The 72089-nt window shown below is 38.1% G+C and overlaps 1 pseudogene; it reads right to left on the reverse strand.

Moving 5' to 3' along the window:
- Positions 1–991: 991 nt before the first annotated feature.
- On the reverse strand, positions 992–34743 carry LOC149180308 (uncharacterized; annotated as a pseudogene).
- Between the last annotated feature and the right edge of the window lie 37346 nt (positions 34744–72089).

Raw genomic sequence — 72089 nt, forward strand, 5'->3', positions numbered from 1 at the left:
TCACCCATGGGCGGGCATTAATGAATAGACCTAGTATTTCCAACGACACTTCATTTATACAGCAAAAAAGGAAACCTTTTTCTGATTTTCTCCCATGAACTTCACTTTCATAGATGGAACCTAAGTGGCTCAGTTCAGTTTCAAGTTCCTTTGTTTGAAATTTCATATCATTGTTGTAACACTCTTCTATTTTCTCATATAGAGTGGGGTCCAATGGATGGGTTGACGAGTACCTTTGTGCAAAAATCATGTCAGCATTCCAAATGAAACCACTAGCCACGAGTACCTTCATGAGGCACAACAGATCAGCATTGCTCTCTTTTGGACATGAAATATCATTTAATAGCATAGATCCTATATCTACATTCTTATTTACAAGAACTGGAAATCTTAACAAAGGTGAACCTATAGTCTCAGATTGTAAGTTGCATTGATTTTCATCATCAAAATGTTAGTTTTTCTAGTATTGAGGTCGTCAAACTCTAATCTTTGCCATGATGAAATATCTTTAGATGCATGACTTGGTTTTCCAGGGCCATGAAACTTGAGAAGGTCAAGGCATAAACACAATTCTATAAAATAAACATGCAAATCAGAAATATTGTGTCAATTCAAAAAACATTATTCCCATATTGAAAAAAATAGAAGATGAACATGTGATGTAAAGTAATTGGACACCTAAATATCAACCCCCGATTATGAATATCAGCATCCTCAACCACCCACCTTGCATATTTGAACTTATTTCTTTGAAACCCCTGTGGCTAGGAGTTCCTTATTTGACAGGCAAGTCTAGATCTGATACTGGACTTGGACGTCGATATTTTTCTGCGGTTTTTTCCAAGGCACAAGATTCACTTAATTCATTTACAGGCACTTCATCTATTGCACAACAAGATGGAACAACCAACAGCTCTCCAAGTAAAATTTCCTAGAATGCATATACATGTCAGATCATTCAAGAAAATAATTCAGCCAGTTCAAGTGGATATCACAAAATGTATAGACAATGTAGAGTCAAATATAACAATGAAATGCAACTTACATCTACCATGCAGTCAACACCAATACTAGACAATGTTCATTCTCAATTGTTATAGGGACCAAAATTGATGCTTCAAGAATGCATTCTTCAAATCCTTTCTCATCTAAAGGTGAGACTCTGTGTATGTTGCATGTGCTCTGCAATTGTTTTGTTTCCATGTATCCTTTCTCATATATAGGTGAGACTCTCTGTATGTTGCATGTTCTCTACAATTGTTCTATTGCCATGTCTAGAACATCTCCTGATTGTGGACAAGCTTTCTACAGTGATACAACCAAAATATTATCTAATCTCTCCTTAAGCATTTTTGATTCAAAAGGAACTTTTGGCAGTAAATCACATCCCTTATCCAAGTGAATTTCAAGATAATTGTTTGACTGCAAGTTACACAGAGAATCCATTTTCTTAGTGCTTGACGTTTGCTTTCTCAACATAAATTTCTCTTTCAAATTTGAAACTTTAGCTTTAAACCTAGATCTCTTTTGCTCCTATATTTTATTAATTCCATAGGTAGGGTGCCACTTCGTCTGTCACTGTCAATTTTATTTTTAGTGGCTCTAATAACACAATAACCATTGTTATTCTTCCCAATACTAACCCTCTCTAAACTTGTGGCAGATACTAGAAGAGATTGGGATCTCAGCAGACTACTAGGTGAAATATCTCTATTATTGTCCACATTTTTTTTGTATAAAGAGCCATCCCACTCTGCATGCCTATCTCGTCTACTAGGGCTTTTAATATTCTACCTGGTTCATGCATATCATAAAATAATTCATAGCATTCCTCATCACCTATGTTAGCTCTATTAATTTGTTGGTAGATTTTTTACTGGGACACTTGTTCATTTTCATCAGGAAAAGCAAGGAGTTTCCCTAAGGTATCTGGAATTTGTTTGATGTGTTGCTTCTCTTCATTCCCTTAAGTAGCTCTCGACCTTTCTAAAATTGGCTTCCCAACTACTTTGTTTCCATATTTAGGTGAATCATAAGGTTTGCAAGGGCAAGATGACAAGGATGAGCCTAACCTGGTTATGTAATCCCATATATATTTAGTACCAGAGGTGGACGATTTCAGGGAAGTATTAATGCTCGCATCTGGAGAAGTATCAGTGAAATTGTTTAGTGAACTTTTTTGTCAGAAAAAACACATGAGAGTTGGAACTTCAACCAAACTAAATGAATCATTTTCCATATCTCTAGTCACATTTTCCTTGACTTTCCTTGCAATTTGTCGAGTGGTTTTCCTTAGATGCTTAGGAACATCACAAATTTGATCAAAGACAACTTCTTCATTAATCCCTAACTCATCTTTTCTCTTCTCACAAAACCCATTTTAAGCCTATTACTCATTTCTTGAAGAAAATATTGAGTGATATCCCTCACCCCTTTTGGATCCCTGAATCCAATTTGAGATCATGGGGAGCATCTTAGTGATGGACTGGGCCTAAAATTTTGACACCTTCCTGGAGTAAGCTTTAAGACAACTATTCTTGTTAGTAAGGAACAAATGTTATTTTTGCTATCTTAACTTAACGTAGCACAATTTTTCTTTTGTCCCCACATAGAAAATTCTTGCATTGACTTCTTAGGCGAAAAGACTCATACTTGCTCAAATTCACTTTATAAAGAAAACGTTTTCCCCTTCTACTTCTGAAGGCATTTTTCATTTTTCTTATCTCCTTTGGAATGATTTTGATTATTCTCCTTTTCCTTCAATGGCCATTGAATTTTCATTGGATTTGATGACTTCATTTTTGGAAATTGTATTTCTTGAGTTTCTGACGTAGATTGTATATCTTGAGGATGCTTTTCAAGCAATGAATTTGGTTCCTAAAGAAATTCCAGGAATAGTTTCTTTTTTTATTGCAATACTTCCGATGTGTTGAGAAATTATTTGCAACTTCTAAGCTCTTCATTAGTTGCAAAATGTTGAGAATTAATAACACACTCATGTACAAGGGCCATTTTTGCCTCATTTATCTTTTCACATACAAGCATTTGTTTTTCTGCTAACTACATTTTGAGTTATTTGGCTGGATAGACTTTGAATGATCCTGAATCTTTGAAGCCTGCCAAACTACGAACAATTTCTTAAACTCATGGAGTGGATTTTCTTGAGGATGATCCTGAAATGGAAGAGATCCATAAAAAAATCTGATGTAACACCTTCCTCCCATATCTACCCAAGCAACCAATCAATCAGGCTAAACATGTGACAAGAGGCCACTATGATATGATTTGACCTCCTAAGTCACGTTAAGGAAGTGGAACCGACGGAACCAATCCAACCTTTCTTCCAACCAGCCCTTGGGTCCCACTGAGCTTTCGGACCACCTGACTTCTGGATGCTCTCATGCTATGGGCATGCCAACATCCAGGGAACTCTGGACGCTCTCATATGCCTACAATCCAGTGTCTAGTGATTCTTTTGCACAACGTTATGCCAGCATCACCGGGGTTTGAGCCACTTTTTCAGGCACTACCCAGAACTGAATCACATCTTTAGAACAGTAAAACAACAAGTAAATGACAGTATAAATGCAATCACTTGAATGAGACCTTGATTGAACCCCTGCTAGCCATGACAAGCATTTCGTCAAACATATCGTGAATATGTAATCTACAGGTGTAAATAATAGATATGAGCATAGGGGTCTCTTACTTAGTTGAGAATCGCTAAGAGACATTGATGCCTCAACATATTAACTACCATTTCATCCATTAGGTCATAGATACATTGATCATTCATTTACAAGTAAAACAGGATGAGATCCATACATAATTACCATCATAAAACACATATATAACCAGCATAATAGCAGCAGAAATACCATTAATGAAATCGCAACCATATAAAGCACATATGACCACATATTTGATGAATACTTGTGATACATCACTAGCTAAGAATGTAGACTTCACTGGGATGAAATGTGCAACCTTTGTCATCTTGTCCACAATAACCATGATGGAATCATGTTGTCTCATTGTCCTCGGAAAACCCGTGATGAATTCCATGGAAATGACTTCCCACTTACACTCTAGAATCGCGATCAGTTCTAGAAATTCACCTGGATGTTAAAACTCTGCCTTCAAATGCTAACAATCAAAACACCTAGCCACAAACTCTGCTACATCCCTCTTCAGGCTTGGCCAATAATAAAACTTATTTACTGCATTCAATGTCTTTTGATAACCTGGGTGATCTGAATATGGTTTCGCATGAAACTCCCTCAAGATCAACTTCTTGAGCTCACTGCTATCTGGCACATATATCTTTTCTCTGAATCTGACGAATCTGTGTGTCGTAATGCAATAGTCCACATCCTATGCACCTGCACCTGCACATGTACCTATACCACTACATGTACATGTACCTGTACCTGTACTTGTACTACCACCTGTACCTATACCTCTACTCTGCTGCAACATATGCATAATCTCCATATATTTGATATCCTATTGACCTACCTGCAAGATCCTATCCTGTAAGTCTGTCCCATATGAGATCATAGTTGCTAAGTGATTTACCTGCATCCGCCTTCTAAGAGAATATGTCACTATGTTCTCTTTTCCTTTGATATATCTAATCTCAAAATCAAACTCACTGATCGTAGCCAACCACCAAGCCTACCTACCATTCAGATTCGGTTGGTCAAATAGATACTGCTAACCACTGTGATCACTCATCAATGTAAACCTCCTGCCCAGAACATAGTGTCTCCACATCTTCAATGCATGTATAATCGTTGCCAACTCAAGATAATGTGTGGGATATTTTTGCTCATGTTCATTTAGTTTTCGTGACTAATAGCATACCGACTATCCATCCTGCATAAGGACTCCATCAAGTCCTTTCTTGCAAGCATCTGTGCATACTACAAACTCTTTGTCCAGATATGCAATCTTTAATATCGTTTCATGTGTCAACAATTGTTTGAGATGCTCAAAACTAGACTCACACTCCTCTTTCCATTTTAACTTCTTACCTTGCCTCTGCAATGATGTGATAGGATAAGCAATCTTTGAGAAGTTCCTGATGAACCTCCTATAATAGCCTGCGAACCCCATAAAAGATCTCACATCATCTACATTCTTAGGAGATACCCACTCCATGATGGCCCTTATCTTTTCTGGATCTACTGCAATGCCCTCCTTGGAGACAACATGCCCCAAGTAATGTACCTCAGTCTAAAAGAAACTACACTTGTTGAGCTTAGCATACAACTGATGCTCTTTCAACAACCTCAACACTGATGTTAAATGCTCCACATGCTCTTCCTCTTTTTTAAAATATATCAATATGTCATTAATGAACACAATAACAAATTTATCCAAGTATGGATGCAACACACTATTCATCAAGCACATAAATATAGTTGGAACATTAGTTAAGCCAAATGGAACTACAACAAACTCATAATGCCCATACTTGGTCCTAAAAGTTGTTTTGTAAATGTCCTCCTCTTTGATGCGTACCTGATGATATCTAGATCTCAGATTAATATTCGAGAACACTACTTCTCCTTTCAACTGATTGAACAAGTCATCAATCCTCGGTAACAGATACATGTTCTTAAGGGTCACTTTGTTCAACTGCTTGTAGTCAATGCAGAATCTAAGAGTACCATCTTTCTTCTTCACAAATAATACTGGTGTGCCCCATGGTGATACACTTGACATAATGTACCCCTTATCCAACATTTCCTTCGACTGTAGCTTCAACTCCACCAACTTATGTGTGCTCATCCTATAAGATTCTTTTGATGTAAGAGCTACCCATGTGTAAGGACCAATTCTATATATATATATATATAAATCCCAATAAAATACAACTAGAAGAGAAAAACATGGGGAATTCAAATTTATTCAACACTGTCTAACACATTCCTGAATTTCATTTCACTGAACATATCCTAAAATTTACATATTTAACTAAGGCCATAAAGAAATCATACAAAATAATATTGCAACACATATCTACCGTTCACCAAAAGACGAGACTCCACTTGAATTGCCGTTACTTGTCTTCCCTTGTTGTCGGTCACCTCCGAGAGTGAATGATGACGTACTTGATCCGAATGCGATGACCCACCGATTAACCTCCCAGCCTACTCCTTGGGTACTCTTCTTCCCCGCAGACCCCTGAGCTGCAATGGGGTTGTACAATGGAGGAATGCAATAGCTGGTAGAGGAGAGCACTCCTTGGCTCAAGAGTCCCCTCTCTAAAATCCTCTACCTCACCAAACTCACTATAGTTTCGTAATCACTACTTTGACATAGTCTCATCCATCCAACAATAGGGTTCCCAAAAAGTCCCTTCTCCCATGGCTTGCCCCTTATTTTATAGGAGTCCTCATAGGTGACACTTGGCATGTCATGCATAATTAATTTTTTTTTATAATTCAATAGTTTGATTATTCACCCACCCATGTGTCACTCTCTCATCAAGGGTCTCCAAAATTATTTACTTAAATTTTAATTTAAAACTAATATTTTCCTCACCTCAACAAGATTCCTATTTCTTCTCCTAGTTGCCTCTTGATGCCCCTTTTTACTCCTTAATTTGTGTTCATTACTAAATTCAATTAATGAGTCAAGATTTGATCCCCTATATACTCCCTAATTTAACTCAAGTTATCTCTTAGATGGATATTCTTATGTTGGTTTTTGCCACATGGAGGTTCTCTATATTTCTCTAAAATTTAACTTATTAATCTTATTTTAATTCACCATCCTCTTCTCTTAATTAGGTTTAACTATTTTAGGATTAATCTTTATCCTTACAATTATGTACCTCTTTCCCCTTTTACCTAATTAAACTACATAATCTACCTACTATTTTCCAACATGGTAAGCGTAGAGTTTTTAAGGTAACCTATTTTATTTCTTCATATGATCCTTTTAACCCAAGTTTTATTTTTGATTTAATTACCACAGTTTCTAACATCATTACCCTTGATGTAAATTTACCTAGTTTTCATTTCTTGATTATATTTATTAATTTATTTATTTTTAATGATTACAAGGGTACCAAGTTTGGTTGTGCCCTTCAAGAATTTCCCTTGAAGTTCCAAGGGTGCCACGCCTAATAGTTTATTTGTGATGCCAAGGGTGCCAAGTTGGTCGTGCCCTTCAAGCATTCAGTGACTGCGAGGGGAAAGTATAGGTGCAATGTCATAAACCACTATCATCTCTTATATTACCTGCTATAGTGAGACCAATGGTGTTGAGGATCAAGGAATCCGCCTTGATGCGCGGCCCCTGGTAAAATCCTCATGAGCGACCCAACTTTGGGACCTGCCCTTGACATCATGATCTTCAAGGCAAAGGTGTTTCAACCTTTCCAACCCAAGTCATGGCGAGAGTGCTAATGGGTGAGATCAGGGACACTGTCCCACCCCTCCCATGTAGTTCCATCCACTTGTAAAACCACATCACCCATATGTGAGATTCGGCCAAGCAACTAATCTGTGCCTGCAACCACTAACATCTCATCAGAATATAGATAAACATATATAGCAGGTTTTGAAATTGACTTTGAATTTCAAAGATAAAATAATATAATTTTTTTCATCAAATCAGTTGTCGTCAACTCATAATATGCGAGTGTCTCTGGTGGTTTCCTGCCATACTCAATACTCATCAGTAACAAGGTTTCTCAGTGTTATTCATTGTCATAATAGCATCATTAACAACACCTAGTCATTCACATCATTGTTCATAGTAAGCCCAAACTAATGAAAGTAGGTAACATAGGGGACACATCCATCATAGCTATTGTTAACGCTCGAATTTGCCCCAGGCTGAGGAAGGCAAAACTCAAGGCAACATCAAACCACGCTCAGCCTCGTAGCTAGCCCTACGAGGACAAGAGAGGGCTCTCTCCGAGTCAATATCGGAAAAATATAATCAATGAGGCTCGAGATGACTGAAATTGTAACTAATCTTAGGCTAGGTATTAAGTGCAGAGGTTTAAAGGTGATTTTTTGGGGTTTTTGTTGAATCAAAAGGAAAGGCAATTTTGGGTGCGGGGATGAGACACAATTTCTGCAGAGGTCTGATTGGAGCAAGGTAGGCAATTGTTTGATGCCTTAAAAGCTAATGAGGTGAGTAGATCAGACAGGTGAGGAGCTAAGGAGAGCAAGGAAACCTCAAGAATTCTCCTTAAACAGATGAAAACATAGGAGATCAAACAAACTTAAAGGCAGAGCATTACAGATTATGAATTCTACCTTAACACTTCATTTGTTCAATTGCAGAAGATGAGAGAAGGAAAATGATACACATAACAACTTACAAGTACTGAAAGAAGCACACCATCAAGACATAAAACCACATGAATTCCAAACAGTGTTGCAAAACCCTGGTCTTTCCTTTGCCAAAATGTTGAAGTAAAATGTACAATAGAGTCTCAAAACCTTTTCCCCAAGAGTCCAACCATGAAAATGACTAAGAAAATACATAATATAGGCAAGCCAACCCATTCCCTTGCCTCTAGGGGTCGAGCTCATCATCCTAGGAGCTATTTCAACCAATTCTAAACAAAGCACTACAATCTAGGCAGTCAAAACAACTTGCCTCTATAAGGTAGGAAACTGATTCATTCATTTAATTTTCACTTTTTAGTGAATGAATCTTCTAGAACAAGTAATAAAGTGCCAAAATTACATCATGTTTCATTAATTACATCCATAGGAGTGAAAAAATCACATCAAAAGTCAAAACTGGTAAAACTGGCTTCATTTCCTGAGCTGAAGATGAAAATTATGCCAAAAAAACCCCGTGCGTCGCGCGCCTGATCCCTATGCACCGCGTGCCTTTCCACCTATTTTTGGGCCACTTCCTGGCATCCAAATTGAGCTTAGGTTGGCTTGTTGGAAAGCCGTGGATGTCTACTTTCCAACCCAAGTGGAATTTTCCAATTTGGTGTCCATTTGCCCCTCCAAAAGTGCATTCTCCCGGAAGTACTTCCTGTTGGTGCAAAAGGTGGCAGAAAGGTGATTTTCATGGTGTTTTTGAGCCTTTTGGTCACCCAGAACTTGATGAAATACTTTGGCCATAGCTTAGCATGTATATTTCATCATGACAAATCCAACACTACAAGCCATTTGTGATTTGGACCTCCCAATCTTATGGGTTGCGCGCGGCGCGCTACACGTTGAGCCAAAAACCCTGTTTTTAGGACAAAATTTTCAAAAATGACAAAAATTCTTCTATCATGTATTGTGCCCCGCCAATGAAGCCTCGGCCAAAATTTGGAGTGGATTGGGCTTTTTCCGCCATTTTAGTGCCTTGCTCAATCGCCTCTTAAGGATCTTCATTTTTGCTTTGCAAACATGCATGTGAGCCCAATAGTGAGTTTTCATATGACGAAGCATGTCCTTGTCTCTGTTTGCCTTCGCCAACAATTTATCCAAATGAGTGTTCACCTGGATGAGCATAGACTCTCGATCAATCGGTGTCAAATCACCGGGTCTCTTTCGGGCCAATTCTCGGTCCTCCCGGATTTGTCGTAGCTCATAAAGTGTATGTTCATCTTCCAGCTGTTTGTTGCGCTGCTCCAAGTAGTTGATCATCCACTTAGCCATCTGCAATTTCTTTTGCAGCGAGTCATTTTCAGCCCTTTGCTGTCGAATGATCTCTTTTAGCTCCGAGCTAGGAGAGCTCGCATCAAGATCAATGATATCCGTGTCCTGACCTCCTGAAGGACCCTCATCAAACATGGGCCTCTTGCCCCTATCCTGTATCTGTACCTGTGCTGAAGAAGAAGGCGAGACCCTTTCCACATGATGTGGAGATAATACTCGATGTGCTGATGAAGTCAACGAGACCCCTTCCACCCCGGGTGGAGATAGTACTCGTCGTGTAGATGCAAATAAGGCCCTGTGGCCTCGCTGGTATGTCACATATGGAGGAGCACTTATATGCTCAGTCTCGGGAATGCTTGGCTAGTGTGAAGGCGCTCCCTCATCATGAACTATCTCGGGAGGCGGCTGTACCGCTGCGAAGTAATCACGGGACATGAAATCCTCCCAAGTAATGCCCTGCTGTGCCAACTGATGCATCACTATGATTTTGATCAACACATAATGATATATGCTCTTATGCTGATGTGCTGGGCTCTTCCTTTGTACTAAAGGCACCATCCTCTCTATGTTGCGACACATGAAAAATGGAATGTTAATCATACGTACCCTCGTGAAATGCATCAACAAACGGACATGGTACGCATAAAGACGCGAGAATCTGCCCTCGCAACTGAAATATCGAATGGTGAGTTTCATCAATGGTGCATACTCATCCCTCAGGAATCTGAAAGGAAAAACTACGCTCAAGTGTCTCATATACCCGGGTTTGATATATGGCTCATAGTAGAATCTGTCTAACAGCTGGCGTTTACTCCATTCCTCCCCTACATTTGGTATCCTGGTGGCCTGAGCAATAGTCTCGGGTGACAAGGTGAAATTCACTCTGGCAAGGTTTACATGACCATCCTGTAAATGTAGAACAAATAAACGGACTAGTTCCCAATGATGCTGGATTTGTGAGATCATCTCACAATATTGAAAACATGATTGACGCCGAAAACACTCCATTGCAAGTGGGCAAGCTTGCAATTGGGCCAAAGAAGTAGGCTCCTCCCTGACATGCTGACCACTTTTGCCACTTCCGCGAGACCTCCGTGGCACATTTGGCACATTTACCTCCGGTGTAGAATCACTATCATACTCCTGCTCATAGACTGACTCGGTCTCTGACATGTCTTTGAAAACAAGATAGCTGGAATATATATGCTGATGTAGAAACTGCGTGCACAATTGCATGTAAACTGTTCTTTTGCTCTAAAAATGTTGTGACCAAGGGGACACAAATGCACAAGGGAATATTAGGAAAGGGGAAACATTAGGGAATTAGGGAATTTGGACATAAAAACAAGGGACTTAGAGAAGGGAAGGGAAATGATAAGGATAATGTGTTTTGTAATAGAGGCGAGGGACTAGGATTTGAGGGATTATAGTGTAGGATGAAGGAGGGAATTAATGGGGAAAAATAAGGGTGAATTTGGGAATGGGAAACAAAGGGAAATGGAGAAATAATGACAACCTTGGTTACACTCTGTTTTTGAAACCCTTACAGCAATTTTTTGCATTCAAACCCTACAGCAATTTCATTGACAAGGAGGGCTTTCCACTTGGATTTCTAAGGCAAACATATCATGAACCCATTACATTTACCTTTCAAAAACCAAGCACAAGTGGTGGATGTGAGCCTACATGCAATTTTGTGCGGAGAGGAGGCGAGTTCATGCGTTTCCAAGCAAATTTTGGGCTTAAACCCCAGTGCGCCGCGCGCCTCACCCAACGCGCCGTGCGCGTGTATTTTTACACTGCGATTTTTTGTCTGATGCGCTGCGCACCCCTGATGCGCCGCGCACCTAGTCCAATGCGTCGCGCACCCCTGAAACTGCTCCAACTTCCTCACAAACTCACAATTTCGCTTTGGAATGATGTTCTTCACTCTTGGCATGCAAAATGAGTTGAAAGTGTCATGAAATATCTTTATAAAGACTCCCTTTTGATTTTTTCTTGGTCCATGACCCATTTTGTAATGTTTTGTCATTGACACTTTTTCAGGATTAATAGACTTCTGACCTTTTTGGTTTCCTCCTTAAATTTGGTTGAAATAATGATTTTCTTTGCAATTCTTTGCAGGGATAGCTGTGATATGATCTGGCAAAGGAGACCAAGGCTGCGCTTGGATGATTCAAGAACTGAAAATTTTGAAGATTTTTACAAAAATGAGATGATGACTTATCTTCAAAACAGAGTTTTGAAGAGAAGTCCTAATTTATCTGTATAATGATGAAAATTATTGAAGTAACCACCTATCGAGGACATCCCTCTGGCCTGCTGGTCTTCTTAGACTTTGCAAAACAAGACTGACTCAACCCAAGACCTAATGACCAAGAACCATTGTTATGACCCAGAAATTTGAAACAGGACTGTACATGACCTTTGAAGACTTGTTTTTATGAATAGACCTGAACCAGCAGTGCCAAGCACGAGGGGAATGAGTAACACAAACCATTCCGTCAGAGTTATGGCATGCCTAATGAAATGCAACTAATCGAAACTGATGGGACACCTAAACATGAAATGCAAAAAAGAGCTGTGATCTCTGACGGAGGGATAACGAGACCGACTCTAACAGCTATCATCATCAAAACATCAATGGAAACATACATATCCATCAAGCTATCAACATCGTAACATCAATAGAAATATACCTATTTATCAAATTTATCATCATCATGATTTTAATAGAGAGCATGCATATCCTTTACTGCCATCATCATCATAAATTCAATAAAGACCAAATTTAACCATTTAATGTTACAATCATCATAATACCAATAGATAACATACAGAACCATTCATGCTATCTTCATCATAATATCAATGGAGAACATACATAAACATTACAACCATGAATATCTCAATCACTAATAATAATGGTGTCATGTGCCCAGATCCTCAACCTGAGGTCATCAAAGAATAATGTGTGGACCTTAGGGCTAAATAAATGTTAGTGTCATATCATTGTTAGTCAACTAGAGCGGGCACTACACCCTGGCACCAACTCAATAGAAAATTCTACCTCCCTGTGAGGTGGCAAATCTGAAATATCCTCAGGAAATACATCCTTGAACTGATATAGGATTGGGTACCTTCTCAAAACATATGCATCCTCAACTTCATTACCTTTATCACTAGAAATGTGTATTGCAAATAACATACACCCTTTTCTGTGACAACGCTTTGCTTGCATAGATGTCACCATCCTAACTGATGTGGCTTTCCTCTTTCCTTGCAAGACTCTCGGTTCCCCATTGTCATCCAAGCACTCAATAGCTTTGTCATGACAATCCACCTTGGTTCTCTGAAGATACAACCAATCCATGCCCAACAACATATTGTATGATTGCAATGGTAATACATTCAAATGTGTTGCAGTAGGCATACCATTCAAATCAAATGCACAAGCTCTTACCCATTGATGAACTTGCTTCTTTGTACCTGTAGCCAATTGCGCTAACCAATATTCAACATGAAATTCCTTATTCAAACCACACTTATCCACCAATTAAGTTTTAACATAACTATAATTAGATCCAGGGTCAATCAAAATAGAAATAACTTGATCACAAAGCTTACCATCCATCTCAATGATAGATGTCTAACGTTATTCCTATTTGTTATCCAATGTTGCATAAATACGAGGAATGCTCTGACCAAAATCCCCAACAGTCTATTCGTCCTTTGCACTATATATTTGAGGCCTACCACCCTGATTCTGTGAACAACCTCTCCTGCGATGATCCTTGCCACAAGTCCAAAATTCTATAGGCTTCTAGCATGCATCCTTGTTCTGCTCCTCTTATCGATGTCCATGTCCAATGTCAGATGCATTGAACCTCTTAGGTGATGCAACATTCTCCTTATTACCTGAATCTTGTGGTATTACTTGCTTCTTGTGCCATTTTCCTTTGTTATTTGCATTTCCCTTCCAGTCTGGCTTAGTCTTAGATCAGCGCTTCGATTGTTCATAACAATGTTTTAGCTCTCGGATGGCCTCCAATGATCTAGGCTCATCGAACTCAATCCTATCTTTGAATGCCATTGGTAACCCACCAGTGAATATCTAAATCTTGGCTTTCTCCTCGTTGAGGTAAGGCACATACCTCAATAGCTCCAAGAACTTGCTAGTGTACTCATCATCTGTCATAGATCCCATCTTTAGTTCATAAAATTCCTTTTCCCTGTCATCAAATTATCTCTCTAATAGGTACTTCCTTTTGAATAAACACTCAAACTCATTCCAATTCAAATCCTCCTCATGTATGCCTCTAACATTCTTCACATATTCCCACCAAATGTTTGCTTTACCTTTGAGACTGAATGTAGCTACTTTGGCTTTCATGTTCTCTGAATAATCATGCAACCTGAATAACTTCTTCATACCAAGCAACCATGCCTCTGCATCCTGCGATTTCTTCATCTCTCCATCAAATGTAGGTGCCTTTTATTTCTTAAACTCATCTGACAAGTATCCATTGTCACTCCTCCTATAAGGATGATAACAATATCGATCATCATGCCTGTCAGAACCAGAACTAGAATGGTACCTGTGTCTATCCCTCCTCCTATCCAGAGTGTCCAACAATCTTCCATCTCTGACTATGTCACCACTATCTGACCTGTGACCACCATGTGACCTACTACCATATGCCCCATTAGTTTTTTCCTCCTACTCATGGTTGATACGAAGTGGCCCCTATCAGTGAAAATATGACAAACTCTAAAGTATCACTGCATTTACCTCTGCTAGTTTCTCCTATGCCTATATGATTATGTCATTATATGCCTTACAACTCCTTATTTCTTTCTTTAATCTTCTATGTGTATCTTCCAAATCAGAAGAGTTCCCAACATCATACTGCTCTTTTGATTCATAGGGAGATTCCTTGTAATATACCATCTTGGTAGCCATTTGATATTTCTTCCTATAAGGTATATCATGTTAGCTAAACCAAATCACAATAAACCAACGCACCTTAGTATAGCTCGGGGAGGATACCTTGTCTGCAAGATCAACAAATCAGTGTGATACATGTATAACATAAACATGACAACATATAGAAGCATAACATGTAAGTATATAACCATGCAACCATCATTCTAGCTAGGGTCCAGTCACCAATGCATGACCTTAACAACAACGCATACAATGACCTCATGCATGAAAAAAACCACTACATCATTGTACACTTGATCACATGCAAACATTAACATGCATAAGCAATGCATAACCAACCACATATATTCATAAACACATGTAATTAAGCATAAACGAACAATACTTGTAATCGAACCTACAAGAATGATACATGCAACCAGGCATACAAGAATACAACCAAACATACAAGGATGTAAACAAGAATACAATAATGATGCATGTAAGTGACATAATCGACATGTTGGCATTATGATGCATGTATTGTACTTGATGGCAACCCACTTGCAACAGAACATCTCACTTATATATAACTAGATGAATCTACAGAAGAGAGATCAGATGTGACAGAATACATGGGATGCAGGGCAGCTCAAAGGATTCAGTTCATATGTAATGTACAATGACAACTTATTATGATGACAATTCATAGTATGGCAACCCACTAACAGTAAGGCAACTTACTAAGATGGCAGATCACAGTTCAGGCTCTTAGAATGGAAGAAAATGAGGCCCGCAGTTTCCTCTTGATAAAGTTGCGTACATATGCAGGTGCACCATTCAAAAGGTGCATACATATCCGCAGGCGTACATATCAAAAAGTGTGGATGTTCAGTAGCACGCACATTCATGCAGAGAAAAGCGCACGTGTGGGAAATCCTATGGTTGGTCCATGATATTCAGTCTGACAGTTTTTGAACCTACACTACAACAAAACAGGCATTTTACTCCAGATTTAGCACCAGATTGTAGTGTATTTTTCTCTCCGTTTGGATGATCAGCCTGGCACTAAATCTGGCTCTATTGTACAATTTTTAAAGCGTCCTTTTTTGCGCCAAAATTTGCATCTTTTTTTACGTCAAATTTTGCATCATATTTTGCACCAAGATTTGCATTTGATTTTACAACAGGTTTTGCTTCTAGTTTTCTGCCATTTTTTTGCATCATTTTTTTCTTCCTGTTTTGTGCCATTCTTTGCTTCTATTTTTGTGTCGTAATTTGCATAGAGTTTTGCACCATATTTTGCATCTGATTTAGTGCCTTTTTTTGCATCGAGTTTGTGCCAGTTTTTGCATCTAGTCTTATGCCATTTTTTGCTTCTAATTTTGTACTTATTTTTACATCTATTTTTGCATCAATTTTTCTGCCCTTTTTTACACCATTTTTTGCATCTAATTTTGCATCATATGTTGAATTTGATTTAGTGCCAAATTTTTCATCCATTTTTGCACCATTTTTTTCATCCACTTTTTTTGTTTCATTTGTCTCCCTTTTTTGCATCCTATTTTGCACCTAATTTTGCATCATTTGTTGCATCCAATTTAACATCATTTTTAACAACATTTCTTGCATCCAATTTTGCATCCTTTTGAGCATCTAAATTTTCACCCTATGTTGGACCATGTGTTGCATCCACCTTTGAATCCCATTTTGTGTCTAATGTTACATTCAATTTTGAGCCTTTTTTTTCATCTACATTTGCATTTGTTTTTGCACCAAGTTTTGAATCATTTGTTGCACCTCATTTTGCATCCAATGTTGTATCCAAATTTGAGCCATTTTTATGCCCATTTTCGCACCATTTTTTCTACTTTTATGTCCAAATTTTCACCATTTTTTATGTCTAATTTTGCATCCTTTTTGGTGTCTAATTTTGCATCCTTTTTGGCATCCAAATTTGCATCCTTTTTTTCTGCCACATTTTGTGTCCACATTTGCATCTCATTTTGCACCTAGATTTTAGTTTGAATTTTCATCTAGTTATGCATCATTTTTGGCATCCTTAGTTTCACCCATTTTTAGTCCCATTTTGCTTCTTGTTTTGTGTCTTTTCTTACATCCTTTATGCACCCAATTTTTCATCCTAATTTTACACCATTATTTGCATCCTCATTTTGGTGTCCATTTTTATATCCTTGTTTGCGCCCAATTTGGTATCTTTTTTTATGCCCTATTTTGTTCCCTTCTTTGTGTCTAGTTTTACACCCTTTTTTAACTCTACTTTAAAACCCTTTTTGTCTCATTGTTTGCATCTTGTTTTGATGGCTAGTTTAACATCCAATTCTACTCCCAATTTTGCATCGATGGTTACATCCACTTTTGGCTTCTTGTTTAGAGTTTTAATTTTACTTCCATTTTACTAATTTTATTACATAGTGAAATATATTACAGTTTCTAAATATCATTTTTCTGTAGGATTTAATGCACAATTAGATGAACATAAAACCCTCTCAGTTTATCCTAGAAACCTAAGATATATTGATTAAGAGAAAGGCTATTCTAGGGCTCGGGATTCTTAGTAGATCAAGATGTAGAGTATAGATTAAGAAAAGAAGAATGAATTCATGTGAGTCCTCACATGCAGGTATTGTTGGAGTTTTTAGTGTAGCTGGGAAGCGCTCCTAGATAGCTCCAAATCTTGGTCCTACACACAAGAGAGAGAACAAAGAAAACTTCACAACATAATATCTTAATAATTGAAATTATCATAAACATATAAATGTTACTGAATAAATAAATATAAACCAAAATCCCATACATTCATTAGTTAAATAGGATAAGTAAAGAACGAATAGTAGCATATGGAAGGAAGAACAACTAATCTATATTAATAAAGGAGTTGGAGGAAAGTTACAACCATCAGATACAGTTGCAACAACACCTCCCCCAACTCCTAGCTCCAAAACTCTCCCTCTCAAGATAGATCTCAACAGCGTGACAATACATGAATTCCCATCATTTCCTCAATGGCCAAGCCTCTAATATATAGGAAAGTGAAGGCTATGAAGATTTCCCAAATTCCTCATTAGTTCAATTTTGGCAAAAGCTTTTAGGTGAATAATGTTACCTCATATAAAAATGGCATTTTCCACTTTTTAGATGCTTTTGTGCTTAGGAAAAAGCTTCCCCATGCCTTATGGCTCTTTCCCACTTTTGTATGCTTTTATTTTTTAGGAAAAATCTAAAGATGAGGATAAAGAGATCACATTCCACCATATGAGTTTCCGAAAGTGAACAAGAGTGTCAAACTCTAGTTAACTTGAGCTTTTTTCCTCACATTAGAGGAATTTTCATTTTAAAATGTTAACATTGAATTTCCATGTCATAATGTGTAAGCCAATCAAAATCTTTTAAAATTTAAAGACATATAGGTGTGACTAGGCAGTGGATTTTTTTTTAATAATATAACTTACCTAATTTAACTGTGAATGTTGCCCTAGTAACCCAAAACTATATTAAATATTAAAAATAAAATTAATATCTTAATCTATAAAAGTTAGAATATCTAGAATATTTTTAATGAAGGGTAAATCATGGCGTGTTAAATAAATAAATTTAAATATAAAATACATATACAATTATTTTGATAAATGTGACATTTATTTGGGTAATTTTGGTAAAAGAATAATAAAAATGATATATTAAAAAATTGTCTACATGGCATTATTTTATTAGTTTCTTAATTTTTTCTTAGGTGGTTATTATTTTGGTAACAAAAGTTAGATGAAGGGGACAACTTGTTATAGACTAGGATACCATGGTCCTCATGGTACATAACTTGTATTATAGGCTTATATAGTTTAGGAGAAATGGGTATTTCAACCAACAACATAGTATTCTCCTCCAAGATGATGAGGAGGTATTTTCATGTATAACACATTTAAGAATATATCACAATTCAAATTCATAACTTAGTATTTGTAAACAAATTTAAGGGTAATTGACAACATTCATAAAAAATATAGCAGTATCCTCATATATAACAATTCTCCATCAAAAAATCATTGACAATTTTCAATATACATATATTACTACTAAATCAACATTTATCACATATATCATTATTCCAAGGTAAATTCACAACATTACATCCAAAAATAGTAATGTCATCATACATAATCATTCTCCATAAAAAAGCATTGACAGGTTTCAACACATATATAAAGTAACAAGATAATACTAATAATATCCTCATCATCCTTAATCAAATCAACTAAGATTCAAATGTGTGATTATCATATCAAAATATTTCATGAACACCATTATTCTAAGGTAAATTCACAACATCCATCAAAAGATAGTAATATCATCATACATAATAATTCTCCATCAAAATAATGTTGATAATTTTCAATATATACATAAAAGAACAAGATAAAAATGATAATATCATCATCATATTTAATCAAATCAACTAAAAGTCAATGTAATATTACCAAATAGAAATGTTTCATAGATATCATTATGCTAAGGTAAATTCACAACATCCATAAAAAAATAGGAATCTCATCATACACAATAATTCTTCATAAAAAAATTGTAAACAATTTTCAACATATTCACAAGGTAACAAGATAATACGTATAGTATCATCATCATCATTCAAATAAAATAAAATTCAAATGTATGATTACCATATTAAGACATCCAACTAAATATAAAAAATAACGCATGGCTAGCTAGCACCATGAAAATCATAGCCAAGCTCATCCTCATGATCATTTCCATGATCATCATCCTGACCATCCTGATAATATCATCCACATAATCATCACCAATGCCATCGCCATCCTCATCATCATCATCTCTAATATATGATGTAATCTAAACATAGTCTATATCATCATCTTCATGGTCATTACCTATAGCGTTTTGGAAAAAAAACAATATTACATGTTAGTACTAATTTTATAGAAAAATGCATATTTTTATTACAATGCTAACAATAAAATGAGGTAGGACATAATAAAATTTAATAGTACTAAAATTAAAATGAAAATATGGCTTAAGATATATTGGAGATCCAACTAAGATTACACTTGTAATTCTCATTAAGTAGTAGAAGCATTTTTTAATCTATATGAAGTAGGTACCCATTTGTTCTTCATATTACATTGTGAATGTTTCTTATGATTTCCATGCAGAATTGGTAAATTAATATTTGCTGGAAGCTTTATTTCAAATTACAGTTGTAATTCAGATTAGAAATAGAAGAAATTTTAACACTAAAAGAATGTCACATGAAAAAGTAAATTGTTTTTAATGAAAAATAAGTCGCATATAATATGAATGTCACATGAAATATTGAGTTGTTTTTAATGCGTGTACTTTTCTCTATAATAAGATGGATCCTAATGTTCGTTCAAGAACAGATTCTCACAAATAATTACTTCATTTTATCCATTATCACACTTAATCCATTATACCTAGTGACGACAATGATTCCATTCAAATTGCTTTGAACTCCCTAAATATAATGTAAAATAGAAAACTCCACGACCACGACCATGACCGCAACCCCCTCCCTTGCCTCATCCACCATCAGAGACAATGAACTTGGAGTTATGACCACGATAGCAACCCCTCCCTTGCCTTGTGTCCACCATTAGAGGCATTGAACTAGGAATTAAGAGTACTCATGTTTTCTTTGCTCTAATTAATCTCCAAGGAATCAAAACTTGATCAATATATCAAGGACTCCATCAAGGAATAGATATATCATAAGAGAATCTCAATAGGCTTTGCCAAAAGAGTGTGAAATAACACTTATCTCTGTTTTATGAAATAACTCGAGTGAGTGGAATGAATGGTGGGAAACACTTACCAAGGAAAGGAATATTTTTGGTCCGTCCTTATTTCTATTATTATTTTTTCTTCTTAGAATGGAGGGAAGTGTTTAAAAAAATTCAAAAAATATTTTAGTTTCAGTTTAGTATTTTTTTATTTTCTAAAAAAATATATTTAGTTTCTAGTTTTTTTTTATAACAAAAATTATATTTTATTTTTATAAAAATGGATTTTAAACATCCATTCATGCTAAATTTGTGATTTTATGATATAAGTTTAAATTATATATAAAAAAGTAACTTAATGCCATGCGTTGTGTCACTGAGATGGGTATTATACATCTCTTCCTTGCTAAGTTATAGAATGTGCTTGGGTTTTCTTAATGCAATAAAATTAATTCTTCTCTTCATTATATCTTGAGATGTTCAACTTGCACCTAATAAAACAATAAAGTTAAAATAGGTTTGCCTTTGTCCTTTGTAAATTTCTTTCCCCATTAATCCTTGTCTTAATAGATTAATTGTCTTATGGTGGCCTTGAGTGGCCACTCCCATTAGTTGCATGCTTTTTAGTTTTATGTTAGTGACATTTCTTAGGATTGATAACATGTTATTTAATTTATGAAAATGTGTTATTTTCCATATTATTGTTAAATATTAATATTAAATATGTTGGTTTTGGACATGGTTTAGCAAAAAGTTCCCAAAAGGTTTATAGATTGTAATTTATAATGTAATGCTTCACTGCTTGATGAAATTGTTTTGGATATTTTTTTTTAAAGATTCATTGATTGATGAAATTTTTATGGATGTTCTTTTAGTATATTAACTTGTATGTGATAAAGTCAAAAGTCACCTCTTTTTGAGATTTTCATTGGTTAATTTCCCTTAAGGCTATCAAGTTCACCATTCAGTCCCAGGTTAAGGAAATATAGGAGTCATGAAGTGGCATTGTCCAATAACTTAAATCTTGGAACATGTTTTTTTTAGTCATACTTCCTTTCTGTGTAAATTCTCCATGAAAATAGTCTCATGGAACACGAGGGACCTCAATAGCAAAGGAAAACAAATACTCCTAAAACAAAAATGGTACACAAAGCACCCATCAATAATGTTGATATAAGAAATAAAAATATTAAGTGAGGTTCTACCTCATATAATTAGAAAATGGGGGAGGAATTTCCAAGTAGTAGTGATTGATGATTAGATATACTTGGGTGGAATGGCTATTATTTGGAATGTTCAGGACATCAAGGTTACCAATATGTTTACCTCTTTTCGCGTTATGACAATATAATTTTAGTTAATTGACATCGAGGACTACTACCATGTATCCAATGTTTATGACTCAAATATCGCAAATGGAAAACCTCTATTTCTCAATTCTATTTCCAACACAAGTAATTTATACTCCCCATCTTCGTGGATTATTGGGAGTGACTTCAATATTATCAAGTGTCTCGAGGAACAGAAAGGATGAATCACAATGTTTACCAAGAAATTTTGTAAGATATACCATCAAGGTCCTAAAGTAGTATCCATTAAAGTTCTCAAGCAATGAGTCTCCAACCCACACATGTGGATCAATGACATGTAATACATGTGTGTGTGGTGACTAATTTAATACACTGTTCTAATAACTCCACAAACTTAAGTATTTCACTCCATCACATGATTGACTATAGTGTGACATAAGTAAACCAAGAGTAGACATGAAACCCTTACGCAAGAAAAATTCCCTAGATCCTCAATTAGGTGCTTAAATGATGAAGTGAAAATGAAAGGGGAAAAGAGGACTTCATGATTTAACCATCACAAACATGTGATCAAGTGTGACTAGGAGTGTATATATTCATATGTTTTCCAAAGAGGGTGTGAATACATGAGTTACCATTCATTGGGCCTTATTTTTCTTTATTTTGTCTTTTCTTATATATAGGACTTGGGGAATAAGGTTTTCATAAGTTTTGAACAACTCATAGATATAATATTTACATAAATTTTCACTTTAACCTTAGAGTTTAGACATAGGTAAATCATTTAGTGTATATTTAATGATTTTGGCTTTCAGTTTTTGATTTTCTTTCATCACAAATGAAAAAAGGGGGAAATATTTTGCCACAAATCTATGAATTCTTAATCATAAAGGCGTCATGTGACGAAAAAAAATTAATGATGCTATTCCCTATGAAAACGATGGGTATTCTTGAGAAACGCTTATGATTGTGGATGTCTCCCTCCTGGTTGAGAGGGAGTGAGCATTGACACCATATTATCCATTTGTCATGTACTATGGCCGAGACTAACAATCGTAAGCCTACTAAAGACACCAATAGGGAGGATGGTGGATTAGATAAACATATGGGACCAATATTCTTTGAGAATTTGTGCTTTGACTAGGACTAACCGCCATAAGTCAAGTACATTAATCCAAGATAAGAATAGTCATGAGGATCGAATTTTCCTGGTGTCAAATATTATGACAGTGGATTAGGAAATGATCATGTGAGGACATGCCTGATGAACATCCTAGTGCGGTAAGTGCCTAAAGAGGTAGTGGTGTCCAAATTTATGCCTCCCAACATTGTGCTATGATCTAATGGAGATATATAACTTGTTAGTCAAGGCCTTTCTATTTTGACAATGTTGGCTATGATGATTTAAATCATTGTTGATGCTTATCAATCCAGATCCCTTCTTATATGAATATTTCAACTTGATAGTACTTTTTTGTCTCATTATGAGTATCTCCCTAGTTTAGAGGGAGTGTCATCATCTTCATTATCATCATCATCACCACCATCAATCTCATCATTGCATTATCGTCATAATCACCATTCATGTCGTCATCGTCATCATCATCATCATCATCATCATCATAATCATGATTATGGACATTGTGGTCAATTTTTCATAATCATAGGTGTCATAATAAATATCATCAACCCAAAAAATATTATGAGTGCTCAAAAAGGGTTGTTAGGACACATGATATATGCAAGAGAAATGACAACTTTATTTTTTAGAGATGATTGATGATCATCATCACCACTACCATTATCATCATCAATATAATTTTCATCATCCCCATCATCATAATTAATGTAATTTCTATCATCATTGTTGTCAACTTCATCATGAACATCATAATCATCATTCATGCCATTATTGTTGTTGATGATGACCAAGATGAAAATAATGATAATGATGATCAAATGATGATGACTTGGAAGATGACTCTAAAGATAATGATTATGATTATGACCATGACAACATTTAAAAATTGGGAAGATTGTCCAAGGTCATTAGCATCGCCATCATCATTGTCATTATAACCGCCATCATATTTATCATCATTTTGATTATCATAATAATCACAATTCATGTCATCGTCATCATCTTCATTATCATCATTGTCATAATTATTTACATTGTCATCAGTTGTTCATAATTGTTAATGTCATAAGAAATATCATCAATGCAAAAATTATATGAGTGTTGGAAAATGGATGCAAAAGTAAAAAAAAATGGGGGCAATAATAGATGTAAAATTGGATGAAGAGTGGACACAACATAAGTAGATGCAAAACAAGACAAAAAAATTGACACAAAAGTGGATGAAAAAGTAGATGCAATAGTTGATGCAAACTTGGACACAAAATAGGGTGCAAACATGGATGAAAAAGTGGAAGAAAACATGGGTGTAATAGTAGGCATAAAACTTAGCATGAATTGTTGTGAAATAAATGTGGATACAATGAACAAAAAAAAATGACACAAACTTGGATGCAAAAAGGAGGAAAAATTGGATTAAAAAATGGATGTAAACATGGGTGCAATAGTGGACACAAAATTAGATTCAAAATTGGACACATCAAAAGTGGATGTAAAAGTAGATGCAAAATGGGATGCAAAAAACAGAGAAATTATTTGATGCAAACTTGGACACAAAAGAGGATGCAAATGTGGATGCAAAATTAGAAGAAAATGTGGGTTTCAATGATAGGCACAAGATATGGCACAACAAAAGTGGATGAGAAAGTGGATGTAATAAAAAGCACAAAAAAATATGCAAACTTGGATGCAAGACAAGATGCAATAAGGGATGAAAAAGTGGATGCAAACATGGGTGCAACAGCAGAAACAAAATTGGATGAAAAATATGGATGCAATGGAAGTAGATGCAAAAGATGATACAAAATGAGATGCAAAACCCAACACAAAAGCGGATGCAAAAATAGATGCAATATTTTGATGCAAAAGTGGATGCGAAGATGGATGCAAAATTGGAAGCAAACGTGGGTACAACAGTAAGTACAAAACATGGTACAAATAGTCACAAAAAAAGTGGATGTAATGATAGATGCAAAAAAAGAAGCAAATGAAGATGAAAAATAAGATGCAAAGAGGGATGCAAAAGTGAACGTAAACATGGGTGCAACAATGGATGAAAAATATGATGCAAAAGTTGATGCAACAAAATTGGATGCAAAAGTAGATGCAATATGAGACACAAAACTTGATGCAAATATTGATGCAAAGGGGATGAAAAAAATGATGTAAAAATGGATGCAAAAATAATTCTAAAAATGATGCAAAAGAGGATGCAAGAGACGATGAAAAAGTTGATGCAAGTGTAGGCGCAAAAAGTGGATGCAATAAATGATACAAAAGTTTGTGAAACAAAATTAGGTGCCAAACTTGATGCAAAACATGGTGCAAAGGATGGCACAAAACTTGGCATAAAACTTGGCGTAAAACCTGGTGTAAAACCTAATGCAAAACCTATTGCAATACCTGGTGCTAAACTTGGTGTAAGACTTGGTGAAAAACTTGGTGCAAACTTTGCATCAATTTTTGCACCATATTTTATAAATGGACACAAATAGCACCAAAAATGGGCTCTAGACGCAAAAAAGGAAGAAAAAAGGGACGCTAATCACAGGGTTTTTTAGTAGTGCTATGGTTTTGGTCCTTGGTTTTGCATCTAATGTATTGATCCTTGGTATTGGGTCCCTAGTATTGGATCTCTATGGTTTTGGTCCATGGTTTGAGTAAGGCCTAGACTATAAAAAGGGAAGGAGATCATTTGGCAGATATAGACTGATGAGTTGAATATCTTGAGAAAAGCAAGATCTGAAATACTGGTGATCTGTTGGTGAATTATAACTGAACCTGAATCAAGGAGGAACCTGAGTATTACAAGATGGTTAAGATCTACTGATGGTTCGAGATCTCTTTGACGCATGATCTATAAATCTGATAATTTGGGTATGCAGGTTGACGCATGATCAGATCTATAAATCTGATAATTTGGGTACGCAGGTCTGACATAGCGCAGGTGCGGATACCCGCAGTCTGTGAGACAGCGCAGGTGTGTATACCCGCTGATCTGAAGACAACGTAGGTGCGTATACCTACAGATCCGAAGACAGCGCAGGTGCAGATACCCACAAATCTGAAGACAGTGTAGGCGCGGATACCCGCAGTTTTCTATTGGTGAAGTAGCGTACTTTTATTGAAATATGTTTAGCTGCTTTTGTCTATTACTGCAGTGTTCTGGGTTCTGAAGTGTTACTGGTACTGTGTTCTGATAACAACATTCTGAGAAGTGATTGATTGAATTATTATGTTTAGCTTCAGTATTGATGGATGAGATCTATAATGGATCAGGTTCATAATGATTTATCTTTATGTGATCTGATGGACTTGATCTGGTTGCTAACACACATATTATCCTTATGTAATGATCTGGTGATTGGGTGATTTAGAAGATTGATTGATTATGTGCTTCAATGATATTGATGGGTCCAGTATGAAAATTGGATGAAACGTGACCTTTCAATTTATGATGTTGTGTTCCATGAGTATCTAGTCTAAAAATGTATGAAATGTGGTACCTGGAGGATGAAAGAGAAGGTTGTAGCCTTCTGTATGTCAGCACCTACGTACTAGTACATCAGCTAGTACAAGAGAAAAGGGGGTGGTAGCTCCCTACCAGTAGCAGCTGGAAAACGAGTAAAGGTTGGAGCATTTCAGTAGGCCGGCACCTACGTACTAGTAAATGGATCAGCTAGTACAAGAGATAAGGGGGTTGTAGCTCCCTTCTAGGAGAGTCTGGAGAACGAGAGAAGGTTGTACCCTTCTGCAGGTTGAAGCCTACATACTGGTATAAGACTGCACCAATACAGAATCTTTGTAAAAGAAGTTTCTAATTGAAAGAAGATAGAGACATATTGCAGCAGGTGGTTTTCTCCCACATTGGATTTATATCATGGTGTTCTTGTGTGTTTCTTGTGTGTGATGATTTGTTCTATTTTACTGCTCTTGTTTACTGTTCATGTGGTTAATAATGTTCTGATACACTCATTAAGGATCAACTAACTGAATCATAAATTTGTTGGATATACGCTTACGAATCTTAATATGGAAATGAAAAAGTTGTATTGATTTGATAATACTGATTCACCCCCCCCAGTATTATTTCCAACAATTGGAATCAGAGCAGGTCCTTTGGTAGAAGCTTGATCGCTTGAAGGAGATCCTTAGAACAATGGGAAAGAAGCTTAAGAAGAAAGCACCTAAGAAGAAGAATGCATCTCAGAAGAACTATGACAGTGGGAGAATCGACTGGGGATTATGTGGAAGAAGCACTTCAGATTCAGAATCACTTCAGAATGAAGATGAACAAACAAAAGAACTTTCAGGTATGAATTTGTTATCCTCTCATGATACATTTATCTATCCATTTGGAGATGATGAAAGTGATAGCGAAACAACTGAATTTGCTCTTATGGGTGAGCAAGAAAGGTATCAAATAGAGGCAGAATTTAAAAGGCTTACAGACAAAATTAGAGATCAACAAGATCTATTGAATAAAAGGGAATGCGCCTTCAAAGAAGAAGCTACCAAACTAAAATCTCAACTAGAGGAAGGAAACAAGGTAAGGAAGTCATTCAAGGACAAGGAAGATCAATGTCAAAAGTTGCAGAATGAAGTGACATCATTAAGAAATGAAGTCAATGAAAGGAGCACAACCATCAAGAAACTCAGGGATAGATCCAGTTATTATGAAAGTCTTGAAGCCACGATCCACTCGCTAAAAGAAGATCTTGAAGAATCAAATAAGCAAAATAAAGAACTACTCCAAGCTCTTGAAAAACAAGAAAACGAAGTTCTTGAATTAAGACATCAGTGGGAAGAAGGAAGGAAAGATGAAGAGAACATAAAGAAGCAGTATTGTGAAAAGGAAGAGCATATTCAGGTTGAGGTAAATATTCTAAAGGATAAATTAGAATAAAAGGATAAGATCTTATGATTTCAAGATAGTACTAAGATTTTGGATGATATTATTAGTAGTCAAAGGTCTCCTGCTATCAAAACTGGTCTTGGTTTTCATGAATCTGTTGAAGGTGAATCTAGTTCACAAAGTAAGACAAGGAACTCTAAATTTGAAATGCTCGACAAGGAGATGAGAGGTCAATCCCATCAACAACCAAGAAAATAATTTTTTCAAAGAAAATATTTTACTCCTCCAATGAATAATGTTGAATGTTATGAATGTCATAATCTTGGACATGTTGCAGCTAGATGCAGAAGAAGAATGGTTCAAGACCATCACACAGAAAGAACATCACGTTCCAGGTACTTTAAGGGATATTGCTTTGCTTGCAATAGGTTTGGTCACAGAGCTGTTGATTGCTACAGAAGAAATATGAAACATGTGAAATGTTATGCATGTAACAAGCTTGGAAATATAGCTAAGGATTGTAGGAACAAAGTACGGGCACCACTCCAAAAGAGGAAAACATCATCACACTTGAAGATATGGAAGAAGAAGGAAGTATAGCCAGAAAGATGTGGCACAACACAACATATAGACATAACAGACTCAGAGGGACCTAAAAGTGCAAAACTTCAGTGTCCTAAATGTCATACGCAAGTTTCATAAAGGGAAGTCGCGTATATACGCAAGTTGGTGACTGCACAGTCGCATATATGTTAGTTTGAGAAAAAGCAGTAGGACAGGCTCAGGAAAAGGGGTCTAATATGATTCAGTCCATTATTTTCTCTGGTTACAATCTGTTGATGTTGTGTGGAAGTGTTTTTGATCCTAACTTGATGATGATTATGTCTTGATGCTTATTGCTAATATATGCATGATCAAATCTGACAGTAAATAGATGGCACAGGTTCAGGGGGAGCATATGCCTTTAATAATGCATTGTTGGCATTATGGTTAGTAGTTCTTGGTAATGATGCTAATATGGCTAAATGATATATCTTGCTATGATATGGTTATGAGTTGTCCATGACAAAATCTCATACGATTCTTGGGGATACATAGTTGATGTTCAGATCAGATTTGTGCTTGATTCTTTGATGATGCATATATGGTGCTTACATGGTGATCTTCATAACGATGAGGAGAAGTACAAAGCTTGAATACTCATCTTCATTACTTGATGATGATTCACCCATATGCTGCTATCGTCATATGCATAAAGATCATATAATACAGTTATGATGCAGAATTCCTATAGTTCTTGGCGCTCATGTGGATATGGATTGTTGTTGTTGATGATATCAAGAAGTCTTGACAAATGATCTTGACCTCAAGATACATAGTGCTGGATACATGAATGATTACTCAAAGTTGCATTGTTTGAGACATGATGATGATGAGTTCTTGCCTATATGATGATAGATTGATACTTACATATGTTGATTGATGCAAAAGTTCCCATGCGATGATACTTGGATCATGCACACCTTGATGTTGATGAGATGGCTATGGTCTAGATGTTGTTGTCAGAAGATTATGGAGCAGATCACGCATTATTTTCTATCATGGTCTTATTTAGATGTTTGGTCTCTATTATAAATGTCATGTAAAGTTCATATCAAGACTCATGATGTAATATTTTGTCTCTATTGTAGTCATTTGATGAATCCCTTTTGGTCATATGATGTAATTTGTACCCACACTATGCATGGGAAAGATGATGTAATATTTCAGTCATGTATAAACAATTGGTATTTGGTATATCCTCACTTGATTGGGAGATGGATTTATGTATGATTCTTTGGTGATAGGAAGGTCATTTATGATAGAGTCATGTTCTTCTTGTAGAACATCTTTTTATAGACCTTGCTTACAGTCAGGGGGAGCATGAACAACACACTTCAATAGAGCAGAGATTTCAGCATGTACTCAGAGGGGCATGAACAGATTGGTACACCTCGGCATATACAAAGGGGGAGCTCATTCAGAGATTTCAGCAGGTACTCAGGGGGAGTATGGACAACAGAATGTATATCAAGAAAGAGAGCATCTTGGTCTGCCCTTTGCCCTTGATGTCAAAGGGGGAGAGTGAGATGGTTGTTGCCATCAAGTCCAAAGGGGGAGATTGTTGGCATTATGACGCATGTATTGTACTTGATGGCAACCCACTTGCAGCAGAACATCTCACTTATATATAACTAGATGAATCTACAGAAGAGAGATCAGATGTGACAGAATACATGGGATGCAGGGCAGCTCAAAGCATTCAGTTCAGATGTAATGTACAATGACAACTTATTATGATGACAATTCATAGTATGGCAACCCACTAATAGTATGGCAACTTACTAAGATGGCAGATCACAGTTCAGGCTCTTAGAATGGAAGAAAATGAGGCCCGCATTTTCCTCTTGATAAAGTTGCGTACATACGCAAGTGCACCGTTCAAAAGGTGCGTACATATCCGCAGGCGTACATATCAAAAAATGCGGATGTTCAGTAGCACACACATTCATGCAGAGAAAAGCGCACGTGTGGGAAATCGTATGGTTGGTCCATGATATTTAGTCCGACAGTTTTTGAACCTATGGTTCTGGTCCTTGGTTTTGCATCTAATGTATTGATCCTTAGTATTGGGTCCCTAGTATTGGATCTCTATGGTTTTGGTCCATGGTTTGAGTAAGGCCTAGACTATAAAAAGGGAAGGAGATCATTTGGCAGATATAGACTCATGAGTTGAATATCTTGAGAAAAGCAAGATTTGAAATACTGGTGAACTGTTGGTGAATTATAACTGAACCTGAATCAAGGAGGAACCTGAGTATTATAAGATGGTTAAGATCTACTGATGGGTCGAGATCTCTTTGACGCATGATCTATAAATCTGATAATTTGGGTATGCAGGTTGACGCATGATCAGATCTATAAATCTGATAATTTGGGTACGCAGGTCCGACACAGTGCAGGCGCGGATACCCGTAGTCTGTGAGACAGTGCAGGTGCGTATACCCGCAGATCCGAAGATAGCGTAGGTGTGTATACCCGCAGATCCGAAGATAGCGTAGGTGCGTACACCCGCAGATCCGAAGACAGCGCAGGTGCGGAGACCCACAAATCCCAAGACAGCGTAGGCACGGATACCCGCAATTTTCTATTGGTGAAGTAGCATACTTTTATTGACATATGTTTAGTTGCTTTTGTCTATTACTGCAATGTTCTGGGTTCTGAAGTGTTACTGGTACTATGTTCTGATAACAGAATTCTGAGAAGTGATTGATTGAATGATTATGTTTAGCTTCAGTATTGATGGATGAGATCTATAATGGATCAGGTTCATAATGATTTATCTTTATGTGATCTGATGGACTAGATCTGGTTGCTAACACACATATTATCCTTGTATATGTAATGATCTGGTGATTGGGTGATTTAGAAGATTGATTGATTATGTGCTTCAATGATATTGATGGGTCCAGTATGAAAATTGGATGAAACGTGGCCTTTCAGTTTATGATGTTGTGTTCCATGAGTATCCAATCTGAAAATGTATGAAATGTGGTACCTGGAGGATGAAAGAGAAGGTTGTAGCCTTCTGTAGGTCAGCACCTACGTACTAGTACATCAGCTAGTACAAGAGCAAAGGGGGTGGTAGCTCCCTACCAATAGCAGCTCGAAAAGGAGTAAAAGTTGGAGCATTTCAGTAGGCCGGCACCTACGTACTAGTAAATGGATTGGCTAGTACAAGAGCTAAGGGGGTTGTAGCTCCCTTCCAGGAGAGTCTGGAGAACGAGAGAAGGTTGTACCCTTCTACAGGTTGAAGCCTATGTACTGGTATAAGACTACACCAGTACAGAATCTTTGTAAAAGAAGTTTCTAATTGAAAGAAGATAGAGACATATTGCAGTAGGTGGTTTTCTCCCACATTGGGTTTATATCATGGTTTTCTTGTGTGCTTCTTGTGTGTGATGATCTGTTCTATTTTACTCCTCTTGTTTACTGTTCATGTGGTTAATAATGTTTTGATACACTCATTAAGGATCAACTAACTGAATCATAAGTTTGTTGGATATACGCTTATGAATCTTAATATGGAAATGAAAAAGTTGTATTGATTTGATAATACTGATTCACCCCCCCCCCCCTCTTAGTATTATTTCCAACATTGTACACTTGATCACATGCAAACATTAACATGCATAAGCAATGCATAACCAACCACACATATTCATAAACACATGTAATTAAGCATAAACGAACAATACTTGTAATCGAACCTACAAGAATGATACATGCAACCAAGAATACAAGAATACAACCAAACATACAAGGATGTAAACAAGAATACAATAATGATGCATGTAAGTGACATAATCGACATGTAACCAGTCATACACTCACAACGATGCACTCCACAATAACAACATAATTTCCACGTGAAGAAATCACTACAACCTTGATCAACATTATGAAAATGCAACAAGCACATGGAATGCAGGTGTAAGAGACACACATGCAACTAACATGCATGCATGACCAACAAATAGCCCATCCAATCTAAGGGGTGAACCATGCTCTTCTACCGCTCTATAACAGCCTCCTTCCACATCTACCCAAGAAACCATCCATCCAGGGTAAACATGCAACAAGAGGCCACTATGATATGATTAGACCTCCTAAGTCACTTTAAGGAAGTGGAACCGATGGAAAGACACCATACAGACATTCACCATCAACATTAGGACCCTTAAGAACTAATCCAACATTTCTTCCAACCAGCACCTGGGTCTCACTGAGATTTTGGACCACTTTACCTTTGGACACTCTCATGCTATGGGCATGCCAGTGTCTAGGGACCTCTGGATGCTCTCACAAGCCTGCAAGCCAGCATCCAGGGACTCTTTTACACATTTTTATGCCATCATCCCTAGGATTTAAGCCACTTTTTCAAGCCCAGATCCCAAGTCACTACCTAAAATTGAATCACATCTTCATAATAGTAAAATAACAAGGAAGTGACAGTAAAATGCAATCACTTGAATGATACCTTGACTTGACCACTACTAGCCATGACAAGAATTTCATCAAACATATCACGAATATGTAATCTACGGGTGTAAATAACATATCTGAGCATAGAGATCTCATACTTAGCTGAGAATCGCTAAGATACATTGATGCCTCAACATATTAACTTCCATTTCATCCATTAGGTCATAGATACATTGATCATTCATTTACAAGTAAAAACATGATGAGATCCATACATAGCTACTATCATAAAACACATATATAACTAGCATAATAGTAGCAAAAATACCAATGAAATCACATCCATATAAACCACATTTAATCTAGTATAATACTCATAGAAATACAAGGAGAAATAACCTCATATTGATGATGCAAAATCCAAACCCGGGATGGTACTTCCACATTCCACCCGACCATATAACGGTTGAGCCAATCTCTCTTCAGCCATTCACCCCCGTGGCATATTCCAAGAATGAATGTGGGATCTCATAGAACACATCAATCCAAAACCATCCAGGGCTTCTAGAGGTTATCCACCTCAACCATCAAACTGTGATTCCACCTCACAATCGGACATCACAAAACCATCATCATATTGGTCTCTATCGAAGCCTACCAAGGCTTCTAGAGAATTTGTCCAACTAAGGCTTCCAGGACTAGTAACTCAACTCACATCTTTTACCGAGCTTACAAAGCATTTTTCCAACCAAGGCTTCCAGAACTGGTAACTGAACCCACCAAGGGTTTCCAGAGCATTTGTCCAACCAAGGCTTCCAGAACTGGTAACTGAACCCACCAAGGGTTTCCAAAGCATTTGTCCAACCAAGGCTTCCAAGACTAGTAACTCAACCCAAGTTGTTACAGGGCTTCCAGAGCGTTTGTCCAACTAGGGCTTCCAGGACTAATAACTCAACCCAATCTAAGGAAACATGAGAACCAACTAAAAAAAACAATGAAAACAAAACCACAATCACCATGGCTATCCAAAAAATGGCAAGTTTAGGAAATCCAATGTCAATCCTAACCATCCTCCATGCCCATGACAGATCACAATCAACAAACCACATGCAGATTCCATGCATGCCAAAACTAGTCAGGAAAACATACACGCAACTCGGTACCTGCAAGCAAAATCTGATGTAGTTGTTGATCCCAATGTCTTCTTGTGCTTTCCTTCTCTTCCTTTTCCTTCTTGCTCCAAAAATCCAAATATACCACACCCTCTAAGAGTGCTCCAAGAAAGCTCTATTCAAGAGTATAAGAGAGAGAGAGAATAATGAGAGAGCTCCAAAACTCAACTGGCAAAAGGTTACCAATGGATCCTCACAAACCTTTTTATGAATGAGGCCTCTATTTTTTTCATTTTCCATTATTTTCCTTCATTTCCCTCCTCACATGCAACTTGTGACCTTTCACCTCCCTTTTCTCCTAATTTCCATTATTTTCATAAATAAATGTTCCAAAAATGCCATTGCCTTTGACAATTTCCTTAGCCATTAATAACCAAATGAATACCTATACTAGGATGTCTTGCCCAACATTCAACTAGGAATAAGTGTCCCATCAACTGTGGTTATTATTTTTCCTTTTATTAACTTTTATTACATGGAATTTTCACCAGGGTTGTTACATCTGATCAGTATGATCTATGGGTTGTTCTTAAGTCTTAGGCAAAAAATATTATTTTACAGGCTTATTAGTTGGAACTTTTAAATGCTTTTGAAAAAATTGGGCATCATGGGGTGACTTAGGCCATTGTTTCTGACTTAGGTCATTGTCTCTAATTCCTAATGTTTTTATTTTGGGGATGAATCTTTGTTGTTTTTATATGTTGAACTAAAATTGACTCCGCTGACATGGCATCTAATCCCATCAAACGTGTTATAACACTAGTATACATCGTTTTGATCCCTTTTCCTTCAACATTTCCTGGGTTGTCATTGTCTTCATGGGCAGGCCAGTCACTTTCTTCCTTGTAGTGGGGACCTTTTTCATTTCATATGCATAATGAGCAATCCAAACAAGGCAAAGTTAGAAACAATTAAATCCTATTTTTTGCAAATTAATGGTATTGGTCATTATTACATTGCTCATTTTTAATAGATAGAGCTCAAAAGATGTAAATTTTTGGGTGTGGGATAAAACTAGTGTATTTGTGTGTTGTATCACCCTTTCACTTCATATATACTCAATCAACTATTGTAACTTGTATATGAACTTGTATTAATTATTGTAATACAGAAGTTCAGAAATATTACTATGTACTACTTTCATTATGTTTGCAAACCATAACTGTAAATCGCGCCAAATAGGAAGGTGTGCTTATAGAGTGTGCATTTCCCCAAATGTGACAGTGGAAGCAGTGAAGCTCGACCACAATGGGCGACTAGGAAACTACAACCAACTATCAATTCCCTTAGATAAAAAAATACTCATTCTCTATATTTATTGTTGTTAACTATGATTGGAGCTAACTATTTCATGTTACCATCCTCCCACTTGTGACCTATCCGCTTGAGTCGTAAGAAATCTTAACATGATGGCATCAAAAACCCCACTAAAACCCTGCACAACACTCTGCAGGGAAGGAGCACCATGACATCTGAGAAGTAAGGTTCGAATAGCTGAAATTAAAGGTATGATCATGAACTGAACATATGTTATTATTATTTTGCCTTTGTAAATGAAAAATGTCTCATAGGAGAGCGATTTCTATTTCATATGGATACCAAACATTGTAGAGAGTTTTTTCTTCTTGTACTAAAACCCCATATCCAAGTCCATTTCTCGAGCAATGCCATAGTTATTTTTATGTATAGAAATTTTTCTTGTTGAATGTCAAATTGAAATGGAACAAAGACAGAGCTTTGGATCATGTTTTCGAGAGAGAAAGGGATGAAAAGTCAGTCGTTGCTCTCAAATATAGTGTGAAGAACCATCCTGAGACATGTTTTCCTATCGATGTTGTTTCAAAGAAAAGCAAGGAACTTGGCTTGAAGATTAGGGTTTCCAAGTTTCTAAGGAATTATTCGTTGATTTTTTAGAAATATGCTGCTAAAAAAACTAATTTTCCATGGTTCTGGTTGAGCAAAGAGGCCCTCACACTTGAAGAAGAGGGAGAGAGAATACATCGACAACATGAATCAAATAATGCAAAGAATATTTGTAATCTACTCATGATGACACGGCCAAAAAAAATTCACTTAAGCTTAATAGATGAGTTGAAATGGGATTTGGGTTCGCTCTATAATTATGTTCAGAGCTTGGTGCCCAACTATCCTTACTATTTTAGCATCATCAACATGTCTGATAATATGCTTGGATTGGATCTCGTATGCTGTAATAATGAATTGGATGTATCAACATTATAGAAGAAACAAGCTAGCTTTGGAAAATACAGAAAAGGTATGCCTTTGGCTTTTCCTATCATTTTTCTAAGGGGCATGAAATAAAATAGAAAGTTGTGAAATCGTTACAAGCATGGAAGAAATTGCCCTATATATCTTCTTACAAGGATGCATCTCATTTTGACCATAATAGAGATTTATGGGAGAAGCAGGTGGTCGATGTTCTATGTGAGTTGTTATGCATCATGGCTAACAAGAAAGTTCACAAGTGTACACTTCTTAGTTTGAGTGAATCGATGAGTCTTTGACACAAGTTTGTGAGGTGTTTCAATGGCCAATCTGGGATTTTTTACCATTCTATGAAGAATGTTGTCATAACCATCATCCTTAGAGAGGCCTTCAAAAGAGTCGAGTTGGTCGAGGCACATCCTCTTGTAACCTTGAGAGGGAAGTATATTCACTTAATGGTGAAGGAGATGGAAGACAGGAAGAAAGGGTTGTACAAAAAGGGTCAATCACAGCAAAAAGATTTGGAAGTTGGAGACAATGATCGTGCTATATATATATATATATATATATATATATATGATATATAAATGAATAAATAAAAAGGTGATGATTGTGATAAGCATCCTTATGGGAACAAATAATCACATGAGAGGAGAGTTCGGATGACAACAAATATAATGAAAGACTTTTCAGTGAGGATGAAACTAAAACTAAGACTGAGACTAAGACTGAGACCGAGGATGAGGATGATTATGAAGATGATGAGGAGGAGGATGAAGATGATGATGATGATAAGAAGAATGAAGACGATAGAAAGGAGGATGAATATGAATATGACGATGATAATGAGGGGGAGGAAATTGGTAAATAAAATAGAACATCTATAAAGCGAAGTGGCAACTTCATGACATCTAGTAGGCAAGCTACTAGTTTACAATCACGTGGAAATCGAGTTGGTAAATCCAAACTACCTGGAATAAAGGATGCCAGTTTTGGAATTTCCAAATGGAAAGAAAGTAGAGAACGAACATCTAAATGGAAAGGAATTCACTTTGAAAAATAAATTGCAGACATTTTATAGAGGAGGCAGTCATTTTGAAACATATGGCAATCTAGGATGGAATTTTAACTCCAAAACATATGGAGTGAAGGATGGTAGTTTAAGAAATTTCAAAGGGGAAGACAGTAACAAAAAAGCATCTGGAAGACAAGGCAGTGGCTTTGAATTATCTAGAAGACAAAACAATAAATTGCAAACGTATGATAGACAGAGCAGTCATCTTGAAACATCTGACAATCCAAGCAGTAAGTTTAACTCCAAACCCCATGGAGTTAACGCTGGTTGTTTAAGATCTTCCAAACGGGAAGACTGTAGAAAAGAAACATCTGGAGGACAAGACATTAGCTTTGAAGCATATGGGAGACAAAACAACAAGTTGCAGGCATATGGTAGACAAGGTAGTGATTGTAAAACATTTGGCAATCCAGACACAGATTTTAACTCCAAAACATCTGGAATAAAGTATGATAGTTTAAGAACTTCCAAATGGAAAGACAGTAGAAAACTAACATCTAGAAATCAAGGCAATATCTTTAAAACAAATGGACGAAAAACAGTAATTCACAGACATCTGGTAGACGAGGCAGCGATTTTGAAATATCTGCCAATTTAGGACGTAAATTTGAAGCATCTGGTAAGCAAGGCAAGAAGTTTGAAATGTCTAGAACTGAGATAGTAGGTTTATATAATTGGGAACATGTGGTGGCTACTTTGAAGCATCTCAAAGTCACAATCGTAACTTGAAGACATCGGGAAAACAATTTGAACCTCAACATCACTAAATATGCTTAGAGACTAGAAGCTCTTCTATGAGCAAGTATGTTTAGTGTGCATCCATACATAAACCAATATATGGAGAATCACGTTTAAGTTCTCGTATTTGCGATGTTGCTAGCTATGTACTAATTTTTTTCTTCTTATAGTTCTATCCTCCAATAAGATTATATTTTTATTTAAACAACTGTAAATTTCCCAGCCACAAAAGTTGGTGCAGAAATTGATATTCTAACAAAAACAAGTAATTCATCATCCCTGAATTTAGCAACCTCGAAGCAAGGGAAAGAGATGTGGTGGCTACATACAGTAAAACAGAGGAATATATAGTGCTTATATAGATTATATATGAACTGAAACATAACAGAGATAGAAGTTCATACCCCTTGTTACCGACTTCATCACCTTTAACAAGAGAGACTATATAGTATTTTCTAGGTGCAATTGAAATAACGCTTCATCATCTGAAAGCATAGACAAAGCCTCATACTTGGCACTATCAAGAAGATCCTAATTGAACATTGGCCCTTTGTTATGTTTTCAAGTGAAATGAAGACAATATCTAATTGAGAATACTAGTTGTCTTCACAGGATAGACCACATTTGATCTGAATTTAAATAGGAATGCAACAAATTATAGATATAACCATAAATAGAGAGATGCAATAGAAATAACACTTCCTTTCATTAATATCGAATAATGAAATATGCTTACAAATAGAATGGAAATGAGACTAGCTCGGGCGATGGTAGCTTATCTCTGAGAAGAGATGTGGCGGCTACATGCCTCTGAACTGAGTTACAATGAGGCTCAAGGGCATTTTTATTATTGAACAATAATATAAAACCTGAAACAACCAAGACCCTAACCCGAAGATATGTAACACCAAGATTTTATGGGCCCTATTGGGGTTAGTTGGGTAGCCAACTTCCCGGGGTCGTAACTTGGTCATATTATCTCTATTTGACGTGCATGATACCTCGTTAGAAAGATCTCTCTGGGGACTACAACTGAAAACACAATTTCAATCAAAATTGTTGGGAGGAATATTGCCAAAAAAAAATCATTTAGGGCCTCAAAACGTCTCTGGAAGTTCAGGACCCAAAAAACTGCCAAAAAATAGTAAACTGTGCTACAATTAAGGAAATTGTAAAACTGAAAGAAATAATGGTGGGGGTCCAAGTGGAATAGGCGGGTGGCCACCAGTAACCACTTGGATCATTCCTCCCCCATTAGGAAGCAATGGTCTCCATTGCATTGAGTTCCTCCATGAGATGAGAAAACTTCTGCTAAACTTGGTCCCTAATGAGCCATTTTCCTTGGTGTAGGAGTTGGTTGGCTTTGACAACTCGGTATAGTTGGATATTTTCTTGGAGATTGTTCTTGATCTGCATTTCCATGAGCCAACTAGTTGCAACTTGTTCCATGGAGTCTGGATCTAACTCTGTTGGTGTGAGAAATTTTTCAATGTCGGATGTGTCCAATAATAGTGGAAAGTATGGCCGAAGGCGATCCACATTGAACACTGGGTGTAGGCCAAGGAATGGGGGAATGTTGAGCTCAAAAGAATTATCTCCCACAACCTTGGTGATGGTGCATGGCCCATATCAAAGCGAGTGAATCTTGTGGTCGGGCCTAGCGAGACACTCGTTCTACAAATGTAGCCAAACTTTGTCGCCCACTTGGAACTTGTGTGGCACCTAATGTTGATCATGTTGATGCTTGTACTTAGCATTGGCTTTGTCCAATATTTCATGGACCTATTGGCGAATGTGTTGAATGTGCTCAATGAATCTATTTTCCTTGTCAGTTTCAAACTAGACATGAGTCGAATATACTTGAGTCGCTGCAAATAGCATGGCCACATCAATGGGACATAATGGTTGGAATCCAAGGCGCACCTGAAAATGGTTGTGTCCAGTCGAGTTGTGGAGAGCCCAGTTGTAGTTGTGCTAGATATAGGGGAGGCTTTCACCCCATGTGTGTGGATGCTTTGATTTGTACATGCGCAGAATGTGTACAATCATCCTGTTGACGACCTATGTCTGGCCATCAATTTGGGGATGGAAAGATGTGGACTTAGTGAGCTTGGTGTGCAGCATTGACCAGAGACTGGACCAAAATGTACTGAGGAACCTGCTGTCCCAATCTGAGATGATAGACTGTGGGATCCCAAAGTGTACCCACACTCGTTCAAAGAAGAGTTTAACAGTGGCTTCTATTTTCATACTCTTCTTGCAGGCTATCATAATGGTCATCTTCGAGAATCTATCGACGACCACAAAAACGCAGTCATTTCCATTCTTAGTAGAAGGAAGGCCTGACATGTAATCCATGGAGATGGACTCCCAAGGTCAACTAGGGGTAGGCAGCGGAGTATAGAGACCTTGCTTCTTAATGGTCGATTTGGCAATGGCACGGGCAGTGCAGGATCTGATGTACTTCTTGACATCTTGTTGAAGATTCGGCCAATAGAAATACTTCTGTTGTACTACCACCATTTTCTTGACCCCGAAATGCCTAGCAGACTGACTGTAGTTCACTTCACAAATCATCTTCACAAGCTTGCTTGAAGGAAAAAAAAGGTGTCCTAGGTGGCATAACAGAGCATCCTTGAGGTGAAAATCTGGAACTTTCTAACCCTCCAAGAACATATGGTATGTGTGGTCGAATTCTAGGTCGCTTTTGTAGAGAAGTGGCCAATCAGAAGTCTTCTTCCCATAAGAGTTGATCATGGTGGTTAACGCCATGATTGGTGGTCGGTTGAGGCAGTCTGCAACATTATTTGTGTTTCCCTTCTTGTACTTGATATTCAAATGGAACTGTTGCAGGTATGTGTACCACTTCTGATGGCAATCATTTTGCAACTTCCCTTGCGTTTGTATGAACTGCAGGGGTTGGTGGTCTATGTGGATGACCGTTTCCTTCCCCAAAATTCAATGCTTCCATTTTCGGCGGGCCTCCACAATGGAATACATCTCTTTGTCATAAGTGGGATACTTCCAGACTATGTCTGAAAGTGTCTCATTATGACATATCATTGGATGCCCCTGTTGAGTAAGGACTGCCCCAATAGCATAGTCACAGGCATCTCTCTCGATCTCAAATGGTTGTTACAAGTCTGTTAATGTAAGCATTGGTGCAGAGAAGAGGCAATGTTTCAACTCTGCGAATCTCTTCAGTTCAAATTCAGACCAAAAGAATTTTGATTTCACTTCTCCTTTTATGACTTGACTCAAGGGCCAAGTGATATGAGAGAACCCCAACACGAACCTGCGGTAGAAATTGGCAAGACCTAGAAAGTTGCAGAGCTCTGTCAGAGTGGTTGGGGTTGACCAATCCCGAATGACTTGGATCTTAGCTAGATCCATATGCACCCCCCGTTCATTAATAATGTATCCTAGATACTAAACCTAGGTCATGCCAAAAGTGCATTTCTCCAAATTGGCACACATCTTGTGTTGCCGTAGTGTTTGGAGAACCTGTTGGATGTGGTGGAGGTGCTCTTCCCAAATCTAGTTGAAGATCAGGATGTCATCCAAGTATACCACTACAAATGACTTGGTGAATGGCCACAATATGTAATCCATCAGCCTCATGAAGGTTGCAGGAGCATTTGTCAACCCGAAAGGCATAACCAACCATTCGAAAAGGCCCTCCTTGGCTTTGAAGGCAGTCTTCCACACATCAGAGGTTCGATTGGTACTTGGTGATATCTGGACTTCAAGTTGATCTTGCTGAAATATTTCCCCCCTTGAGTTGGTCCAGAAGGTCATCAATCTGTGGGATCAGGTGCCTATTCCAAATAGTGATCTTTTTTAGTGCCCAATAGTCAATACAGAGTCTCCAAGTCTCGTCCTTTTTCTGTACCAATAGGATCGGGCTCCCACAAGGTGATGAACTCGGATGAATGTGACCTTTCTATAAGAGCTCCTGAATTTTCCTCTTGATTTCATCATTCTCCAGAATGGAGCGCCGATAGATTGGTCCATTGGGTAACGGTGTGCCTGTGGTCAAATCGATGGAGTGTTTAACTTAACAGTACAGAGGCACCCTTGTGGGGGAGGTGAAGATGTCCTCATTCTCCTCCACGACCTTGTCCATCTATTTTTGTCAGGCGGAGGGTCCCTATCTTGAGGCTGTGTCCACCATCTTCTTCTTTGCTTGAGGACATATCATCAGGAAATCAAATTTTCCGATTTTTGAAATGAGCTTACTGCATTATTTTGCAATAACCATAGAGATGGCAGTAGTCAGTGCTACTTCTGGTATCCTATATAACTTATTTCCCAATGTAATGATAATAGTGTGAGGCCTTGACTCATATACAACATGTCACTTCCACAATTATGGTTGGCCTAATAATACATCACAAACATCAAGGGGAGCAACGTCACATAATACCTCATCCATGAAGGGCTTGATGTTGTATGGAAGGTGGAATTGTTGGCTCACGCGCAGATCCTGTCCTTGGTGAGCCACCCGATGGTGTACAGTTGTGGGTGTGTTGTGATCGGTAAGCCTAACCGCTTCATGAACTTTGTTGCAATGAGGTTATTTTCGCTCCCACTGTCAACAATGAACTGTAGCGGGGAACCCTTTACCCACATCTGGGAGTGGAAGAGACACTCGTTCTCCTATGGATCTTCGGATTCCTCCTTCTGGATATTTGTGGTGGTGATGGTGGCGTTGGGCTCTGCATCAATAATCTTCTTCCCTTTTTCATTCCCCTTGTCGGGTTCTGACTCAAAGCCAGAACATGCATATGATTTTGAAGCCTTCAGCTCAGCCACCAATGACTACTTGGCTCAATACTCACTTGCGTTGTGGGCAGAGCTCTTATGGAACTCACACCACTTTGTTGTGTCCTTCAGCTTCGAGTGTTGTCCTTTATTTGTGGCCCTAGCGGGTTGTGTTGGGTCATCCCACTTTGGCTTTGTCCTTTGTTCTGTAGTTTGGGGGCACCTTTCCCTTGCTTCAGATTCGTAGATCCAAAGTCCCTCTTCTTCTGTTTAAACTTCTGCTTGATCTTGACAGCATATCAGTACGTCATGCCGAGCAATGAGATGTCCAGGAACTCCATCTCATCCTGGATGTATCTATGTAGGCATCTATGGTACTTAAGTACCAAATATTTCTCAGAATCCTTGATACCCAACTTCGTGTGAAGGGTATGAAAAACATTGGTAAACTCTGGCACATCTTGGTCCCTTCCCTGCCGTAGTGTGGTCCACTTTATGTATTTATCCTCGTAGCTCCCAACAGGGTAGTACTACTCCTTGATGGCATCCTGGAATGAATAACAAGTGGGAGCGACTGAAAATAGTGAGGTCATACTTTCATCCTTCTGCTCATAGTAGGTTTCCCACTAGTCCTTGACTTGGGGGGCGGCTTTGAGAAGAGAAGAAGTAATCTTTTCTTGGGTGGAAAAATCATGAACAAAAAAATATCCTTCTAACATATTCAACCATTTATCTATGGCGTTTGCATCTATTTGGCCCTCAAATATGGGAATTTCAATGTTTACTTGTACCTTAAAGGGTGTGGAGCCTCCAGAGTGGCTGTTGGATGTGGATGCATGCAGGTGGGCAACCGTTGCAGGATCTGGGCAAAGTTATCCATCATCGTGTTCCTTTGTTTCTAGAGGGCCTCCTCGAGCAATATTTTGATAGCATATCCTGCTCCCTCGTCTTTCTTTTCTTCCCCCATGGGAGGCCGTCGAGATTTATGAGGCTGGTCTTGCAAAGATTCAACCAGTTCGAGCCCTAACTCCTTATATCCTGACCTCATTGGGGACATGAAAAGAAAAACAGAGAAAGAGCATACCCCTCTTATACCACTGATCTAAATTTAAGAAACAAATTACAGATATAACCATAAATACAGAGATGCAGCAGAAATAACACTTCCTTTCATTAATATCAAATAATGAAATATGCTTACAAACAAAATGGAAAGGAGACTAGCTTGAGCGATGGTAGCTTACCTCTAAGAAGAGATGTGACGGCTACACGCCTCTGAAATGATTTACAATGAGGCTCAAGGGCCTGTTTATTATTGAACAATAAGAGAAAACCCCAAACTACCAAAACCCTAACCCGAGGAGATGTAACACCTAGATTTTATGGGCCCCGTTGGGGTTAGTTGGGCAGCCAACTTTCCGGGGTCATAACTTGGTCATATTATCTCTGTTTGACATGCATGATACCTCGTCGAAAAGATCTCTCTGGGGAATACAAATGAAAAAAAAAAAAATTCAACAAAATTGTTGACAGGAATATTGCCAAAAAAAATTCGTTTAGGGCCTCAAAACAGCTCTGGAAGTACAGGACCCAAAAAATTGCTAAAAATAGTAAATTGTGCTATAATTAAGGAAACTGGAAAAATGAAAGAAACAATGGTGGGCGTCCAAGTGGAATAGGCGAGTGGTCACCAATAACCACCTGGACCATTCCTCCCCCCTTAGGAAGCATTGGTCTCCATTACATTGAGTTCCTCCATGAGATGAGGAAACTTTTGCTGAACTTGGTCCCTAGTGAGCCATTTTCCTTGGTGCAGGAGTTGGGAAGCTTTTAAAACTCCATGCACTTGGATCTTCTATTGGCAAGTGTTCTTGATCCGCATGTCCATGATCTGACCAGTTGCAACATGTTCCATGCAGTCTAGATCTTACTTTATTGGTGTGAGTTATTCTACAATGTCGGACATGTCCAGTAATGGTGGAAAGTATGGCCAAAGGCGATCCACATTGAACACTAGGTGCAGGCCAAGGAATGGGTGAATGTTGATCTCAAAATAACTAGCAATTGCACCAGAATTTGCAATGGAAACGTCGTGAGGCAATAGCATATAACATTAATTAATGCTTCTTTGACAATTTTTGAAAGGCAAAAATATATAAAAGGCAAGGACCATGCTACAGTGACATCTTGCTACCTCCGAGTAGGACCGAGCTCTAATCCTCGAACTCTATGGGAATCTTACATCTTTCTGCCTCCGAGTAGGACCAAGCTGTAATCCTTGAACTCTATTGGAATCTTACATCTTGTTGCATCTGAGTAGGACCAAGCTCTAATCCTCGAACTCTACAGGAAAAGTTCAGTGAGCACAGAGTTTCTCCCATGTCATTTTCATGGGGACTAATTTGTACAAACAAAGTCTTTACATATAACATTAATTAATGCTTCTTTGACAATTTTTGAAAGGAAGAAAAATAAAAAATAAAAAAAAGGCAAGGACCATGCTAAAGTGACATCTTGCTGCCTCCGAGTAGGACCAAGCTCTAATCCTCGAACTGTACTGGAATCTTACATCTTGCTGCCTCCTCGAACTCTACTGGAATCTTACATCTTGTTGCCTCCGAGTAGGACCAAGCTCTAATCCTCGAACTCTATTGGAATCTTACATCTTGCTGCATCCGAGTAGGACCAAGCTTTAATCCTTGAACTCTACTAGAAAAGTTCAGTGAGCACAGAGTTTCTCCCATGTCATTTTCATGGGGACTAATTTGTACAAACAAAGTCTTTGAGTATATGACCTGGCCTAATCCTCGAACTCTACTGGAATCTTACATCTTGCTGCCTCCAAGTAGGACCAAGCTCTAATCCTCGAACTCTACAGGAATCTTACATCTTGTTGTGTCCGAGTAGGACCAAGCTCTAATCCTCGAACTCTACTGGAAAAGTACTGTAAAAGTTCAGTGAGCACAAAGTTTCTCCCATGTCATTTTCATGGGGACGAATTTGTACAAACAAAGTCTTTTTGAGTATATGACCTGGCCTCGGTATTTGTGTGCCAGAAGGAAATTCAGCAATGGCGGCATACTTTCTTTCCCATGGAATAGTCGTAGTCGGAGGACAAATGTCAATTCAAAAATTGAACTCCACTACCAATAGAAGATGGCCGTGTTGGGAGAGGAAAGGATGCATCGAAGGGCTCAAGGTCTAGCTCCAATACATAGTTGTTCTTGAAACTGCAAAATACAAAATTGTCATCATTTTCTTATCGGAGTAAAAAGAAGAGTGAATCTGTATTTGGCACCTGTAACAGGATATAGAGAAAATAAAGGAGAGCACAATATAGTTGAATTTACGGTTTATAGCATATACTTCCTAGGCACCTAAAGAGCTTAGAGGCTGATGCAGTTCCAAGTATTCATTGACAATGTTTATTACCTTCCTCTTCTGTCTTTTGCAATTTAGGAAAAGTGTCCAGGAAAGTTAAAATATATATGATAGAAGACATCTACTAGCTTCAACAACATTACAATTCATATCTAGGCATGAGACTTCCAATATATCATTGACTATATCTGCACTTACAGCATTTGCCATCTTTATTTTCATGCACTATGGGTCCACAATGCAAATAAGTACCTTCCATCCACAAGGTGTTCCTTGAATTCCAAATATTCAGCTACAGAGAGCTGTTCAACAGCAAGTTCATCAACATTGACGCGAACATATTCCTACACACTAGGCCTTGGCCGTACCACAAGAACAACCCATGGTGTAAGAATGATGGCCTCCTGAAACATACATCATATTGTCATGAGAACCAAATAAATATGCAAACATTTTAAGACAACTACATTGATTTTGAAATCAACTGCTCCAGAATTTGCAGAATGTTCCTTTTCTTTTAAATAATGGAAAAATCTGATCATACCTGGCTTGACTTCAACACATCTCCAAATAGCCGAAAAAAATGGAGATTTTGACGTTCATCATTCTGGCCTATTACCTTTGCTAATCCATCTAACAGTTGATGGGGCTGCAAAATCTTCTTGCCATGTGATACATATCTGCAACCATTTGAAAAAAAGGAAAAGAAAAGAGTCAATCTTCATAGAAGCATGGGACTAAAGGTTTAGTTGGTGTATTTAAACATCTTAAATGTCTAGATTATGTAAACTGTTCTTCTTGGTTTCCTCAATTTAAAGATCATACATTCTGATAAAAATATTCGTCAGGGAACAGAGGTGGGAATCACCATGAAAGCAGAGAAACTGTTTCATTGCGGTGCTCAGAGAGCGTGTCCTCGACACGCTCAAGTGAACTCAGAGCACGGTTCAGCATTGCAATAACCATATCTTCTTCCTTTAACTGCCAAGGCCAACAACGCCAAATAAAAAAAAAAAAAAGATTTAACTGCTGATTTCTCTCAAGCACTAGCCTTACCAGAATTCTGACTAATCCTTTGATGACAGAATTCAATTCTATCCTCACTAAAATAACAATTCTATCCTCATTGAAATAACGAATACAGACACCTGAAACTTTGGAGAAATGTAAAAGCAGGGAAGTTCCAGAGAGTTTGACGAAGTAACAGAGATGCCTTCAATGACAATACATTGGAAGACAAGAAACAACTCGAGCAAAAATCGTGGAAGAACAGGATCAGAGCGGTTATAACTTATATGTAAACGAAACGTGCTAGTAAAATTTATTGGAGCGCCCATTAAAAAAATTGACACAAGGTCGCCATTAAAAAAATTGACACAAGGTCTTCTGATAATGGGGTTTTTAAGCAAGAGAAAAATCAAGAGAACAAACTAGAAGCTCTAAATTACAACTAATGACTCTAAACTCAAATCAAATTTTAAAATAATAATCCTAACAAGATCAAGAATACTAACAAATAAAAATAGCATGGAAAGTTGGCCCCATAATGGAAGATGGTGACAAGTTCCTTTCTTAGAGTAGTTAATAAAGTTGGCCCCATAATGGAAGATGGTGACAAGTTCCTTTCTTAGAGTAGTTAATCTTTATGTAGGTTAATCTTTGGTTACTTTTAATTGGATGGATTAATGGGTATTATGTAAAGATTAAAATTTCTGCATGTAAAAATAATTTTGGAATTGGATGGTTGGTCCATTCATGGTAAGGTTAAGACTTACTAAGTAATTGGATGAATTAATTTGTATTAGATTAAATTTTTTATATGTAAAAGTAATTTTGCCCACTTCTTATAGAGGTAAATATTTTTTAGGTAGATATAACTGTCCAATTTGATGATTCTTATTTAGGTACACAGTTATATAAAACAAATTACAAAAGTTTAAGATAATATTATAATGGGGTTTTTAAGCAAGATGAGCAAAATCAAGAGAACCTGATATAAAGCCAAGAAAAAGCCCATGGATTTACAGAAAAACTACAAGCTATGAATTACAACTAATGACTCAATAATCACTATACAAATTACAAAAGTTTAAGATAATATTACGTCTTCTCATAATGGGGGTGCTCCAAAATTTGGAGAATGTTGCATATCTTTTAAATAATGGAAAAATCTGACCATACCTGGGTTGACTTCAACACATCTCCAAATAGCCAACTAAGAAAAAATGGAGATTTTGACATAGCCAAAAAAAAATGGAGATTTTGACGTTCATCATTCTGGCCTATTACCTCTGCTAATCCATCTAACAGTTGATGGGGCTGCAAAATCTTCTTGCCATGTGATACATATCTCCAACCATTTGAAAAAGAGAAAAGAAAAGAGTCAATCTTCATAGAAGCATGGGACTAAGGTTCAGTTGGTGTACTTAAACATCTTAAATGTCTAGATTATGTAAACCATTCTTCTTGGTTTCCTCAATTTAAAGATCATACATTTTGATAAAAATATTCATGCAAGCAACGGAGGTGGGAACCACCGTGAAATCAGAGAAACTGAGAAACTGTTTCATTGCGGTGCTCAGAGAGCGTGTGCTCGACACGCTCAACTAAACTCAGAGCACGGTTTAGCATTGCAGTAACCATATCTTCCTACCAAGGCCAACAACGCCAAATTAAAAAAAAAAAAAAAAAAAAAATCGAACTATATTCCTTTCTTCAAATGGGAAAACATGAATTCATGGCAATTTCTAATATTCCATATGGAAAAGCTGAAGCGGTTTACCAACAGGGCATTTGTTTACATTCTAGTCAAGTCTAGTCAAACTGTTGAAGCACTTATCATGATGAGTCAGGTCAAGCTCTCATTGAAAGGAGCTCTGTCCCCTCTCCCAGCAAAGGAGTTTACCACCCAACAAACTGCCCAAAAGATTCCACAAAGCAAAAAAAAAACATAGATTCAACCAGATGAGTAATGAAAAAATACATAGATTCAACCAGATGAGTAATGAGATAAAAAGCATATATGAAAACTGAAACTCACTTTATTTCTTTCAAAGAGAAGGGACTAACAATCTTGTAGATCCATTGGCATTAAAAAATGTAATGAGAAAAACATTTGATGGAGGAATAAGAGAACTTCAGGTCTTTGGAGATTCTTCTTTCGTAGTGAAATGGATGCAAGGTTATTAGACAATATTGACTTATTGGCAACTAAAAATCACTTGAAGGAGATCACCTTTGTTTTCACTAGGTTCACTATAACTCATGTTTTCTGAGAGCTGCTGATTTCTCTTAGGCACTAGCCAACTAAAAATCACTTGAAGGAGATCACCTTTGTTTTCACTAGGTTCACTATAACTCATGTTTTTTGAGAGCTGTTGATTTCTCTCAGCCACTAGCCTTACCAGAATTTTGACTAATCCTCTGATGACAGAACTCAATTCTATCCTCACTGAAATAACGAATACAGACACCTGAAACTTTGGAGAAATGTAAAAGCAGGGAAGTTACAGAGAGTTTGACGAAGTAACAGAGATGCCTTCAATGACAATAAGAGCTCAGCATTGCAAGACAGGAAACAACTCGAGCAAAAATCGTGGAAGAATAGGATCAGAGCAGTTATAACTTATATGTAAAAGAAACGTGCTAGTAAAATTTATTGGAGCGCTCATTAAAAAATTTGGAGTCCTGAAGTGTTGACACTAAGTCAGTTAATCGGGATTTTTAAGAAAGATGAATAAAATCAAAAGAACCCAATATAAAGCCAAAAAGAAGCTCATGGATTTACAGAAAAACTAGAAGCTTTGAATTACAATTAATAACTTATTTGAATCACAACTAATGACTTAATAGCTTTGAATTACAATTAATAACTTATTTGAATCACAACTAATGACTTAATAATCACTATACTGTAACCTCAAATCAAATTTTAAAATAATAATCAAAACAAGATCAAGAATACTAACAAATAAAAATAGCATGGAAAGTTGGCCCATAATGGAAGATGGTGACAAATTCCTTTCTTAGAGTAGTTAATCTTTATGTAGGTTAATCTTTGGTTACTTTTAATTGGATGGATTAATGGGTATTATGTAAAGATTAAGATTTCTGCATGTAAAAGTAATTTTGGAATTGGATGGTTGGTCCATTCATGGTAAGGTTAAGACTTATTAAGTAATTGGATGAATTAATTTGTGTTAAGATTAAAACTTTTATATGTAAAAGTAATTTTGTCCACATCTTATAAAGGTAGAGATTTTTAAGGTAGATATAACTGTCCAATTTGATGATTCTTATTTAGGTACATAGTTATATAAAATAAATTACAAAAGTTTAAGATAAAAGTAATTTTGGAATTGGATGGTTGGTTCATTCATGGTAAGGTTAAGACTTATTAAGTAATTGGATGAATTATTTTTTGTTAAGATTAAAACTTTTATATGTAAAAGTAATTTTGCCCACTTCTTATAAAGGTAAAGATTTTTAAGGTAGATATAACTGTCCAATTTGATGATTCTTATTTAGGTACACAGTTATATAAAATAAATTACAAAAGTTTAAGATAATATTACGTCTTCTAATAATGGGGTTTTTAAGCAAGATGAGCAAAATCAAGCCAAGAAGAAGCCCATGGATTTACAGAAAAACTACAAGCTTTGAATTACAACTAATGACTCAATAATCACTATACAAATTACAAAAGTTTAAGATAATTAAGAAAAACTATAAGCTTTGAATTACAACTAATGACTCAATAATCACTATACAAATTACAAAAATTTAAGATAATTAAGCAAGATTTAAGCCCATGAATTTACCGAACTCTGAATTACAACTAATGACTCAATAATCACTATACAAATTACAAAAGTTTAAGATAATATTACGTTTTCTGATAATGGGGGTTTTTAAGAAAGATGAGCAAAATCAAGAAAACCCGATATAAAGCCAAGAAGAAGCCCATGGATTTACAGAAAAACTACAAGCTCTGAATTACAACTAATGACTCAATAATCACTATACTGTAAACTCAAATCAAATTTTAAAATAATAATCATAACAAGATCAAGAATACTAACAAATAAAAATAGCATGGAAAGGTGGCCCCATAATGGAAGATAGTGACAAGTTCCTTTCTTAGAGTAGTTAATCTTTATGTAGGTTAATGGGTATTATGTAAAGATTAAGATTTCTGCATGTAAAAGTAATTTTGGAATTGGATGGTTGGTCCATTCATGGTAAGGTTAAGACTTACTAAGTAATTGGATGAATTAATTTGTGTTAAGATTAAAATTTTTATATGTATAAGTAATGTTTCCTACTTTTTATAAAGGTAAAGATTTTTTAAGTAGATATAATTGTCCAATTTGATGATTCTACGATCTTATTCTATGATTCTTATTTAGGTACATAGTTATATAAAACAAAATACAAAAGTTTAAGATAATATTACATTATGAATTAAACTTGTATTTAGGTAAATAATTAGAATTTCTGAATTCTGAATGTTTAAATGGACAGCCATATCTAGGATGGTCAAAAAGTACCAATAGAAGATGGCCGTGTATTTTATGATTCTTATTTAGGTACACAGTTATATAAAACAAATTACAAAAGTTTAAGATAATATTACATTATGAATTAAACTTGTATTTAGGTAAATAATTAGAATTTCTGAATTCTGAATGTTTAAATGGACCGCCATATCTAGGATGGTCAAAAAGTACCAATAGCTTATTTAGGTACACGGTTATATAAAACAAATTACAAAAGTTTAAGATAATATTACATTATGAATTAAACTTGTATTTAAGTAAATAATTAGAATTTCAGAATTCTGAATGTTTGAATGGACGGCCATATCTAGGATGGTCAAAGAAGTACCCATAGAAGATGGTCATGTTGGGTGAGGAAAGGATGCATTGAAGGTTAGGATGGTCAAAAGGTACCAATAGAAGATGTTCGTGTTGGGGGAGGAAAGGATGCATTGAAGGGCTTAAGGTTTAATTTGTGTTAAGATTAAAAATTTTATATGTAAAAGTAATTTTGCCCACTTCTTATAAAGGTAAAGATTTTTTTAGGTAGATATTACTGTCCAATTTGATGATTCTTATTTAGGTACATAAAGTACCAATAGCTTATTTAGGTATACAGTTATATAAAACAAATTACAAAAGTTTAAGATAATATTACATTATGAATTAAACTTGTATTTAGGTAAATAGTTAGAATTTCTGAATTCTAAATGTTTGAATGGATGGCCATATCTAGGATGGTCAAAAAGTACCAATAGAAGATGGTCATGTTGGGTGAGGAAAGGATGCATTGAAGGGTAGGATGGTCAAAAAGTACCAATAGAAGATGGTCGTGTTGGGCGAGGAAAGGATGCATTGAAGGGTTCAAGGTTTAATTTGTGTAAAGAACAAAATAATTATATGTAAAAGTAATTTTGCCCACTTCTTATAAAGGTAAAGATTTTTTAGGTAGATATAACTGTCCAATTTGATGATTCTTATTTAGGTACACAGTTATATAAAACAAATTACAAAATTGATTTTGAAAGCAACTGCTCCACAATGTGCAAAATGTTGCATATCTTTATTGGGCGAAGAAAAGATGCATTGAAGAGCTCAAGGTTTAATTTGTGTTAAGATTAAAAATTTTATATTTAAAAGTAATTTTGCCCACTTCTTATAAAAATAAAGATTTTTTAGGTAGATATAGTTGTCCAATTTGATGATTCTTATTTAGGTACACAGTTATATAAAACAAATTACAAATTTGATTTTGAAATCAATTGCAATGTGTAGAATGTTGCATATCTTTGTTGGGCGAGGAAAAGATGCATTGAAGGGCTCAAGGTTTAATTTGTGTTAAGATTAAAAAATTTATATGTAAAAGTAATTTTGCCCACTTCTTATAAAAATAAATATTTTTTAGGTAGATATAACTGTCCAATTTGATGATTCTTATTTAGGTACACATATAAAACAAATTACAAAATTGATTTTGAAATCAACTGCTCCAGAATTTGCAGAATGTTGCATATCTTTTAAATAATGGAAAAAATTGACCATACCTAGGTTGCTTCAACACATCTCCAAATAGCCAAAAAAATGTAGATTTTGACATTCATCATTCTGGCCTATTACCTCTGCTAATCCATCTAACAGTTGATGAAAATCTTCTTTCCATGTGATACATATCTGCAACCATTTGAAAAAAAAGAAAAGAAAAGAGTCAATCTTCATAGAAGTATGGGACTAAAGGTTCAGTTCATGTATTTAAACATCTTAAATGTCTAGATTTTTTAAACTATTCTTCTTGGTTTCCTCAATTTAAAGATCATACATTCTGATAAAAATATTCGTGAGGGAACAAATGTTACAGGGAAAAGTGTCTATTTAGAACTGCTCTATCCCACTAAGGTGTGACAGCTGCCTTAGAAACAAACAGAGAAAAACTAATTTTGTTTTTCCTTTATGGATTATAGATAGAGAGGAACAGAAAGACCAACCTCTGTCTTGCGCTAACCCTTCGATTCGATCCCTCTCTTCTTTGATAGTCCTCAGCTACCTGCTCCCTTGCACGCCCAGCTTCACAAAGTACCTGTAAGATCACAGAAGCATAGCACTATACAAAGACATGGATCTACAATCATAAACAATCTAGGATTAGATATAAATTGACCATACAAATGTAACCAACATCAATGATACAAAAGCATGGAGGAAAACTCAAATAGTTTTTATTGATAAACAAGAAAAGAGCCAGGAGGAGTTACAACCAGTTGTTCCGACCCAGCATCAACCTCCCAGCAAAGAAGCCCCTCTTCACCTCAAACAAAGCTTAGATCACCCAACAATCTGATGTTTGTCTCAGAAAACCAACAACAATTCCTTACAATATGCAAAATTCCAACCCCTGGATCTCTGGGATGAGGGATCCATATATAGATATCTGTAAGGGGGATGAGTCAGCTTGTGATTTGATTAGTGTCTTCTCTCTGATAGTTTTTACTTCCACTTGGAGACTGAGGGCCTCTTACTCATCCTTGGTCGAATTCAGTGAGGCAAGTGTCAAAGGAGAAGATTCCGGAAGCTTCCATTGCCTCTCCACCTCGCGGAATGACACTGCCATTTGTCATTTCTCGCCCATCGCACCCCACAGAAGGGACTTTTGAAATGCAACGCACCCTCACAGTGTATTTGGATGAGATGCAACGCACCTAGCCAGTGGAGCAGCTGCAATGATCCTGTTTTGACCAATTCTGAGCAGTTTCTCATGGAGAACTTCTAGGAGAAGCTGTAATCTGTTGACCTTGTTCCTTTAGGGGTTAGAACAACACTTTTAGGGACTTAGGAGCCCTTGGTTTATGGGAATTTCATGCTTGCGGTTGTAGGGCCCAAAAATGTCTATAACAGTTGCCCCCTAAAGTATGAGGCCATTAATCTTTTGGTGTCGGGTGAAATGCTTTATTATGAGGATCCGAAGTTCTTTCAATACCGGGAGGAGACCTGTAATAAGATACAATACACTACATTATCTTCATACTGTTCTCATGATCTAGCTGAGGCGGGCATTCCCATGCTCAGCTTTATAAATTCATTTTCATGTACATAGGACAGACAATCGTCTGAGTGTAGATTGATGATTCTGGTAGAGCCATCATCCTTTTGATAGGATGATTATCTGTGCTGCAATGATGTACATTTAATGTCTTTATTTCCCTGAATATATATCACATCCCGGATGGATGAAACTAGATCCGGGGTCTTCAATCTCGTCCGATCTTCACTCAAAGTACAAGTCGATCCATGTGAGAAATGTTCTGAAGTCGAACATGGAAAGACATCGCTTGATTACCATTCAATGATGTAAACTGTTAACAAGCGCGAGAGGAATCACCGATAATGATAATGATCCTCAAGGTACTGCAGTACAATTCACGTGGTGTGAATAAAGGACTTGGCATCGAACACGACGCAAAATCTTTCGGTCGAAGTCCATTGATGTAAACCTATCGCTGGAAGCGAGAAACTTGCCATTGAGGCATGCAAGCTTCAAAGTACTGAATGGGGTGTTCCTAGATCAACTTCTTGGATAATGAGTTGATGTCGACAAGAAGTGATCCGTCACAGGAGGGCCTTAATGAATCCCACATCAATGACACGGAACGGAGCAAATTATTTTAATGGAGGTGAAAACGATCTGGTGATATAAGGTTCAGGGTGGCGGTCATGAAAGAATGGAGTATAATGTATGGTAGTGGGTGAGACACAGGTGAATTCTCTGAATGACTTCTCTTGAACATATCGGCGACACTGATGTGATGGATTGGTAGCATTAACCCCAAATGTGGATGGTATGGCGTGACCATGGTGATGTGACCGGTGAATGAAACAACCCAACCCGACTCGGACACGGAGCGGAAGTGTCATGTTCAAGAGCGACTTGCTACCAACAAAGTTTCTTTGAGTTTTCTTCCCAATTTTCCCCAGTCATTGCTGACCAGTACCTCTTTATTTTTGTCAAGCTTGAGGAGGATAACATATGCTTGTTCTATAATTTTCCCTTCGGGCAAACCCATCGCTATGTTTTAACGAGCCTAGCGATAGTGAAACTCGTTCTCGTCTATAGACAAGTTTGTTGCTATTAATCTTTCTAACGAGTTTAATGACAAAGATAACTCGGTCCTTTTCAAATTTAGATAGTCTGAAAAGGAACGTAAAGGTAACTCCAAAATTCCTTTTTCGTCATCTAATCTTAAGTCCGAAAAAGTATAAAACAATACATAAGGGATGGATTTTCGATACTTTTAACGAGCCGAACAAAACAAGCGCTCGATCTTTTTGTGTAATAATCCCTCAAGTCCAAAAAGATTAAAATCTAGAGGAGGGATAGCACTTCCTGTCCCTTTAATGAGCTGGAGAGGCCAATGGCTCGGCAATCTTTTCATTTTTTACGAGTCAGTTGAAAAGAGCTTAAAGGAGACTCGTCTTTTGAGGAACGAGTGATAAAACAGGTAGCAGCTGATTCCAGGTAAGGTTTGGAATTTTCCAATCACGGCAGTGTCACAAGGATGGCTAGTGAAATCACTCTTTGCAGCTGTTCCTCAAAATGGGTAAACAATCAAATGGAGGTGAATGATCGGCCAATGAAAAAGTGGAGGTGACGGCGCAAACACGACCAAGGCTTTAACGGCTGAAGCACTACATTCACGATGGTTATTTACCGGGGAATAGTTCATTTTTTAACGATCTTAAACGTGGGTGGAAACATTTGCTCATGTCTTATGTTTATTTTTTAACGAGCTTGAACTATGTGCTAAAACTGCTCGATGCGGGTTTATTTTTTAACGAGCTTGAACCCTGTGGTAACACTGCTCGTGATAAGTTTGCATGCCCCCAGCATAATAATGCAAATCAAGGTGCATGCCCCCCAAGCTTCATTGCATTCAACTCGGTGGTTGGAATGAAGGTTTACCTTTGAGATTTGGAAAGGGGATTTGTTTCATTTTTAAATGAGGTTGAAACAGTAAAAGAACTATCCTCATGACTCCTTGTTTCATTTTTTAACGAGGTCGACACGAGATAAGAACCGTCCTCGGAGTCCACCGTATTTACAGTCAGCTGTCACACCTTAGTGCGATAGAGCAGTTCTAAATAGACAAAGAAAAACTACTTTTGTTTTTCCTTTATGGATTATAGATAGAGAGGAACAGAAAGACCAACCTCTGTCTTGCACTAACCCTTCAATACGATCCCTCTCTTCTTTGATAGTCCTCAGCTACCTACTCCCTTGAACGCCCAGCTTCACAAAGTACCTGTAAGATCACATAAGCATAGCACTATACAAAGACATGGATCTATAATCATAAACAATCTAGGATCATATATAAATTGACCATACAAATGTAACCAGCATCAATGATACAAAAGCATGGAGGAAAACTCAAATAGTTTTTATTGATAAACAAGAAAAGAGCCAGGAGGAGTTACAACCATTTGTTCCGACCCAGCATCAACCTCCCAGCAAAGAATCCCCTCTTCACCTCAAACAAAGCTTAGATCACCCAACAATCTGATGTTTTTCTCAGAAAACCAACAGCAATTCCTTACAATATGCAAAATTCCAGCCCCTGGATCTCTGGGATGAGGGATCCATATATAGATATCTGTAAGGGGGATGAGTCAGCTTGTGATTTGATTAGTGTCTTCTCTCTGATAGTTTTTACTTCCACTTGGAGACTGAGGGCCTCTTACTCATCCTTGGTCGAATTCAGTGAGGCAAGTGTCACAGGAGAAGATTCCGGAAGCTTCCATTGCCTCTCCACCTCGCGGAATGACACTGCCATTTGTCATTTCTCGCCCATCGCACCCCACAGAAGGGACTTTTGAAATGCAATGCACCCTCACAGTGTATTTGGGTGAGATGCAACGCACCTATCCAGTGGAGCAGCTGCAATGATCCTGTTTTGACCAATTCTGAGCAGTTTCTCATGGAGAACTTCTGGGAGAAGCTGTAATCTGTTGACCTTGTTCCTTTAGGGGTTAGAACAACACTTTTAGGGACTTAGGAGCCCTTGGTTTATGGACATTTCATGCTTGTGGTTGTAGGGCCCAAAAATGTCTATAACAGTTGCCCCCTAAAGTATGAGGCCGTTAATCTTTTGGTGTCGGGTGAAATGCTTTATTATGAGGATCCAAAGTTCTTTCAATGCTGGGAGGAGACCTGTAATAAGATACAATACAATACATTATCTTCATACTGTTCTCATGATCTAGTTGAGGCGGGCATTCCCATGCTCATCTTTATAAATTCATTTTCATGTACATAGGACAGACAATCGTCTGAGTGTAGACTGATGATTCTGGTAGAGCCATCATCCTTTTGATAGGATGATTATCTGTGCTGCAATGATGTACATTTAATGTCTTTATTTCCCTGAATATATATCACATCCCGGATGGATGAAACTAGATCCGGGGTCTTCAATCTCGTTCGATCTTCACTCAAAGTACAAGTCGATCCATGTGAGAAATGTTCTGAAGTCGAACATGGAAAGACATCACTTGATTACCAGTCAATGATGTAAACTGTTAACAAGCGCGAGAGGAATCACCGATAATGATAATGATCCTCAAGGTATTGCAGTACAATTCACGTGGTGTGAATAAAGGACTTGGCGTCGAACACCACGCAAAATCTTTCGGTCGAAGGCCATTGATGTAAACCTATCGCCGGAAGCGAGAAACTTGCCATTGAGGCATGCAAGCTTCAAAGTATTGAATGGGGTGTTCCTAGATCAAATTCTTGGATAATGAGCTGATGTCAACAAGAAGTGATCCATCACAGGAGGGCCTTAATGAATCCCACATCAATGACATGGAACGGAGCAAATGATTTTAATAGAGGTGAAAACGATCTAGTGATATAAGGTTCAGGGTGGCGGTCATGAAAGAATGGAGTATAATGTATGGTAGTGGGTGAGACACAGGTGAATTCTCTGAATGACTTCTCTTGAACATATCGGCGACACTGATGTGATGGATTGGTAGCATCAACCCCAAATGTGGATGGTATGGCGTGACCATGGTGATGTGACCGGTGAATGAAACAACCCAACCCGACTCGGACACGGAGCGGAAGTGTCATGTTCAAGAGCGACTTGCTACCAACAAAGTTTCTTTGAGTTTTCTTCCCAATTTTCCCCAGTCATTGCTGACCAGTACCTCTTTATTTTTGTCAAGCTTGAGGAGGATAACATATGCTTTTTCTATAATTTTCCCTTCGGGAAAACCCATCGCTATGTTTTAACGAGCATAGCGATAGTGAAACTCGTTCTCGTATATAGACAAGTTTGTCGCTATTAATCTTTTTAACGAGTTTAACGACAAAGATAACTCGGTCCTTTTCAATTTTAGAGAGTCTGAAAAGGAACGTAAAGGTAACTCCAAAATTCCTTTTTCGTCATCTAATCCCTTAAGTCCGAAAAAATATAAAACAATACAGAAGGGATGGATTTTCGATACTTTTAACGAGCCGAACAAAACAAGTGCTCGATCTTTTTGTGTAATAATCCCTCAAGTCCAAAAAGATTAAAATCTAGAGGAGGGATAGCACTTCCTGTCCCTTTAACGAGCTGGAGAGGCCAATGGCTCGGCAATATTTTCATTTTTTATGAGTCAGTTGAAAAGAGCTTAAAGGAGACTCGTCTTTTGAGGAACGAGTGATAAAACGGGTAGCAGCTGATTCCAGGTAAGGTTTGGAATTTTCCAATCACGGCAGTGTCACAAGGATGGCTAGTGAAATCACTCTTTGCAGCTGTTCCTCAAAATGGGTAAACAATCAAATGGAGGTGAATGATCGGCCAATGAAAAAGTGGAGGTGACGGTGCAAACACGACCAAGGCTTTAACAGCTGAAGTACTACATTCATGATGGTTATTTACCGGGGAATAGTTCATTTTTTAATGAGCTTAAACGTGGGTGGAAACATTTGCTCATGTCTTATGTTTATTTTTTAACGATCTTGAACTATGTGCTAAAACTTCTCGATGCGGGTTTATTTGTTAACGAGCTTGAACCCTGTGGTAACACTGCTCGTGATAAGTTTGCATGCCCCCATCATAATAATGCAAATCGAGGTGCATGCCCCCCAAGCTTCATTGCATTCAACTCGGTGGTTGGAATGAAGGTTTACCTTTGAGATTTGGAAAGGGGATTTGTTTCATTTTTTAATGAGGTTGAAACAGTAAAAGAACTATCCTCATGACTCCTTGTTACATTTTTAACGAGGTCGACACGAGACAAGAATCGTCCTCGGAGTCCACCGTATTTACAGTATTTGATAGAAAATAAAAAACTGATGGATGATTAAGGTTGTTGGAATAATCTTCGTGGTAATCCGGAAGATGGGAGCGATGGTGGTAATCTTCCCATGGTGCCTCTCCTATCATCATTGATTGAATGATTCCTTTGTCTGTAGAATGTACATGTGACCAAGGATCTAAAGAGGTGCCATATTCCTTAGACCTATCTACCCAAACACTCGATGAGCATTGATTTGGGTTTGCCCCCCAGGCCAAGAAACTTGATTGCTACAATATTTCTAAAATGGCGATGATCCATGCTGACAAAATGTTTAGGAATCTTCTGAATCCATTAGATATAGAAGATTTCATATTGCAAGTTTCCAATGTGGCCACTTCCGCCTAATTACTCGGAGGCGGTAGGGCAAAAGTACCGATTAAGGCAGGGTCTTTTCCCTTTTGAAGTTGTCATTGAAATCCCTTTTCCCCTTTTGACAAAAATGTAAATAAATCCCTCCTTCCCCTATGACAAATGTAAAAGAATCCCTTGTTTCCCTTAGCATCAAATGTACATGAATCCCTTGAAAAACAGAGTATGCCTTATAATGTACAGTCAAAAGACAAAAATCAAATGAACAAATGCTGTCCCTTACCCCCTGTTGAGCATGTATATCATTTCCCTTGGTTATTATCATCCATGTTTCCCTAATAAAAACATTTCTTTGCAAATGATTTCCCGGTGATTAAGATGAGATTGTATGTTTGACAGTTTGTGAATTGTCCCTTAGAAATTCCCTATTTTTATATGTTTCCCTTTCCTTATGAAAAATCCCCTCCCCTAACATTTCCTTCATGATTTTGTTCCCCTTGAAAACAGCATACAACTCAGCATTTTTGCAGGCAAGGGCAGCAGTTTACTTTATCTATTTTCTCCACTTTGCTCAAAAGCACCATGTCAACCACTGAAACCTATGAGCAAGGTGATGACCGGTCTTCTTCCACAGAGGTTGAGGTACAGCGGAGGCCTCGTAGGGGTGGCAAAGGTGGTCATCATAAAAGAGAGGAGCCCACCTCTTTGGCAGAGTTGCAGGCCTGTCCTATGGCAGTGAATTGTTTCCGTTATATGTCATGTTTTCAGTTCTATGAGAGGCTTGCCCAGATTCAGCACCACAGGGAGTTGGCCTGCTTATTTGTTTTGCACCTTCATGATGGGCAGGTCACTCTTGCAGGGGTGAATTTTGTGCTATCTCCGGAGGTGATTTCAGAGGCTACCGGGATACCAAATGTGGGTGAGGTGTGGCCCAAGCGCAAAATGCTGGATTATGTTTATTTTGAGCCATATGTCAGGCCAGCATTCATGAGCCACTTGTCGGGGGTCTTTCCTTTCAGATTCCTCCGGGGGGAGTATGCTCCGATCATGCGGCTTATCATGCATTACTTCACATGTGAGGGGAGATTTTCATAGGTTTTCTCTTATCACATTCGCCTGTTGATGCACTTTACCCGAGTGAGGATGATGAACATCCCGGTTTTCTTCTTCCAGGACATTCAGAGGATGGTGTCCGTGTTTCAGAGGCGGTCCCCAGCTCAGCAGTATAGGAGTTTGTGCCATCATGGTCTCATCCAGCTCATTGTTTCCCATCAGTTGAGTTAGCAGGGCATTCCATGGGCAGACTTCATTTCTCATGAGTTCTTTACAGTGCCACCACAGCCAGAGCCAGAGCCAGAGGCCATTTATGAGGAGGGAGGTCCGTCACACCAGCCTGAGATCACTGTTCCAAGACATGTTGCTTCCTCACCTCAGCTCACTTATCAGAAAGGCCCGAGGGCCTTGTTTGCAGCAGCTCGGCGAGTACTATCTCCACAGCAGGTGGAAGGGGTCTCGCCATCATCATCTACAGGTCAGCGAGTGTTATCTCCACACCAGGTGGAAGGGACCTCGCGTTCTCCATCAGCAGTACGGGAGGGAAAACAGCCCATGACAGAGGAGGAGAGAGCCGGTGACACACAGGTTGACATCATTGATCTTGATGCTCGCTCCCCCACTTTAGATTTGCATGAGATCATCCGACAGAGAGAGGCGGAAAACCGCTTGTTACAGCAGAAGCTCGACATGGCCCAATGGACAATAAACTATCTTGAGCAGCGCAACAAGCAACTTGAGGATGAGAAAGAGTTGGATGAGCTGTGGAGGATTCGAAGTGACCGAGTCATCAACCGTAGGAGGCCCGGTGACTTGCTGCCCAAGGAGAGGGAATCCATGCTTATCCGTGTGAATGCACACTTGGAGAGGCTGTTGGAGAAGGCCAACCAGGACAAGAGACTGCTATGGAACATGAAGAATCATTACTGGGCGAGGATGCATGTTTGCAAAGCAAAGATGAAGATATTCCAGAGGAGGTTGTCTGAGGCCCGCAAGAGGAAGAAGAAGACCAACCCGCTCCATATCTTGGCTGAGGCCTCTCTCACTCACCATGATACTCATTAGCATCCTCCTAGCAGAAAAACTAAGAAATTTTGAGAGTTTTGAAGCATTTTTGGCATTTTTGGGAATTTTACAGGTTTTGGCCATTTGACGGGTCTCACCCCGTGCGCGACCCTACATGGGGGCAACTCAGAACGGGAAAACTTTGCATTTTTGGAATTTTCATGCAAAAATACACTTTCCTATGGATGGGTTTTAGATTTTATGGAGATTTGGGCTTCCAAAAGCTCAAAATACATGCAAATTTTGACTTTCTGCCCCTATTTTGAGTTGCAGAAAGCTGTCTTGGGAGAAATGACTTTTGAGGGGTCAAATCAACTCCAAATTCAAAAACACTAGTGGGGTTGGAAAGTAGACTCGTAGACCTTTCCAACGAGCTATCTTGCACCTGATTTGGACACCGGGAAGGCCCTCAAACAGAGCTGTGAATGTGCGCGACCTGTCAGAGTGATGTGCGCGACCTGTCAGGGAAATTTGCCTGTTTTGACCAGTTCGGCCAGCAAAACACTGTTTTCATCTTGGTTGACTTTTGAGGCATGTAAATGATGGATTTTTGTGTAATTTTCATGGCACTTAGATACTTTTACTCTCCTTCATCACTTCTAGAAGATTCTTTGATGTAAATGGTAAATATTTAATGCATGGATAGGTTTCCTAAGTTTTAGAGGCAAGTTGTTTTGACTGCCTATTATCTAGTGCTCAGTTTAGAATTAGTTGAAACAGCTCCTAGGAAGCTGAGCTCGACCCCTAGAGGTGGGGAAAGGAGTTAGATCATCTATATTATGCCTTCTCTTGCTCATTTTCATGGTTGGACTCTTGAGGGAGAAGCTCCTATTGTATATTTTACTGGTATCTCTGCAATTTGAGGAAAAGGAAGACCAGGGTTTTGCAGACATCATTGGGATTCTTGTGGACTCTTGTGTTGATGGTGTGTTCTCTTATTGTAATTGTAAGTGTGTTTATGTGTTCTATCTCTTTCTTTACTGCAGCTTATTAAACAAATGAAGTGATAAAGTTTGAATTCATGCTTGCCATGCTCAGCTTTCAAATTTGTTTAATGTTTATGTTTTCCACTGTCTAGAGAGGATTCAAAGTCATTGTTTGCCCTCTTTAGCTTCTCTTTTTTCTTTCTTGATCATCCATCTCAGCTAAAGGCATCAGCACAAACTCCTACCTTGCCCCAAAGACCCACCTGCAAAACCTGAGCTCAATCCCCACACCCTGAATTGCACTCCCTCCAATTGCCACCAAAAACCCCAAAAAACTTTAAATCAACTCTCCTTATCAGTTTACTAGCCTAATATCAGTGTTACCTTGTTGGTCATCTCATCCCATTGAAAATCTACCGAGATTGACCGGAGAGAGCCTTCTCCTGCCCCGTAGGGCTAGCTACGAGGCTGAATGGTTTGATGTTGCCTTGAGGTTTACCTTTCTCAGCCTGGGGTGAAAACTCAAGCACTAACATACTGGCGACCATACTGGGGAGAACAAACTTGTTTGTGGGTTGATGTGTTTGTTTCATAAGTCTTAGACGGAGCCTGAAGTTATGCCAGGTAGCCTTCGAAACGCTTTTGCTTTGCATTAGCGAAAGTAGATACACGCTGCTTCAGTCAATCTCCGTGAGCTTGTGAATACAGCACTTCATTTGCATTTTACCCCAGTACATGTATCAAGTTCAGATCTGATTGTTGATAGTGGACAACGATCAGACACTTGAAGGGCTGAAATCATTCACTTGGCGACTCTAAATCAGTTTCGAAATCAGATCCAAAGACTCCACTGGAGGATGATCCCGACCAGCAAAAACATGAAAGGACAACATGGACAGATCAGGTATTCAAGTTGGAAATTCATCCAAGGCATTTTGTTCTTTGTCATAAATTATTTCTTCTCTTTTCCCAAGAATGTAAAGAAGGTTTTGCAAAGTATACTATGCTTGAGAAAACATCCTAGGCTTGCAGTTGATTATTTCCCTTTGAAGATTGTGAATACCAAAGATTTGCATACCTTTGAGCTTAATCAAGATCCTTTTTCTGAATTTTGTGATGACCATCTTCAAATTGATGAGCCCCAAGCAACCAAGACTGATTATATACCTGCTGTACATACCCATACACCTTGTAAAATTCCAGATCGGTATAAACCTCTTGTTTTACCTTCTGTTCTTCATGCTTTCCCCAAAAAATATGATCTATACTTGCCGATGTTTGATGGTGAATGTAAGAATGTCAACGCTGAGCAACATGTCCAGAATTTTGAGAATTTTCTAGATCTTTTTGAAGTTGATGAAGAAGATGTTAGTATAAGGCTTTTTGCTCTTTCTTTGCAAGCCAAAGTGAAGAGTTGGTTCAAAGCCCTGCCTGATGCGAGCATCTCAGATTTCCAGCAGTTCGTCAAAGTTTTTCTCGATAGGTGGATGATTGGGCAGAACCTTTTCTTGATTGTAGAAGAGTATAACCAGCTGAAAAGATTGCCAGGGGAGACAGTACAACAATTTTCAGCTAGATTTAACCAAGTTTATTATTCGATGCCAGTTGATATAAGACCTTCTCCTAGATCTGCTCTCTTGCACTATCCGGGTGCCTTTGATCCGAAGATGGAGTTTCAGCTGAGAGAAAGGGATATTGCAACACTTCACGAGATGCAAAACGGTGCAGTAAATGTAGAGGCTCATCTGCTGATCCGACGGGCAAGGTTGAAGGAAGAAGAGATGAAAAACATAGATCCGGAAAAATCAACATCTCTAGAGGTGAAGCTTGAAATTTTGGTAAGTGCAGTGGAAAAGATGATGGACAAGATCAACGCGAGAAATGATTATGATGTTCGAGCTCATGGCGCGCTGATTGAAGAAGAACAAGTTGCTGATCCAAAACATTTTGTTTCTTATCCTAGTTATCATAGATCTGATAATGATTGTCTTGTAGATCACCTTGGCGAAGAAAGCACTGTTGATATGACCTACATGCTTGATGACATGTTTTATACCGATGATTTGCCTCAGTATGATCAGTATGATGATGATTATGTTCTCCAAACAAAAGCTAATCTTACAGACAAATCAGCAGCTAGTTTGTGGGAGGAAGAAGTTCATTTTCAGCAGCTTGAATACAATGTTCAGCCATCACATATCAGCTATGACAATGACGAGGAAAGTGCAGCAAATTTTGAAGTAAGTGAAGGATCTTTACCTTTTTGTTTTGATTCATGTCAGTTCATTAAAGACAACTTCCATGAAATTAGAAATCAGCTGTCAACAAGTCCTGATCTAGATCATCTTGGAGGCAATAAAAACCGTGTTCCAGACTTCTCATATTCAGATTTGCAGCCCCCAAATGCCATTGGTTTTCAAGTTGTAGATGAAAGCATGGAAGCTGACATATTTGATCAAATGATACAAGAAGGTGACTCCGTACCATTCTGTTTTGAATCATTTCAGTTTTTGAAGGGTAGATTGCATAGTAAATATTCAAATGAACAGCCTATAACAAATCAGCAATCTCTCAGTGTAAATGTTGAGGATGAGACAGATGACAAAATTCTTGAGCAGCCTGTAGCATCAGATTTGCAGCTACCAAATGAAATTGAAAGGCAGATTACAGATGAAGCTGTGGCAGCCGAAATACATGATTTGATGATACAGGAAGATTCTATACCCTTTTGTTTTGAAGCATTTCAGTTTATAAGGCAGAATTCTCATAAAATCTCCCAAGAACAAGATGAACAGCTAGAAGGATGTCATACATTTTCAATGGATACATTGCAGCAGTCTTTTCAAGTTTTTCATGATCCAATAGCTGATGTTTTGGATGAGGTTTGCAGTCAAAGTCTTTCTCCATTGACCACATGTGAGCTTGAAACATGTGCCGATATGAATTTGATCCGGCAGTCGGTTTCTTTGTCATTTTCAGCAGAGGTCTCATCACAAGGCTCAGATCAAAGTTTGCATTCATGGTGTGAGGAAAAGAGAATTAATTCATTCGATGAGCTAAGTTCCAGTGTGCTTGAATTTCAAGATCCTTATGCAGTGTTTTTGGAGGTGGATATAGAATTCATATCATTCTACGGATCTGTTTCTAAGTCGTCATGGGAGTTGCATTTTATTAGTTCTCTCTTGTTGGTCATAAGCGAGAACTTGTGGAGAATTCGAACAGCAGATTGGATACTTGCTTGGTTACATTGGTTGTTTCATTTCACTTGATCAGGCGATGTATGAAACTGTTAGAGTAGGTTGTGATGAATAAGCTCCCCTTTGAGCATCATTTTCAGTTTGTCGGTTGTGCTTAAGTATCGAGTCAGTTTTTAGTTGAGTGAGAGTCAATTTGTGTTGTCAACTCATCAGTTTTTAGTCATGCATTTCAGCTTGAATTTTTGACTCCATTGCCCAATAACTGTAAGGCACTGGTCTGCTCTCCCAGAGGTCTAAGGTTCTTGGCACCTCCAAGGAGCTGCCATCCCCATTGGAGCCAATGTTAGTGTCGGTCTTGAGCCCTCCATCGGTGATCAAAAGCTCTTTGCATTACGCATAGGTAGGTGTCTCATCAATGTCAGTTTTGCATTCCGTTAGGCATGCCATAAAACTGATGGAGGAGCTGGTCCTTGTTCCCTTCTTGGCTTTGCTGGATCAGGTCATATCAGTTAATGAGCTTGTGTCACATTTGTTTTGCTTTGTCTTGAAGTCCAAAGTCTTAGGTCTAGGGTTTCGGTCAAAAGTCTTTGCAATGTCATGAGTCAAAAGTCCATGAGTCCCCAGCAAGCCAGAAGGAGGTATGTAAATATGTTTCATTGATATTTTCATCAGGTACAGCTCATTTATACCTTGGATTTAAAAACCCTGTTTTTTAAAGCCAAGGTCATGTCAATTTTGCAAAAAATAAGGAAATTTAAAAAATTCTTCAAAATGTTGGCAATAGCCCTGGTCTTCTCGCCAGAGTCCATCAGATGGTCTACCTGCAAAAAGAACGAAGTTAAAGCACTCAAAGAGCCAAATTCAGGACAAAGAAAACTCAAATCAGTGTTAAAAGTGAATACCAAAACAAAACATTAGAAAGTGGGTTTGGTAAGTAAATTTTTTCAAATTGGGCCTATAAAGAGTCAAATTCCCTCTAAAACACCCTCATTGTGCATCTAAGAGCTTGCAAGGCAAAGAGATAGGGCGAAGAGGCGAACGAAGGCGAAGTGCAGAGAAATTGGTCGTTTTTCAGGTGCGCGACCTGTCAAGGACTGTGCGCGACCTGTTGGGCGATGCGTGACCTGTCAAGCCCTCTCCGCAGTGAAAAAACATAACGGGCGCGACCTGTCACCCGTGCGCGACCTGTCAAAGCCTGTGCGCGACCCATCAACCTGTCACTCACAAAACCGCTTCAAAATTTGCTCAATCGCCCTCGTGCTTGCCAAATCAATTGAGGTAGGGTCTTTTAACGTGTTGGATGCTTGAATCAAGGATGTTGGGCTTGTGCTTATATATATTTTTGCTACCAACAATGTAAAGAGAAATGGATTTTAGTTATTGCTTGTTCATGTAGGCATAGTGCTAGGGTTGGTGTTTTTTCAAGGTTTTTATTCCCATTTATATTCCCTCCATTTTTTTTCCCATTGATTTCGCAATTGTCATTATACATCTCTATCATATGTCATTTGCAAAGAAATTAAAATTTTCCCATCTCCAAATGTCAAACCCTATCCCTCCCTAAACATATTCCCAAAACCCTAATACCCTCCATTGTGATATAAAAACACACACAGCAAAAGAACAAATTTCTATGCAAGAAAAACAAAATGATGTGCAAAAAGCAAAAGGCAATATGATGGCAAAATGACAAAACTAAGAGAAAGGCAATATGGCTGTGCATAGTCATTACAAAACAGAGAACATATTGCTGTGTATATTCAAAGCAAAAACAAAGACAATGCAGCTGTGTATATTTATCAAAAAGACATATTGCTTTGAGTATTCATTACAAAAATAATGTTGCTGTGTCTCCCAAAACCAAACCCTGTTTTCCCTTTTCCCTTCTATCCCCTAATATCCTTGTTTCAATACAACTCTTTTCCCTTTTGAAGTTGTCAATGAAATCCCTTTTCCCCTTTTGACAAAAATGTAAATAAAGCCCTCCTTCCCCTATGACAAATGTAAAAGAATCCCTTGTTTCCCTTAGCATCAAATGTACATGAATCCCTTGAAAAACAGAGTATGCCTTATAATGTACAGTCAAAAGACAAAATCAAAGAGCAAGTTGTTGATGCTAGTGATCTATGCTGTCCCTTACCCCCTGTTGAGCATGTATATCCTTTCCCTTGGTTATTATCATCCATGTTTCCCTAATAAAAACATTTCTTTGCAAATGATTTCCCTGTGATTAAGATGAGATTGTATGTTTGACAGTTTGTGAATTGTCCCTTAGAAATTCCCTATTTTTATATGTTTCCCTTTCCTTATGAAAAATCCCCTCCCCTAACATTTCCTTCATGATTTTGTTCCCCTTGAAAACAGCATACAACTCAGCATTTTTGCAGGCAAGGGCAGCAGTTTACTTTATCTATTTTCTCCACTTTGCTCAAAAGCACCATGTCAACCACTGAAACCTATGAGCAAGGTGATGACCGGTCTTCTTCCACAGAGGTTGAGGTACAGCGGAGGCCTCGTAGGGGTGGCAAAGGTGGTCATCATAAAAGAGAGGAGCCCACCTCTTTGGCAGAGTTGCAGGCCTGTCCTATGGCAGTGAATTGTTTCCGTTATATGTCATGTTTTCAGTTCTATGAGAGGCTTGCCCAGATTCAGCACCACAGGGAGTTGGCCCGCTTATTTGTTTTGCACCTTCATGATGGGCAGGTCACTCTTGCAGGGGTGAATTTTGTGCTATCTCCGGAGGTGATTTCAGAGGCTACCGGGATACCAAATGTGGGTGAGGTGTGGCCCAAGCGCAAAATGCTGGATTATGTTTATTTTGAGCCATATGTCAGGCCAGCATTCATGAGCCACTTTTCGGGGGTCTTTCCTTTCAGATTCCTCCGGGGGGAGTATGCTCCGATCATGCGGCTTATCATGCATTACTTCACATGTGAGGGGAGATTTTCACAGGTTTTCTCTTATCACATTCGCCTGTTGATGCACTTTACCCGAGTGAGGATGATGAACATCCCGGTTTTCTTCTTCCAGGACATTCAGAGGATGGTGTCCGTGTTTCAGAGGCGGTCCCCAACTCAACAGTATAGGAGTTTGTGCCATCATGGTCTCATCCAGCTCATTGTTTCCCATCAGTTGAGTCAGCAGGGCATTCCATGGGCAGACTTCATTTCTCATGAGTTCTTTACAGTGCCACCACAGCCAGAGCCAGAGCCAGAGGCCATTTATGAGGAGGGAGGTCCATCACACCAACCTGAGATCACTGTTCCGAGACATGTTACTTCCTCACCTCAGCTCACTTATCAGAAAGGCTCGAGGGCCTTGTTTGCAGCAGCTCGGCGAGTACTATCTCCACAGCAGGTGGAAGGGGTCTCGCCATCATCATCTACAGGTCAGCGAGTGTTATCTCCACACCAGGTGGAAGGGGCCTCATGTTCTCCATCAGCAGTATGGGAGGGCAAACAGCCCATGACAGAGGAGGAGAGAGCCGGTGACACACAGGTTGACATCATTGATCTTGATGCTCGCTCCCCCACTTCAGATTTGCATGAGATCATCCGACAGAGAGAGGCAGAAAACCGCTTGTTACAGTAGAAGCTCGACATGGCCCAATGGACAATAAACTATCTTGAGCAGTGCAACAAGCAACTTGAGGATGAGAAAGAGTTGGATGAGCTGTGGAGGATTCGAAGTGACCGAGTCATCAACCGTAGGAGGCCCGGTGACTTGCTGCCCAAGGAGAGGGAATCCATGCTTATCCGTGTGAATGCACACTTGGAGAGGCTGTTGGAGAAGGCCAACCAGGACAAGAGACTGCTACGGAACATGAAGAATCATTACTGGGTGAGGATGCATGTTTGCAAAGCAAAGATGAAGATATTCCAGAGGAGGTTGTCCGAGGCCCGCAAGAGGAAGAAGAAGACCAACCCGCTCTGTATCTTGGCTGAGGCCTCTCTCACTCACCATGATACTCATTAGCATCCTCCTAGCAGCAAACCCAAGAAATTTTGAGAGTTTTGAAGCATTTTTGGCATTTTTGGGAATTTTACAGGTTTTGGCCATTTGACGGGTCTCACCCCGCGCGCGACCCTACATGGGGGCAACTCAGAACGGGGAAAACTTTGCATTTTTGGAATTTTCATGCAAAAATACACTTGCCTGTGGATGGGTTTCAGATTTTATGGAGATTTGGGCTTCCAAAAGCTCAAAATACATGCAAATTTTGACTTTCTGCCCCTATTTTGAGTTGCAGAAAGCTGTCTTGGGAGAAATGACTTCTGAGGGATCAAATCAACTCCAAATTCAAAAATTATAGTGGGGTTGGAAAGTAGACTCGTAGAACTTTCCAACGAGCTATCTTGCACCTGATTTGGACACCGGGAAGGCCCTCAAACAGAGCTGTGAATGTGCGCGACCTGTCAGAGTGATGTGCGCGACCTGTCAGGGAAATTTGCCTGTTTTGACCAGTTCGGCCAGCAAAACACTGTTTTCATCTTGGTTGACTTTTGAGGCATGTAAATGATGGATTTTTGTGTAATTTTCATGGCACTTAGATAATTTTACTCTCCTTCATCACTTCTATAAGATTCTTTGATGTAAATGGTAAATATTTAATGCATGGATAGGTTTCCTAAGTTTTAGAGGCAAGTTGTTTTGACTGCCTATTATCTAGTGCTCAATTTAGAATTAGTTGAAACAGCTCCTAGGAAGCTGAGCTCGACCCCTAGAGGTGGGGAAAGGAGTTAGATCATCTATATTATGCCTTCTCTTGCTCATTTTCATGGTTGGACTCTTGAGGGAGAAGCTCCTATTGTATATTTTACTGGTATCTCTGCAATTTGAGGAAAAGGAAGACCAGGGTTTTGCAGACATCATTGGGATTCTTGTGAACTCTTGTGTTGATGGTGTGTTCTCTTATTGTAATTGTAAGTGTGTTTATGTGTTCCATCTCTTTCTTTACTGCAGCTTATTAAACAAATGAAGTGATAAAGTTTGAATTCATGCTTGCCATGCTCAACTTTCAAATTTGTTTAATGTTTATGTTTTCCACTGTCTAGAGAGGATTCAAATTCATTGTTTGCCCTCTTTAGCTTCTATTTTTTCTTCCTTGATCATCCATCTCAGCTAAAGGCATCAGCACAAACTCCTACCTTGCCCCAAAGACCCACCTGCAAAACCTGAGCTCAATCCCCGCACCCTGAATTGCACTCCCTCCAATTGCCACCAAAAACCCCAAAAAACTTTAAATCAACTCTCCTTATCAGTTTACTAGCCTAATATCAGTGTTACCTTGTTGGTCATCTCATCCCATTGAAAATCTACCGAGATTGACCGGAGAGAGCCTTCTCCTGCCCCGTAGGGCTAGCTACGAGGCTGAATGGTTTGATGTTGCCTTGAGGTTTACCTTTCTCAGCCTGGGGTGAAAACTCAAGCGCTAACATAACACATAATGGATTAGTCTGCGCGAGTACAACATCTTTTATAGCAACTTTTATGTGAAAGGTATGTCTAATGTTTGGGAGAGTAGTCTACACAGACGAGACATCGTTAACAGCATATACAAAAAAAAAATCATTAACATATATGTATTACAACAAGTGAATTAGTTCAAGTGTTAAAGACAG

Source organism: Pinus tabuliformis, chromosome 3_2 (genome assembly GCF_031772625.1).
Source record: "Pinus tabuliformis cultivar Carrire ecotype Pingquan chromosome 3_2, CPIR1, whole genome shotgun sequence".
Taxonomy (NCBI): domain Eukaryota; kingdom Viridiplantae; phylum Streptophyta; class Pinopsida; order Pinales; family Pinaceae; genus Pinus; species Pinus tabuliformis.